Source organism: Helicoverpa armigera, chromosome 23 (assembly GCF_030705265.1).
Source record: "Helicoverpa armigera isolate CAAS_96S chromosome 23, ASM3070526v1, whole genome shotgun sequence".
Lineage (NCBI taxonomy): Eukaryota > Metazoa > Arthropoda > Insecta > Lepidoptera > Noctuidae > Helicoverpa > Helicoverpa armigera.
Genome location: NC_087142.1, coordinates 8,201,483 through 8,273,571, shown reverse-complemented (window position 1 = coordinate 8,273,571; position 72,089 = coordinate 8,201,483). Strand labels below are relative to the sequence as shown.

The 72,089-nt window shown below is 35.7% G+C and overlaps 5 protein-coding genes and 1 long non-coding RNA gene across 6 annotated transcripts; 4 read left to right on the top strand and 2 right to left on the bottom strand.

Annotated features, from left to right (window-relative positions):
* The first annotated feature begins 549 nt into the window (after positions 1-549).
* LOC135118506 (uncharacterized) lies at positions 550-1,105 on the top strand. The gene is made up of 2 exons (XM_064040780.1): positions 550-709; positions 921-1,105. The coding sequence occupies exons 1-2, from the start codon at positions 619-621 to the stop codon at positions 1,091-1,093; spliced, it is 264 nt and encodes an 87-aa protein (XP_063896850.1). The 5' UTR covers positions 550-618; the 3' UTR covers positions 1,094-1,105.
* A 6,624-nt stretch (positions 1,106-7,729) lies between these two features.
* Positions 7,730-10,235, bottom strand: LOC110374060 (uncharacterized). The gene is made up of 6 exons (XM_064040789.1): positions 10,162-10,235; positions 9,747-9,884; positions 9,215-9,349; positions 8,862-9,053; positions 8,484-8,552; positions 7,730-8,084 (listed from the first exon to the last, which is right to left on the bottom strand). The coding sequence occupies exons 2-6, from the start codon at positions 9,811-9,813 to the stop codon at positions 7,987-7,989; spliced, it is 561 nt and encodes a 186-aa protein (XP_063896859.1). The 5' UTR covers positions 9,814-9,884; positions 10,162-10,235; the 3' UTR covers positions 7,730-7,986.
* A 5,597-nt stretch (positions 10,236-15,832) lies between these two features.
* On the bottom strand, positions 15,833-18,060 carry LOC126054215 (uncharacterized). Its single transcript, XM_064040788.1, has one exon. The coding sequence runs from the start codon at positions 17,137-17,139 to the stop codon at positions 15,889-15,891; it is 1,251 nt and encodes a 416-aa protein (XP_063896858.1). The 5' UTR covers positions 17,140-18,060; the 3' UTR covers positions 15,833-15,888.
* Positions 18,061-32,310: 14,250 nt separating this feature from the next.
* On the top strand, positions 32,311-33,502 carry LOC135118573 (uncharacterized). Its single transcript, XM_064040952.1, has 3 exons — positions 32,311-32,563; positions 32,665-32,683; positions 33,227-33,502. The coding sequence occupies exons 1-3, from the start codon at positions 32,315-32,317 to the stop codon at positions 33,400-33,402; spliced, it is 444 nt and encodes a 147-aa protein (XP_063897022.1). The 5' UTR covers positions 32,311-32,314; the 3' UTR covers positions 33,403-33,502.
* Positions 33,503-36,568: 3,066 nt separating this feature from the next.
* On the top strand, positions 36,569-38,012 carry LOC135118495 (uncharacterized). The gene is made up of 3 exons (XR_010277612.1): positions 36,569-37,353; positions 37,512-37,659; positions 37,755-38,012. It is a non-coding gene; the product is annotated as an uncharacterized LOC135118495 (long non-coding RNA).
* A 2,803-nt stretch (positions 38,013-40,815) lies between these two features.
* On the top strand, positions 40,816-42,153 carry LOC110374059 (uncharacterized). The gene is made up of 4 exons (XM_064040951.1): positions 40,816-41,169; positions 41,368-41,448; positions 41,608-41,755; positions 41,851-42,153. The coding sequence occupies exons 1-4, from the start codon at positions 40,816-40,818 to the stop codon at positions 42,024-42,026; spliced, it is 759 nt and encodes a 252-aa protein (XP_063897021.1). The 3' UTR covers positions 42,027-42,153.
* The last annotated feature ends 29,936 nt before the right edge of the window (positions 42,154-72,089 follow it).

The window sequence follows — 72,089 nt, the reverse complement described above, 5'->3', positions numbered from 1 at the left end:
TTAAAACTGTCAGTACATTTATTGCGTCCAATTCAGTGCCCGTAAATATCACTGGTAGAGATGAAGTCGCCATCAGCATGAGAAATGTGAAGAAAAGTATGCTTTATTACAATAACTTGTTGGACAGTTTGCAACATATTAATAAGCAGTTGCAGTTTTTGGTAACTATGTTTTTAACAATCTTGAAAATATTTGGAAACCTTGTTGGATTTATACCATGCAACTAATGTCTTTTTTGCTTGTTATTCGTTCGTCTTACCATTAAACATGAGCATCTTCCAATGTAATGCCTACTTTGACTTTCAGGTAGTCTCTCATTTGCTATGCAATACTGCCAAGATAATTGTTTCCTGCTATTTCATGCTTACATCATTATTTCACGGAGTGAGTACTGATGCTTCTTTTCTGTATTAACTTATGGATCCATTCCCATTCAACACTAATTTTAAATTAACTTAAACCTCAGATGAAACATTAATTTTAACAATGATCAATAGCATATCAATTGAACTGATCAAATTGAAGAGAGAACTGTGTAGTATTATAATTATATGTTTACAGTCGGACCTTCTTCTCATAATAGCAGTTCTACTTGAAATCAAACAAACATTAACGTTGATGAGTGCACCAGCCATCATCGCTGAAGCAACTAATTTCCAAGTGGATCGAATTAAGGAGACACTTACTACTCAGATACTTAGGAGCTCAGGTAAGTTTGACGAATCCCATAGGTATCTCACAGCTCCAAATTATCCACTTTTCTTCCTGTCCCGTTGCTAAGTCATTTAGGGTCGGCGCAATATGTTTTCTTCGTCAGCCATCGTACTAACATCCACTTTTTTTGTCTCGACGACATCCCTAAGATGGTAGGTCAGCATTTTTTTTGGATCGACATATTTTTGAGTACCTACTCTTTTCAGACGAGTGTCTTCGGTTCGAGCTGCAGACGGCGCTGCAGTACGTGCGCCTGCGTCCGTTCCGATACACGCTCTGCCGCGCGGTGCCGCTCGACATCAACCTGCCATTTACTATAATCAGCATCTGCATCACTTATGTTATATTTCTGATGCAGATCACACATTTTTCGGAGTAATTTTTCTGAAGTACATACAATGATATCACTTATTTGTTTCACGTCGTCACTATTGGTTTGAGGTCTCAATAAAAGCACTTGTTTGAATATTGTTGATTCATTTTATGTAGGTATGTCACTGACATTACATGACATTGACATAAATATGTGATTCACATGACTTGTTTTTCAAATATCATATATTTTTTTATTAAACTGGATACTGAGATATATAAAAGTGTATTATCGTAATTTGGACCTGTGTTTAAATGCAACACTGATTTGACCCAAATAATGATTTGATTGAAAATTTATTGAATTTTAACGTTCAGCAACTTATGGTTCAGAATTTAATAAGCTAATCAAATTCATGTCAATTACCATTTTGTATGCAATTTTTGTATCTACGTATTTAAGACCCTCGTTCATACCCTTTACTTATATCTGCAACTGTCCTAATTCTTTCATATGATTCAAAAAATTCTTTGTAATACGTTAAATGGCATCATTTTCTTATATACAGTGTCAGTGATTTTTTATCAGTTTGCGATGATTTTCTACCGCTTAGGATTGCAAAAGTAAGTACATTTACGTTACTATAAACATTAAAATCTGTAAAAGGATGATGGGCAATTTTGTATGAACCCTGGCCTGATAACCAATAAAATTCTAATGTATACTAGATTATTGCTTATAGCCTACAGTTACTGAAATAAAACAGTTCATGTCAAAAATCGACCGGAAATAAGTACAGTCGGGCACAAAAGAGTTATACTTTATGCACCCATTTTTTTTGTAAAAATAAAATCTGTAATAGAAAAAATCATTGTATGATGTATTTTAGTCAACTTATCACTTATTTAAATTAGCCTAGGGTACACTATCAATAAAAATCGGTCTTAACTAGGCATAATTGTTTTAATAGCAAAACAAAACTTAAAAACTTTTACTTCTACTACCGTATACTATTTCCATTATTGGAGATAGCATTTCCTCGTTCTGCGGCATCAGGATAGTTGGCCCTGGGTTGTCGAATTATTTGAAAAAAAAGCGACCCACCCCAGCTTCGCACGGGAAAACAGTATTTCCTCACTATTTAACGGTTGTTACTACACATACAAACCTTCCTCTTCAATCACTCAATCAATCTTTGAATCTATACTAATATTATAAAGCTGAAGAGTTTGTTTGTTTGTTTGAACGCGCTAATCTCAAGAACTAGTGGACCGATTTGAAAAATTCTTTCAGTGTAGATAGCCCATTTTTATCCGGGTTCGTGCCCTGGTTCCTCCGGGATGTGGGTGAAACCGCTGACAGAAGCTAGTATAATAATATGTTAAAAAACCGCATCAAAATCCTTGCGTAGTTTGGAAGAATTAAGCTTGCAAATTGAAATAGGGATATAAGGACTGAAAAAGCGACTTTGTTTTATGCTATGTGGTAATACACAAATAGTAACCAACCGGGTGGTCAGGTCCACAAGGATACATGAGGGGTTTTATCAGTAGAACAAAGTTATTTAAGTTGTTTGTCAGCTTTCACAGAGTTCTCATCATATGGCACATCAGGCTTGTTAGCCAGAACAGTCGACAGTCATTGGTGATGATAGATTGATGCCAGCACACCTCCAATTCCACAGGATTATATTTCAAAGCAAGGTGTATTATCCTGGCCATTAGATAATGTGTGTGCAAGTACTCACGATAAGTATTTGCATTAAATAGGCTACGAACTTGACTGAGCTGATTTGAGAATCTTTCAGTGGTGGAAAAGCTGCGTTATTTATAATAAGAAGATTCTTTATATACCATACGTGCCAAAGTGGTTTAATTCCATAGGCAGTCGTAGGCTTACAGGATTGATATCTTTTTTCCCCAGTGGTTAACAATGTTCCACCCATAACAAAAATTGAAGTTTAGGGTATAAGCTATCATTTGATATGCAAATGGTTTTCATTGGTTATGCCGGTTAGACTCACCAGAACGGCGGAATACGTACACCATACTTTGTAAATACTACCTGCTAAATAATCTTTTTTTTTCAATAAACTTGGAAAATATGGGCAAAGACACCTTCTGTGACTCTTCCTGACTAATATGGACAATAATATAATGCACATAAACATCTCTCCCATACAAAATGAATTGGTTCAAGTCCATAGGCTGTCCTATGCTATCAAGTGTCATATCTTCGTTATCCGGTGGTTTACAATGTTTTGCCCATAATAAAAAATGAAGCTTAGGGTATAAGCTATCAGTTGATATGCGAATGGTTTTCATTGGTTATGCCGGGTTAGACTCACCAGAACGGCGGAATACGTACACCATACGTTGTAAATACTACCTGCTAAATAATCCTTTTTTTTTTCAATAAACTTGGAAAATATGGGCACAGACACCTTCTGTGACTCGTTCTGACAATTATTGACAGTAATAATGCACTTAAACATCCGTCTCATACGCAATGAAGTGGTTCAAGTCCATGGGCTGCCCTATGCTATCAGGTGTCATATCTTCGTTCTCCGGTGGTTTACAATGTTTTGCCCATTACAAAAAATGAAGCTTAGGGTATAAGCTATCATTTGATATGCGAATGGTTTCTATTGGATATACCGGCCAATTTTACCCATCATCCTTTAGCATGAAACGGTTTGCAATAGCTGCTTTATCTTTTAATTTAACCGTCTCTTTTACATGTAGTGTTGCCCAAAGATTATTTGAAAACTTTGATATGACACTTCTATTATGTAACTATTTGTTATTTTTGGAGTATAACACAATCACATCATAAAAAAAATCATCATAAAAAGTCGTGGTGGCCTAGTGGGCAAAGAACCAACCTCTCGAGTATGAGGGCGCGGGTTCGATTCTAGGTCAGGCAAGTACCAATGCAACTTTTCTAAGTTTGTATGTACTTTCTAAGTACATCTTAGACACCAATGACTGTGTTTCGGATGGCATGTTAAACTGTAGGTCCCGGCTGTCATTGAACATCCTTAGCAGTCGTTACGGGTAGTCAGAAGCCAGTAAGTCTGACACCAGTCTAACCGAGGGGTATCGGGTTGCCCGGGTAACTGGGTTGAGGAGGTCAGATAGGCAGTCGCTTCTTGTAAAGCACTGGTACTCAGCTGAATCCGGTTAGACTGGAAGCCGACCCCAACATAGTTGGGAAAAAGGCTCGGAGGATGATGAACACAGTCACATCACAGTTATTAACGAGAAAATTGTATGCCTCTTTCGGATTTTACAAAACTTATTATTTTATCTAAGTGCAAGCACGTTAAATAAATCTTATCTCCACAGATTAATCGAATACTTCAAGCTCGATCAACTCTTCAAAGATGACGAGAAACGCCTCATTCTTCTTCATAAGCAACCCAAAAAAGTTTACAGGACCAAGCTACGTGCCAACAGGACCATGGATCTCTGTGTATCTACATTACTATCTATTATAAGTGCTTTAGTATGTATATCTATACCTTTTGCAGCTCTAGAGAAACCCTGCGAAGTATTAAAGAAAAATAATCTAACAAGTTTCTATGGTATAGCTTTGTACATTGAAAAGTATATGAAAATGATTGATAGGTTAATAATAGCGCTGTTTATTATATTAATTTATATCTCTGTGAATACTGTTTTGGATGCTATCAATAATACTAATATTAGTATGAGCCCGTGGTTGGAGAGAGGAAAGTATGTGCTGCCTGTGAGACAAAAGAAGAAAAAGAGTGTATTGTAATTGAAATGAAACGACAAATATAATTTAAATTCTATTGACAAAACAGCACAGTTTTTGAGACCTCACAGATTATGTAGCTACTTAACTAAGTAAGAAAATGTGGAAGTGTATAATAAATATATTGTCAACCTTTTAAAACTTTGCTAAATCTATTATCATTTCATTTATTAATTCCCAGTTTCAGCTTTTTAGCTAAAAGGCTGAGTCACCTGTTTAAAACCACTAGACTCGACTGAATTACAAAACTACATAAAATAACAATGTCTACCAAACCCTACATTTTGTTGAATACAAAAGCTATACAAAAAATATCCCAGCACACTGCAGACTAAATGTCGGCCGATAGTTGACTGACAGTTTATTTTGAAGGTAATTGTGAACCTGACCAAACTTTTTAGTCGGTCTGATACTGACCGGATAAATTATTGTTTAATCTGTTAGTGATATTTAAGATATCGAACCTTTTTTGAGCACGAAACAAAAAGAACTGTATAGAATAAAACCTGTTTGTATTAGTGTTTTGTTTTTTTCTTTACTGTAAAATTTAGCAGGGACTACATTTATAATTTTCACAAGCACTTTTATTAAATAATTCAGTATCATTTCTCTTCATCATCATCAGCCTTATTTACTGGGAACAGGCCTCCTCTCACACAAAGAAGGATTGAGACACGCTTATCATTCATATTCATACTCATTTATGAGCCGGCTCAAACTATCGGCCGACTAAAAGTTAACAGTTTGCCAGATATGCTTAGCATAAATACCCAAAGATTATATTATCGTCTGGGTAAACGAAAGATGGAAGTATACATCCAATTGGAATAAGAGCAACAAACTATTGTATGTTACACACACATGCAAACATTGTATTGTACACAATACGCACATGCAAAGATACACTTTCTATTCAAACATCACAATATTTAGATAAGGTACACTCGTTTGCTTTCTATAGCATGCGATATTTTGTTAGGAAATTGAATAGAGACGGAGTTCGCGTAAGTAAATATAAATTGGGCATTTCGTTAGAGTATCTTTGCCCTCACAAAGTAGTAGTAGAAGAAATATTCTGGGTTTTAAGTTGATGTATAAGAACAAATTATTATTTCCTAACAGTCAACTAACTCCTAGCTGAAGCATTAATTTCAATGTTATTAATGGTATTGTCATCAGAACTGTGCTCTAGCACAATTTCAACTTCGTAAGTCTAAGGGAAGTGAATCAAATAAAGGATTACAGAATTTGTCCCCCATTAGGTAACTAGCTAACAAGGCAAGTTGAAAAAATAAAAGCTTGTGAAAAAGCCGCTTCTCCATTCATTTCAGTTTTTCACATTTTTTCTGCCAATTAGATTAACCTGCAAGCTTTTAATCAGCCGATAGTGGGTTTGGGCTTAAAAATAAGTACGAAAATGAATGGTAGTACGCACAGTACTAAGATGCATGAAGCTATGTTTGGAATCAAGATTTTCTTTAAAAAAAATTGCCAACCGTCGTTTGTTTAGTCTGCAATGTATACAGTTTTCACGGTTCTATTTTCAAACTGTAAAATACCCACATAGGCCCACTTTTAAACCTGCCACGGAGAAAATATTTGAAGATGAATATTTATTCTAGGTTTCCAATAACCCTCGTCTGCCGTGCTCTGTACAATTGACCATTGGGCTTCAGCACTTTTGTGTGGTACAAGTTATAAATGATAAATAAAAATGATCAGATAAATGTACAATTTACTGAACTTAAACTTCACAGATTGTATATTTTGGTCACAGTAGGAAACAAAGCAATAAAATGCTGTATATTACAAAGTAACGGTTACGTATAAAATCCTTATTTAGAAAAAAGACATAAATAAAAAAATAAAAATAAAATAAGATACTCTCTTAAAATACGAATACATATTAACTCTACTTGTAATTGATATGGTTAGTGTACAATCTTCAAAATATGTATTTTATTGTGATAAACAACATATGTACTTCTACATCTATATATATGTAATTTAGATTATTTATAGTAATAAGTCCCGATTGTATATAAAAATACGCGTACAAAACGCGAAACTTTAAAAACCTTTACATCTTTTAACTTAGCACACGCTAAACCATCATAACTTAAACCACGGTCCAACCGGTCCACATTTCGCCACTGTACGCACTAACAGTAGCTCACTTCGGACCAGCCACCGAGCCAGTTGTTAATTTTGCAGAAACGCCTCTACTCTTGTGGTTTATTCCTACGACTATGGCTCTAGGGGTTATTTAAGAGTAGCTCCGTGACTGTTAGCAGTACACTGTCTGGCAAATTTAACTGGCACGCGCTGTGACTGTTAATTGTGTTTAAGTGGGCTGTGGACGCAATTGCTTGGGTGCTTTTGTTACCTTTTTTTTGGGAATGTAGTGTAATTATTTGAGGGTTGTTTTTGTGGGTTTGTTAGCAAGTAAATCTATGTTTTCGTTTTAAAATAAAAACGTGAATCTCTCAATTTTATACCAAGTAAGTAGATATAAACATATGATATGGTAGACATGTCAAAATTAATGGTACAATACAGTCAACCCTGTCACGTACATACACGTACAGTTTCAATCAACAGAGTGGTCATATGGACCGCGCGACAGCTGCGCTCACTGACGGGTTAATTTCGAATGCTAATGTACAGACTGACTTGTATTAAAATATTAATGTAAGCCCGAAAATATATGTCGCAATATGGTAAAACACTTTTAATATTGGAACATTTTAATTTCGATAAATAAATAAAAGTTTCATTTTTGAAGCTGAAATTGAAAAGTTATTTGTCATCGGTCCTAGACACAATACTAATTGTTTTTTGGATCCAGACTTTTATTATCTCCCTTAACTATGTTGTCTTATTCACACGTACGTACTTCAAATACAAATCAGACACAGGAGGTGGTATTCTATTAAACTATTTATTTTTATTATGTACAAAAGTTCACAATAGCTAGTTTTGTAAGTACCTACCTACATATAATGTCTATACATTACATTACTTTGTTAGCCTAAGCTGTACAGTCCTGCTACTAGACAAAAGCCTACCCATACTTTTTACAATCAGCTAGGAAGGTATCTAAATACATCTTCTCACCAGCATTTCTTGTACCTCTATATAATTATTCTATGCTGTTTCTTCTGCATTCCCTATTTGCGTTATGTTACTATTGACTTAGTAAGAAGAGTTATTAAAACACCAACTAATGCTGTTGAAAACAACCCAATTATCACCACTTTCTGTGTATCGACATCACCTGAAATATAAACATTTGAATATTAGTATAATTACATAAATATGTAAAATTTATTATGACTGTGTTTCGGATGGCACGTTAAACTGTGGGTCCCGGCTGTCATTGAACATCCTTGACAGTCATTACGGGTAGTCAGAAGCCAGTAAGTCTGACACCACTCAACAAAAGGATATTAGGTTCCCCGGGTAACTGGGTTGAGGAGGTCAGATAGGCACTCGCTCCATTCATCTTCATACTGATTAATGAGCCCAAATCAACTATCGGCCGACTAAAAGTTTGTAGTATGCGCGCGCTCATAAGAAAAAGGTCCCTTGGAAGTAGGTTGGTGGATCAGTAAATCGAGTTGTATGCTTGTTTATGTACCTACTAGTCTTATGTAAATGGAAAAAAAGAACTTACCAGTACACTCGTTTTTCATATTCACAACAACAGTACAAGAATTTGGTTCTAAACAAATATCGTTATGGCCTGAAAAAAAAACTTGTGTTAATTTTTGATTTCCGGTCTACATTGTGTATAGCGAAAACAGGAGATTGTTACAACGTTTTAATGGGTTTTTTTTTTATGTTGCACCTGCTTTGATTTTTTGGAAACACAGAGGCGTTCCAATTGCCACCAGGGCAGAATGTGATTTTAGGAAACCAGCCCCATATACTTTTTTTTTCAATTGCATGCAAAAAAAAATAACTTTTTGTCATCAAGCTCTCCAAAAATAGTGGTCAAATATGGATCGTCCTAAATTAAAATTTAACAAAAAAGTTTAAAGTTATTGCTTACGGTTTACTCCATATTCGTTCGCGGAGAGAAAACCAGAAACAATAGTTTTTTTCTCACACGTGAAACTGTTTTGTTTCTCTTGTATGACAACATCGAATCCAGTAAAGTTTGTTTTAGTAGATATCACGTAATGTTTCTGCATTACGAAGTTTTTGTTCGAAAAGGTAGTTTTCTTTTCGTCAGTCATTTTACCTGAAAAATACATATTATATTTGATGTAATTTTTACAAAAATAGATCTCAATAATAAGCTGAACGCGCTTGTCGCAGGAATTTGAAAAAATCTTCAAATATATACGGTTACTCCATATTCGTTCGCGGAGAGAAAACCAGAAACAATAGTTTTTTTCTCACACGTGAAACTGTTTTGTTTCTCTTGTATGACAACATCGAATCCAGTAAAGTTTGTTTTAGTAGATATCACGTAATGTTTCTGCATTACGAAGTTTTTGTTCGAAAAGGTAGTTTTCTTTTCGTCAGTCATTTTACCTGAAAAATACATATTATATTTGATGTAATTTTTACAAAAATATATTTCAATAATAAGCTGAACGCGCTTGTCTCAGGAATTTGAAAAAATCTTCAAATATGTAGGTAGTATTGAAAAAGCTATTGTGGGAAATGAGACTTTTTCTTCGGTTCTAGGAACAGGATTCCTAGATAATTTATTAGGTATATTAGAACAAGACAAAAACATCTTTATTTTTTCTAAGAAAGCATCATATAGATGGCACTGAACCCCACACTAGGATAGCCTGTGTCGTAGGGCCCAGTCTCTTTCGTCTGTGCAATATACAATAATTTCTCTTATAAGCTAGAACAGTTTATTAGTACTTAAACACTAGTACTTATATAGAAAGATGACTAATTAAAAAAAAGTCACTACCTCTATAATATGTTTCGATGACTTCAAACGTCGATCCCGGGGATATATTGACAAAATAAATAATCATATCTAGCTTATCATTGGATTGATATGAAACTTGATGATCTTCAACTTCTGCCGGTTCTATTCCTTCTGAAACTATAGAAAAAAGAAAAAATAAATTTCAATTTTAATTGGTTAATACTACATATTTATAGTACTTAATATAATAAAGGAAATAGTTTTTTTATTTGTAACTACTGAACTGATTTGAAAAATTCTTTCACTGTGGTGGAGATATACTATCTCTAAGTAACAAAGGCATAATGACTTAGTATTTTACGGGAAGAAGTTCTCACTAGTTTATTGATAAGATACTTAAATATTGTTTCGAAATCAGTTTGATACACAGATGTGGACTATCATACCTACTTACCGAAGAAATAATCGTCATCTTTATAAAAAGACACGTCAATTGACAAACAGAGCGAAAATAAAAAACAAATGAACACTACATACTCTTGTTTCCGGAGCGGGGAAACTATTGAAATTACTAAGTATTACTACTAAGGAATTTCGGGAGACAAATTAAAAGCGTGTTACCGATTCTGAGGTACTTTTAATTGTCAAAAAAACTAATCTACTGTCTGACCCATCTCGGCGCGACATCTCCGGTGGGGCGACTTATCTACCTAAGTTCTTAAAATTATAGTCAGCACATTATACATGTGTGCGTACAGACTTAATCTAGGGCCGAAGGCTGGGTGGTCACCATAGCTCCTCCGACCTTAAGAGGAAAATTATCGGGAGAATCGATTTTAGATTGGTTCCGATAATTTTTCTTGAAACACGTGTATTTCAGCAATTTGAGCCGAACAACATAAACGGAAAATACAAAAATACTTAAAATAACTAAACCTAAGGTCACGTACACCAAGGACGCACTGAAGCTACTGTCCCTTTTATCAAAAACACTTTCGATCACTTCACTATGTTTTAACGAATACGCCATATATTTCACTTCGTCTAGATTTATGCCCTTCATATCAAGTGCACGTGTACTGGATAGCTGTGCGTTAGTGCGTAACTGAGGTAAGGCGATGATTGGTACTCTTTTCACCACATCGGACTCTATGAAGATACGATGATTAATGTGTATGCCATGAATCTCCACCTCACAGGGTTCTTCGATGGTCATCAGGTAAGTACCAAATACCAATTGTCTACTGGTCTCATCCTTGCATCGTTCTGTTAGTGTGGTCTTCTCTTCACTATACAGGATCCAGTTGTTGTTAGCGACTTGTTGGACTCTGACCTGTTCGATTTCTATTGGATGTTGTTTGCAAAGGGTAAGGTCGTTTTCGAAATTCATAAGCTGTTCGACACAGGTAAGTTCATAGAAGGGGATCCTGTTGTCTGCAGTGCAGAGGAAGCGAGCACCGGCAGAGAATGGTCTACACGGTATTGCGATTGGTGAGTATCTATTTTCTTTCGCCAATAGGTAAGGGTATTTGGGGAAAATAGCTAGGGTCTTATTTTCGGTGTCATGGAAAATTGGTAGGGAGTAAATCTTATAATAGTTATAAGTAACATTATCGGTAAGTGGTATCTCCATTATAAACGTTATTTGATTACTTTTAATAAATGATTTAACACATATAATCTCTTCTATTTTTAACAAGTTCGCTTCGGCGGGAGGATATATTAAGCTTTCATATTCGGATATTAATTTAAGATGATATAAAAGTTCTGAAGAATTAACAATTGATTGATGTAAAATAGAGACTCTGCTTAATGCAAGTGCAGTTTCGATTTCACTTAATCTAATAAATATAGTACGAAAGTTACTCATGAAAACATTGAACAACCCAGTTAAGTACGTCAGAAAAATCCAACTATTTTGCTGAGCAGTTAAATCTTTAATTAATGTTTCAATTTTAGTTAACCTGTTATGGAAGTTAATTGTATTCTGTTCAATAGTTTCAGTGGCATTAATAAAACTGTCAAACATTTTAGAGACCAATGTTAACCTTTTAGATATAGTGATTTGACCTTGATTCAATTTAGAAATGAGATTATCATACTTCAACGCATCATCATGATCCAAATTACCGGTAACAATTTTTATAATAGAGCCCAGTGGATTAATGAGTCCTCGTTTAGATCGTTTGGATGGTATAAGCTGTTGGTATTTTTCTACAGTTAAATCACGTATGGAATCTGTATGCATTTTAATAGTCATAATTTCTTGTGAGTATGATGCATTCCAATCAATTAAATTACAAAGCGCTTGATAGTTGGTAGAGATGTAGTTAAGGTCAGTATAAATTTGATCTAGGCTGATGATCTTTACAATAGTCCACTGATCAGTTTGGAAATATGCATGACCTTGTTTCACCGGTAAAACTCCTGGATTACCTTCAAGATTTTGCAGATGAAGGGCCAGCGACAGCATCGTGACTGTCATCAATAATATGCCGCACCTGTGGAGGACGTTTTATATTTTTAATAGGAATTTTGGTATCCCTTTCTCCTATTTTTATAGGTAAAATATTTTTATCTGCTTTGCCTGTTACTACAGCTTTTATATATCGGGGCTTATCCTTACTTTTACGCTTATTTATGTCTTTACCGAAAACAATTTCTCCTTTTTTAAACTTTATTTCACCTTCACCACCCTTACTCTCTATTCTTTTCTTTAATATTAACCATTTTGTCTGCTAAGTGTTCGTATAATGTTTTATTCTTTTTGCATGATCTTTTACTAATTTTTGGAAATAACGTTTTTCTAATTCTATGCTAAACGGACTGCTTGAGTCGGTATGTCCGAAGACAACTTCAAATGGTGCAAGTTCAGTGACTGAGTGGATAGTGTGATTGTATGCCAGAACAGAATAAGTCATAACCGAAGCCGCATCAGTACATTGTTTTTCGTATTTGGCCAGTCTGTAAATTTCTATTATAGTGGAGTGGAACCTCTCAATAAGACCCATTGAATTGGGGTTATTAGGGGTTCCAATGTGGAAATCAATTTTATGTAAATTCAAAATTCCTTAATTAGTTCATTATTAAATTCGGTTCCGGGGTCTGAGCTTATTCTTCTGGGTGTACCGTAATACGAAAAATATTTCATCAGTGCTCTAGTTACTTCGGGAGTTGATTTTCCTGAGTTTCGATTGCCTGACCTAATTTGCTAAATGCGTCAATTATAGTTAAATAAGTTTTACCTTCTATACTAAAAAGATCTATAAATAGCTCTTGAAAAGGCGCGTCTTGGGTTTGTGTTAGTTGTAATATAGGTTTGATGGGTTTCCTATCATATTTCATTCTACGGCACCCATCGCAACTGTTTATGACGGCTGTTACAGTTTCCTGCATTCTATTCCAATAATAATTTCTACGGAGCCTAACTAGCGTTTCTTTTATGCCTCTATGACAGGTCTTTCCTTCATGGTGTTTAAGTATAAGTGCCTTTTGCTCTCCTTCATCTTCTACAAAATAACTCTTTCTGTACATTCAAATAGGTTAATAGTTCCCTTTCTGAATAGTTCAATTATTATATTGCTAAATAGTTTCCGATGTTCATTCTCCTCAAAATAAATGAAATATTTTAATTTTGGCTGTATGTATTCCTTTAAAAAGTCCTTTACTAATTGCGGATTATCTTTTGGCAGGAAAACTTCTAATATCTTTTGTTTGTCACGTGACAGGTTCTTAACATGCATTTGATTTTTAAACCATGAAAATATTAAGATTTGATTCGGCTTGGTGTCGATCGCCTCATGTAAAATAGGTATACCGGTTGATTCTAATTCTACAGCGGAATGAACGGTTTCGTTCGACTTACTGGACACTGATCGTATTGGATACTCATTTGTATCGTAGTGAACTTCTCTAATATTGTCGGAAAAATCTATAGGACTACAGGTCATAGTTCGACTAGAATCAGATATCGTTACTGTTGATGAACCTTTACTATCTGCACATTCATTTAGATTTTTATCTTCCTTCTCATCAATATTAACTGCTAGAGACTGATTTTCGTCGTCTGTGAGTAAGGCATTGATTTTTATTCTGGACAGAGCGTCTGCATTTGTATTTTGTTTGCCGTTTTTGTGAATTAAATCAAAGTCGTAATCTTGCAAACGTAACCGCCAACGTGTGAGTTTGCTACTAGGGTCTTTAAGAGATTGGAGCCAAGTTAAGGGACGGTGGTCAGTATATATATAGAATTTTCTACCGTACAGATAGGGCCTAAAATGCTTTACTGCCCACACTATAGCGAGCAGTTCACGTTCGATGGTACTATAACGTGATTCTGTATCACTGAGGGTACGACTAGCATACGCAATGGGCTTGTCACTGCCAATCTGTCCTTGTGACAGCACAGCGCCTAGAGCGACATTGGATGCGTCGGTCGTCAGTATAAATGTTTTGTCATAGTCAGGGTATTGTAACAGTGGGGCATGTGTCAGGAGTTCCTTGCATTTGTTAAATGCGTCTATGTATTTCTGGTCAATAACAATTTTGTTGCGCTTTTTTAAGCAGGCTGTCAATGGTTGAGTAATTTTTGCAAAATCTTTTATAAAACGTCTGTAGTAACCTACAAGTCCAAGAAAGCTCTTAATCTCTGTCGTTGTCTTTGGTAACGGGTAATTCAATACAGCGTTTATTTTGTCGTCATTAGGCTTTAGCCCGTCTTTAGTTATAGTGTGTCCAAGGTAGAGCACTTCTTTGCGTAAAATTCAGATTTGTCTAATTGAATTTTCATGTTAGTTGTTCTAAGTCGGTCAAATACAATTCTTAATTTATTTATCATTTCGTCAAGGCTATTTCCGTAAATTATTATGTCATCCAAGTATACCATGCAGTGGAGTCCTTGCAGACCACGCAAAATATTATCCATGGTCCGTTGGAAGGTAGCAGGAGCGGTTTTAAGTCCAAACGGCATTCTGAGAAACTCAAAATGGCCATTTTGCGTCGAAAAAGCTGTCTTCTGTCTATCCTTCTCTTCTACTTCTATTTGGTGGTAGCCGCTTGCTAGATCCAATGTGGTGAAGTACACACTCTTTCCTAGTTTGTCGAAAAGGTCATTAATATTAGGTAGGGGGTATTTGTCGTCTATGGTTATGTCATTCAGTCGTCTGTAGTCTATTACCATCCTGTATTTAATTTCACCAGACGCATCCTTCTTTTTAGGGACAAGGTGAACTGGAGCACTCCAAGGGGAATGAGATTCTTGTATAACATTTTCATGAAGTAATTTTTCTACCTGATTATTTATTTCGTTTTGGATGAAAGGTGCCTGTCTATAGGGTTTAATGTATATAGGATCTTCATTTTGGTACGTATGTGATGTTTAACCTGATTAGTAAACGTAAGGGGGATTTGGTCACAGTAGAATATGTCCTTATATTCCCTACAAAGTGCATAAATTTTCTCACGTTCTTCGCCATTGGTATGATCGAGTCTTAATTTATCTAAATTTTCTTCAAGTAATTTGTCAATTTCTAGAGGAGTATTGGTCGTAGTAAAATTAATGTTGTATTCTGTATTTTCATATGGCGTTACTGTGAAAGGTTGGCAAATAGTCAGTTGTTTTGGGCAATCTGAAGTGTTTTGAATTACTGTAAATGCGTATCCACTATCACAGTTTACTAAAGCACTAGGCATTCGTAGTCCATTTCGAAATTCTTGGTAGTCAAGAATAGCGTCACCTGAATATTGATCTACTGGCAATTTAAATCGTTGTTCTGAACGTGGCTGTACAGTAATTTTATAATTTAAATTATTATTGATTATTGGAATACAAGTGGAATTCGTTTTAAGATTCGTTCTTTTAGATCAATAATTGCACCTAATTGCTGTAAAGGTCGTTACCTATAAGCCCGTCATACCGTGGATCTACTTCGTATACATAGAACTTATGCCAATCGTCACTAACAAAGGTAGGTAGAAGAGGAATTTCTATTACTTCATTATGTCTACTAGTAGCATGAGTACTAACCACCTGAAAATTTTCATTACGTATATAGTCGTAAAATACTCATATGCTTTTGTAGGACCAATGAACGATCTCATACTACCAGTATCTATCATCATTTTGCGTCTATCTCTTCTACATAAATATACGGTAGCTCTAAATTAGAGTCAAAATTTAATTCTAAGATTTCTTGTCCGTCGAGGCACTCTCCTGAAAATCCAGTGCCTGAATTTCATTTTCTGATTGTAATTCATAGTCAACATGAGTCTCGTCATGATAATTAATTTCATTTGAGTCACCATAATAGTCATCGTCATAGTTAGAGTAATAGTTATTGTAATAAGGCTCATAGTCGTCAGCAGACAATTCATTTAAATTGAAACCTTGTGGTACATTCGATTTAGGTTGGGCTGTTCGCATAGACACATCAGTAGTTTGCGTTTGAGGTTTTAGTATTTGTGGGGTATTAGAATTATTGGGGGATTTGTAACCAAACTGCTGAGGTTGCAACGGTTTATAGCCAAACTGTGGCGGTGGCCTGTATCCTAATTGTTGGGGTGGCCTGTACCCAAATGGTTGAGGTGGCCTATACCCGAATTGTTGAGGTGGCCTGTACCCGAATTGTTGGGGTGGCCTGTACCCAAATTGTTGAGATTGGGGTAAGTACCCAGGCTTGGGGCGTGATGTTAATGCATTTGGTAATTGACCTTGGGGCTGATTGAATTTATTCTGTGGAATACCGAAATTAAATTTAGGTGTGGTAATATTATTTGGCAATAAAGGTTTGTATCCCGCTGGCGTCATTACCAATTTTGATCCGAAACTGCTAGATTGACCGTAAATGCGATTCCTAGTATTATACTGCTCTAAGAAATTAACTTCCTCAAGTACTATACTCAAGGCCGCTTCTAAACTAGAGGGTGCCTTAAGCCTTACAATACGAACCATATTCTCTGGGAGATTGTATAAGAACACATTCAAGGCCGTATTGTTATAAATAATTGTCTTTGCACTCTTCAAATCAGTATCCTCAATCATGTTGACCTTGGACATCAATAATGATCGAACACTTTGGATTCTATTACAAAATTCTAAATAACTTTCACCGGATTTAATTTTTAAGGATTCTAATTCGATATTAATGCACGCTTCGCTACGCGGGTCTCCAAAATGTTGAATAAGTAGATCTTTAAAAGCAGACCATGTCACAATATCTTCACGTTCTGATAAGAGCGCTGCGGCGTCATCTCTCAATCGACTAGTTAAAACATTATAAACGTAAAGATTTTGTTCGTGGCTACCCTTATATCGGTCAAGGACATACTGACACTTTCGCAAATAAAGATTTAACTGTCTTTTATCACCATTATACAAAGGTATTAATTGAATAATTTCTTTGGGTATTTGTTCAATAGTCACTGAAGTCATCATGTTCACAGAGTAGAGAACGGAACAGATAAAACAATTCGTGAGAGTACAATTGACTATGCTATGAAACACACAAGATAACACAATTCAAACATAACACACGTAAATCAGAAAATAATTAGACGCAAAATGTATGTAATAGTTTAGGTAATAAAATTAAAAATATTAATGTATAAAATATATATTTTTTTATATTAGGTGTAGAATTACATACACTTTACTTATTACTTTTAATAAAACACATTTATAAAAATATCAATGCAAAGAATACACTTGAGATAACAATTAATTGGCGTCTCTGAAAGTTTAACTACTCTATGTCGGTTCTATTTATAGAACACAATGAGATAAGCCAATAATCTAAATGAACACGTTATAATGAGAGAGGTTTAATCTCAAAATAATGTAGGTATTAAGTATTGGGGGATAGAGGAACATGGATTGGCGAAAAAATCACTCACCAGCCAGCTGCTACTCTCATCCTTGGTATTCCTTTGTTTGCCCACACGCACCAAGAGTAATTTATTTGGTTCGTCGGATTTCACTCGTCCTTAAATTCCCACAGCTATCGTGCAGCTCGTCCTCGAGACACGCGACGAATTTAAAACCGCGAAGAATTTAGGAATATAACAGCGAAATCCTACCGGCTGCGCCACTCTTGTTTCCGGAGCGGGGAAACTATTGAAATTACTAAGTATTACTACTAAGGAATTTCGGGAGACAAATTAAAAGCGTGTTACCGATTCTGAGGTACTTTTAATTGTCAAAAAAACTAATCTACTGTCTGACCCATCTCGGCGCGACATCTCCGGTGGGGCGACTTATCTACCTAAGTTCTTAAAATTATAGTCAGCACATTATACATGTGTGCGTACAGACTTAATCTAGGGCCGAAGGCTGGGTGGTCACCATAGCTACATTTATAATCATGATTGCAACCAAAATGACACACACATAAAATAATATTTTTTGTAAGACACAAATTCTTGTTTTTTGTAATTTTATAGACTTAAAACGCCTGACAAGCAATGCATTACTTAATTAATAATAAATACGTCCGTTTCAGGATGCCTACAGTTTATTAATTTGTTTTCGTTCAGTTTATTTTTCAATCGAATTTCCTGGTAATAAAGATGACAGCACAGTACCAAGGTACCAAGCGATAAATTATATGCACTACTAGCTTCTGCCAGCGGTTTCACCCGCATCCTGTGGGTACTATTTCCCGTACCGGGATTTAAAGTAGCCTATAGCCTTCCTCGATAAATGGGCTATCTAACACTGAAAGAAATTTTCAAATCGGACCAGTAGTTCCTGAGATTAGCGCGTTCAAACAAACATACTCTTCAGCTTTATAATATTAGTATAGATGACACTAGCTTCTACTAGGAGATTCACCCGTGTTTCGGGGACGACGACAAAAAGTAGACTTTTGTGGGTCTTACTCGATATGATTTTTGGTCACATCACCATATGTGAACGTGGTACGCCACAAAAAACATCAGATTTGTGGATGCACTCATATATAATTTGCAGAGTAATAAGGATTAATTTAAAGACAGTTGAGCAATGTCTTATATGGCAACACCAAATCAAAACTGTCACGCGTTGCCTTTAGTTAATCAGTGGCTCAATAGATCTTAATGATATTTTCTTAAGGAATAATATAATTTTAACATTATTATAGTTAATATATCGGGTGTGTTGTTCATAATCACATTAAATGAAATGCGTTTATATACTGGTTAATATATGTCGATTAAGAGAATTAAAAAAGAAATATACGTAAAAATAAAAATAAAATGAATTTTTCAAAGTTAATAGAATAAAAACAAAAATTAGAACACCATATAAAACTCAGTCATTACAAACAACTGAAATTCTCCCTTGAAAACTGACATCTGTCAAGTGAGCAAAACATTCGATACTCCTAACTTTATCTCTGCTTTACACATGATGTTGTAAATTATAAAAACGAAAAATGGCTCCTGTGTTTAAACCACTGAATGGATTAGGTTATTTTTTTTACAATTCGCCATAGAATATCATAAAGTATATGTGATAGGATTTAATGTGATTATGAACGACACACTCTGTATACAAACTTACTACTAATGAATAAATTGAATAATAATAACCGAGGCATCAAAAAACTTCATCGCTGCTCGCCGGTAGCGTATCCAAGAGGTTAACAGCAGGCTTAAGGATAAATTCGTTATTACTTTTTGACCTGAAAAATATCTTGCAATGGTTTCATACCTTAACTATCCTGAATATACACGAGGTACGTCAGATAATAACAGGTAATCTAAAGTATTTGCTACGTACGTTATTCAGTTAATTAAATACGTTTTTCCGTGTTTATATATATTATATTAAACAATCATTGTTATTTAAAAAGAATTTACACACCACACAAAAAAACTATTTCTTATTCAGTAAGGATAGTTTTAATATTGAAAAACAAATCACATTTATGACTGAAAAGACCATTCTAGTATACTATACTATGTATCTAATGTTTTTGTACTAAAGATATTAATAGTACATTATTTGTATAGGGTTCATATGATAATTTTATCCAAGTTTGTTATTGTGGGGGGCTATCCTGTGAATATCCAGTGAGCTACCTTCAATCCGAATGCGTGAAACAGCTCTCAAAAATATACATGTATATACAAAATTGACGTAAATAAGGCTAATTGAGAATTTGTGACTAATAAGGAAAAAATGGGTTTAGTGTTTATTAGTAGGTTCTAAGTATAAGTGGAATATAAGTAGGTCTCTCTATAGAGAGGTTTTTATAAACCAAAGCAAAATAATTTCCTTATTACTCACAAATCCGCAATTAGCCGCATTAAAATAAATCTTCATTACACACATCGAACTAGTGTGACCAGTAAATTGAACGTCATTTTCGGGGTTGCCATAAATCAAGTGTTTAACGAATTAATCAGATGAATATTAACCGCATTTTGGTTGGTTGGTTGCGCGGACGTGTCACCACTGGCCGATGGTTAAGTATGATAAATGTATGTTCGTAGATTAATTATATTTTGATACTGATGGTGGTGATACGGGTTTTTTGTGTGATAGTGTAGTTGATTTGTTCACATGTTTAAGTAATTTAAGGCCAGCCTTATTACTTACGACAAATAGCTTATTGTTATTTTTTTTTACTCTTTACAACTTGGAACGACAATTTCAGTTACTTAAGAAACTTACAAGTCAGGAGTAATGTTAAAAAAATTTCGACATCCTGCAATTACATCTAAACTTCTGTATGCTATGTAGAGAATTAATTTTCTATTGATTTTGTACGATAAAATTTTTCAACTGCGCTTTTGTATTATCAAATGTTGATTTCAATCATATGGCATCATGAACAATTAATTATTATAAAACTTTCTTAAGTCATTGCTTTTATTTTAGTTAAGAAAACAAACTCAAATAAAAACTCATCTTACTCATTAATTAATCTCCAGTATTTCTCAAAGTCTCATATTTTTGCTATTTATACTGAAACTGAAGGCATTAGCACAAAACAGCGGCTTCGGGGTATAAATCATGTGTTCTGACGGGTACCACGCCTCTGCATTACTGTTGCTCTGATACTGCACGAAGTGTACGGTTAAGAGAGAGTACACTTGCGTGCAAGTATTTTGGGTCAGTTTCAGATATTTTTAATACATATCTTCAATCCGACTTTTTTTTTATAAAAAATATAGAATTTTATGTTTTTTTTTTGTGAATTGGCTACAAAATTAGTAGATGGCTATATTATTTTTGACATATTGCTGTATTGCTGCGTAAATGCTTATTTATACATTTGTTCATTACTACCTTTCCCAATATGTTTTAAAGATATTTTTATTTAAAAACAAAAATAGAAAAAGGCGTATTAACTTTGCAAAAAAAGAAGACTAAAAAAATTAATTAACTCAGCATTGTTTCGCAAACAAAAGCTATACGGTACAGTTCATTAATTTAAAATCTTAGCAACAATACAGGCATTAAATGAAAGGGTTCCGTAGCTAAGATTCTTAGTTCCGATAGTGAGGTCACATTAATCATTCAGTTTTCGTCGCTTTTAAGAGATAAAACGATATATTTTACAAAGTTTTCTCTCTAAATAAATAATGATTGATGCTCGACGGTATTGTTTCAAGTTAATGATTCGTATTAAATACTTGAGAAGCTTTCTTTTCGTTTTAGCTTTGAGTATTTAATATTTTGACGACAAGGGGACGTGATGCAAAAACTATAATTTAGTTTGCCGGTGTTCAGTCGCGGAACTTTGTAAATAAATATTTTTTCTTTATCATATGAAGCGGCTGAAATAATGAAGATGGAGTTTTGTGTAAAATAATACTTTTACTGGTTTTTGAAACCAATAACTTGTTTCTAAGAAGATATTAATTTATTCTTGAAATCTGGCTCATCATATCATCCTCCGAGCCTTTTCCCAATCATGTTGGGGTCGGCTTCCAGTCTAACCGGATTCAGCTGAGTACCATTGCTTTACAAGAAGCGACTGCCTATCTGACCTCCTCAACCCAGTCGCCCGGGCAACCCGATACCCCTTGGTTAGACTGGTGTCAGACTTACTGGCTTCTGACTACCCGTAACGACTGCCAAGGATGTTCAATGACAGCCGGGACCTACAGTTTAACGTGCCATCCGAAACACAGCCGATAGTGTCTAAGATATACTTAGAAAGTACATACAAACTTAGAAAAGTTGCATTGGTACTTGCCTGACCTGGGATCGAACCCGCGCCCTCATACTTGAGAGGTTGGTCCTTTACCCACTAGGCCACCACGACTTGAAATCTGGCTAATGGTCTTTTATCTTATGAAAAAGTCAAACTTATCAATGGACATTTTCACACTTTTTTCAATGAAAAAATTGAAGAAAAAGCCTCTTATAGAATAATAACGAAAAATATCTATTACATTGTACTAACACAAAACAAGCCGTAGGCAATATATGACAATTTTCCAGTGAATGATTTTATTCAAAGGGCAGCAAAGGTTTTTTCATTACCCACTGGCCACGGGCAATTAGTGGTAAGGACAAGTCAATCATGCGGATAATTAGACATGTATGTTTGTGTGTGTGTGTCTGCGTGTGTGTGTGTGTGTGTGTGTCACCCTCTTTAGATAATTGGTAGACGCGATCGGATTGTTGGAGTATTGATTATTTGTATAAATATAATTAATCCATAATTACAGACTAATAAATTGTACCAATTTAAAAAATCGAGTGAAGGATTATTAGTTACGTTTTGACGGTTACAACGATAAGTCAACGTTTAATTACGACAACTCTAAGATAGCACTGAGTTGGCATATCTCCTTTGAATACCACAGCCGTGGCTATGGCAAATAGATCTCAAGTTTTATTTTAGCAAAAACACGAAATATGTCGTTACCGCTTAAAGTGAGTCAAGAATATCTAATAAAAAAATATATAAATGACTAGACTTTCGTTGGCCACCTGAAATTCAAGCGGAAGTTTGCAGTGGTATTCGTGGGCATTTACCTTGCTCGAGAAAAAAGGTTTCACTGACAAATCCAGATCGAAATCACGAGAACTTAACAACAAAGCTCTCTAACACTAAATCGCCATCGTTAGCTTAACTATCAGTTCTATAGGCCTAACAGTGTTGTAATCACGGTAATTTACCCGGTAATACCGGGTAAAGTAACCGATACTGTTGACAGTCCCGGATACATCAGGCGGGGCTCAGTAATTACGCGTCAAACAAAGGGACTATGTAAATATAGTGATATTGTGTGGACAGACAGACGTATGTGAAAATTATACGGACGGCGTATTAGGGTGCTCGCGTTAAGGTGACTGGATTAGATGCGAGTAGTATTGTTTTAAAGTTCGTTCGAGAAAGTTATAAATGACTTTCTACTAACAATTGTTTTTTTTATATTTCTCTGTAAAATAGGCTCTCAGATGAATGTGCAATAATTGCGTGTTGAAAATAATGTGATTAATGATTAGTAGCTTTTATTCTCGGTTAGTATTTTATAATTATATTTACATTTACATATTTACAAAAATAAAAAGGGGGGGATTTATTGATTTATTTCAATTATTAATTAAATCATAAAAATATACCACTTAAACTTAAGGTATATTTAGAAGCATAGCTTATAACATCAACTAAAGCGTTTGTAAATTAGAATGAAACATTTTGTTTTTGCAATAACCAAAAATATGATTTTATTATTTTTCAGGTTTTTCCGTTATTCAATAACTGTTTTTCAATTCAGTAACTGAAAAATACGGTCAAATACAATATCATCAACGCGAATACACCCCCAAAGGCTGGTCATTAAATAGGGATTTGAAGGGTCGAATGGACCGAAATAAAGTTAGTCTCGGCAGGGTTAGCCATTGAGGACTGCACAGGTAATAAAGTGTAAGGGTTAAATCTTTAGTAATGACGCCGGATTAACTGTCTCAGTTAACTTAATAGTTAATTACTTATGTGTAAGGAGTAAGTGTGTGTCTAATAAAGCAGCTGTTTGGGTCGTGAATTGTAAAATAGTTATTTCTGTGAAAGACTCTTATTGCACCCGTCTGACTTACTTCACCATGTACATGAGTAGATCAACAATGCAACAAATAATAAAGTTTAATTTACAATTTTACTTTACTTGTAAAAAGTTATACCTAACTTTTACCTCAGAAACAAATGGGAACAAATATAATGACCACCATAAAATGCTTTGATACCCTTAGTTTTGTAACCAGAAATCTACTGAACACCAGAAAAATAAAGTCTAAAAATGTAATAGTACCAGCTATTTTAGTCACGACTTCACTTTAAATTTTATTCGACCACCAAATTTAGTAAATGATCACCAACTCTTGACGACCAAATTAATGTATTATTTTTGCCTAAATAAGTCACTGTGATTGCCATAAAATGTAGGCTTATTACCAAATAAAGTATTATGATGCCATATTAAGTTATGTGTCCGGCTTGCAATGCATGCGTGAGTGTCAGTATGACGAGTGACAGGGGAAAATGGAAGAAAATTACATATTGCGCCGACCCCAAGTAAAATTGGGAACAGGGCAGGAGAAAGAAGAAGAAGAATGTGTTTCTCAATACACTCCCTCGAAAACACACTCTTATCGTACTGTTTAGAGGCATGCAATAGACAATTTTCCACCCAATAATATTATTACATTTATTGTATCAGGCCGAACTGATTTTTTGGAGTCAGTTTACTTAAACAGGATAGCAAGATGTAAAAACTTTGATTATCATTTTATATTAAAACGCTGGTATAATATTGATGATCATTTACTACTTTTGGGATAACAATGATTTATTTGGACTCATTTTGCTTAAGTAGGATAGCAGAATTTAAAAACTTTGGTTGTAATCTTACTTTAAAATGGTGGTTTAATTTTGGTGATCATTTACTATTTTTGGCTTACGCATGACTTATTTTGGAGTAATTTCACTTAAATAGGATAGCAAAGTGTTAAAACGTTGGTTGTAGTTTTACATTAAAATGCGAGTTTCATTTTGGTGATCATTTACTATTTTTGTCTGCTATTTGTTACTATTCTGGTGATCAGTTAAACATAAGCCGAAATAAATATGGTGGTTTGACATATTTTGTATATAAAAGCTGTCAAATGTCAACCATGTTCTTCAGATAAAATCGTGGCGATTGAAAAATCAGCCCTCACGACCCAGAAGAAAAAATATTTGAACCCAACAAATCTTTTTACGCAAATAAATATCTCGTAACCATAAAAATATGGCGTACTTAAAATGCGGTTCGTAAATAAAAATATTTACTGCCAACACAGCAAAACCAACCCTAAGATACCTTTATGACGTCATAGATCACTAAACTAACCCTTCACTGCACAATACAACTACCTGCTAGGTTAAAAACCCATAAAACATGATATATTCATGATTTTTATGATACAGATAATTTTATTATATTTTTTTTGGGTGTAAGCAGAAAAAATGACGAATTGTAGTATGTTTTTCGTGTGTGTATTTTTTTTTCTGCGGATTTGTGTTTTAGGAGTTATTAATAAAAAAAAATATTTTACTGTAATCAGATCCCACCTCCGTAATTTTTCACTTTTTTTAATTAACTCATTGTGATCTTAAAAATCATGTTCAACCCAGAATCGAAATAAGACTGCAGCCCTTCAATAATATTCAATGTGACTTTTATGATGTTGGAAAAGTGAGTACGTACTACCCATAGCTTAGTTATGGGAAAAGTTGTATCTACTCGAGACGGAGAAACTTTTTTTCAGTGTGCGACACAAAGTGGCCTTGAGACGCAGGTGAAACCGGGAGAAACACCTATTATTGTTTAACTTACACAATTATCGAATCCTAACAATGTAGATACTGTTTAACAAGGTAATACTAAGTACGTATTAATTACAATACCGCAAACTATGTAATGGGATCGTTTGTAGACCCGCAGGACATCATTATAGTAATATTGTGTAACTGACCGCTTTGTCTTTAGATTACATCAACTGTAACTTCGCTAATGTAATGATTGGTTGTGTGATGGAGAATTAGTCTAAACTTGGTTTAGTTGTATGTTAAACAATGATAAATATAACGATATAACATACCTACTTTACTAGCAGTTTCACCCACGTCCAGTGAGAGCATACGCTACGCGCGAAGACAGTAGCTTTCCAATAGGGTTTTTTTTAAACTATTCAAGAGTTTCGATGTACTTAACAAACAAATAATTGTTTCCTCTTCAAATATACAAAGAAACATTTTTATTTGTAAGGTCTGAAATCTTGTCTAAATCCTACACCACTACGTCACGTATTACAGAATAAAGTCTTATCTTAAATGTAAACGCAAAGCAGGGAACAAAGCTCATTATAATGAATACCGCATCAGCTAATTAACAAAACTTTTTTGCACAAAAGCCCACACATTATCCTAAATAAATAATTAACTCGAAACGCAAATGTGGATTTAAATTATTCATTTCTCAAATATTAGACTGGACAATGCATTCAGAAATGTACTTAGGTTCCTCAAATAAATATTTGATAATTAATTAATTATGATGTTAAGTAATGTTAATTTTAATACACTTTTCAGAATTTCGGCTACTCATAACGACTACCAGAAATATGCAATCACAAAGTCAAAGTCAAAACATTTATTTTATTTAGGCCTTAACAAGCACTTATAAACGTCAAAAAATATAAATAGGTTTGATTCTAGTAGCTCATTCCAAAAGTAGCTTCATATAGAGAAGAACGGGCAAGAATGGTCATCCATCGGTAAGTAGACCGACACCACCAAGCGTTGCTTAACCTTATGATATATTCTGACTGAAACTTAGCCACGAGTTCCACATAACATACTTAAGTACTAAACTCTAATATAAACGTCAGTTAGATAATAAGAAACGATTCGAGTTACGAGCAAAGCTCGGGGCGTTGTGAAATCGAGAACGTTGCAGTCCGATAAGCCGACTGCATTTCAGCTGCACCGGTGCTATCTTTGTTTTATACACCACCTTGGTTCCTACTAATGGACGAAAGCACTTGAATCACGAAAACTCTCTTTTGTAACATTATATAAATAGACTGTATAAAATTCCCCGCGTTTTTTTTTCGTAACTGGAAAAATAGCCTATAAGTATGTAAGCATGCATGAATAGCCTCGACTACCACCTTTCTGATGAAAAAAACACATCTCAATCGGGACAGACTTCAGCCGTTTTACTGAAATATATCCTTTTGAAACACACTTTCTTACCTGTTTGGTTTTTCTTACTCGTTATTTTATTACTTACCTAGACAATATTTCATGTTGTGTGGTCTTGTATCAATAAATATATTTTTGGTTTTTCTTTCTTCTTTTACATTAATGTACATATGTAGGTACCTTATTGGCCGATTTCATTTCATTCAAGAAGTTTATTTCAGTACTCCAAGACTCATAGTAGCAGATTTATCCAGCTGCAGGCAAAACATGCATTATGTATAAGTTTTTACAAGAGCCGTCAGAAAATGCAATTTGAAACAAAGCATCAAGTTTAATGCGATCCTCAGATTAAAAATGGCGAGAAAACACTGAGAAGAGAGTGTATAAAATAGTTTTGATGAATTGTTCGCCAAGGAAGTTATTTGAAATTTTTATTTTAACTTGAAAATTCTGTTTCAAAAGTTTTGCCTTATTTTCTGTATGTGTGTAAAGGTAAATAGACGATATATATTTAGACGATATAGATACTTACCAGTTTGAATCCCCTAATGTACCAAGTAGGTACTGTACATTTTACCATTATAAAATACTTTTTAACATAACTGAAAAATTCATTTAAACCTAAAAAAAGGAATAACATTCATATTTTAAATCCGCATTTCAAAAAAAGAACACCAAAACAAAGAAATACAAAACGCCACTAATTAGAACTTAATCCATCCCATTCTTTCTAATTGCCCCCATCAGCTAATAACACTAATAAAATAATTACAAACATCAGAGGAAAAGAATGCTTTATTATTTCAAATTAAAATCTGCAGAGTAATCCGTCAGGCGGCGGCGAAACAAGATGGCGGATAAATTCAAAATGGCCGACGCAGGTGCGGCGGTTTAGGCGGGATTTTATATTTCGCTTCGTTATTGTGAAGTACTTAGCTAGAACTATGAATAACAATGTTATATGTATGTATGTTTGAGTGTAAACATGGTACTGGTAGGGTTATCCGACGCCCGTTGCAATTCACGAACTTAAGAAAACTAATAAATAAAGTTTTAACAGTTTATTTCATCATGATCCTTTCGTTTCATTCAAAACAATAAAGAAAAATATAATAAGCAACTAAAAATTTGGTTGAAAAGCTAATTTTGGGAAGTCGGTAAAATAGCTTTAAGGCGAGGAATTGGTCAACAATAATTCCATAACCGGCACGCGCATCTAAGGCGCCAAAAGAGGTCGGAGCGTCTGAGCGGGGCGAGGATAACAATACGCGTGCTAGCTTATAACTAAAAGTCGTAAGCGACAAAATGGTTTTGTAATTTATAAATGATAAATGATAATTTGATAAAAATTCCTTCTACAATTTTAAAGAGTATGTATATACCCAACTACTAAAAAAGTTAAGAGGCTTAAATCGGTCCCGTTTGCACATAATATGTGAATCTCTTTTTAAAAAGAGGTATGTTTGATATATTTTTCTCTGTTATAAAAGTTACCTAATCATGTTTTCACGTCTAACAAAATAAGGTTTATATCATGAACTTTAAGGTAACCAAATTGTATTTTGATCCGTTTTGTATTTACCTACTGAGAAAAATTGAGATCCTTGGCGCCAAAAATTCCAATTCGTCCTCTGTGGATATCCTATCCATATCGAGCTCAACTAATCCATATTTTACGTACATGTAAACTAGGTAATAACTGTATAAGCGAATATCATAAAATCCATTGAGCGAATCGTAAAGCTCGTCACCGTCTCAAATTCGATGTATTCATAGCATTTTATGGGATTCCATTCATCCGTGAAACTGTCTATTGCCTTCGATCGTATATTTGAGCACATACGGAAACATGAAATTATAGCATTTTATATAATAGTATAGTAAATTAAATAAAGTAATAATAATTATAAAGCTAAAAAGTTTGTTTGCTAGAACGTGCCAATATCAAAAACGACTGGTTCGGTTTGAAAAATGCTTTCAGTGTTATGCCAATTTATTGAGGGTGTCTAAAAGCTCCATACACGTCACGAGAGAACTACATACTTCCCGCCCGAGACAAAAAGTAGACCCAACCGTTTTTCAGACCCAGCCTTCTGTGTCCCTATAAATCTGTTCAAATATTTTGGCGTGAAGTTACTTTCACATTTATATAATAATTAGTATTACCAACCGTAATCATGAGCCCGATCACATCAAGTAACACAATATCACTTATGTATTAGCACACACACCACAACCCTTTTCGGTGTGGTTCGAATTACAAAACATCTTTACCCACTGAACGAATGCCCGCGGCGAAGCACATCACATTACCTAATAGGAAACCGCTATTAATTATTTAAAGGTTAATTTACATAGCTTTTGGTTTGTTGATTTGCTAGAATAATATTATATCATGTGGGTAAGGTTAAAATCAACGTTTGGCGAGGTCATTCCGTGGATGGGGTTATTATCTTGTTATTGGAACGACTTTTTCCGGTCGTTACGAAATAGTCTGTTAACCAATCCTACACCCTGGTATCGGGTTATCCCAGTAACACTAGGTTTTCAGTAAGTAAATACACACAGTCTCTTTATGTAAAACATTTTATGTAAAGCTTTCGACAAACTTCAAAACCATATCAAAAAGTATTATTTCTCAAACAAGCATGGATATAATGCGAAATATGTAATTTAACGGACAATTAATATCAAATCCATCAAATAGCAGCAGTGCAATGTTCATTGAACATTGCACTGCTCTGGCAATGTGAAAAAATCCTATTATCTACTATCTATTTTCCGGCCTTTGCAATTATGTTACGTTCATATCTATATACTGTAAGCAACTTTGTCCAGTTTTTAAGGTAACTTTGTGAAAAAAAATGAACGAAAAAAAGTTTATTATTATCTACTATTACATTTTATTTACTTTGGTAACTGCATGAAACAATCTTTTGAACAGATTACCTTATAGTCTTCCATAAAGTACGTTTTAAACAGAACCTTTAGATCTCTATACTACCCCCATCTTCAAAGTATGTAGCGAAATGGAGATGCAAATCGCCCGCGGCCACAATTTGTCTAATGCGATGCGAAACTATACTGAATACTGTTTGCTTAGCAACCTGGTATACAGTACGTTTATCATTAATCTGTGTTACTAGTGTGTGGTTTGTGTGTAACAACGGAGGTAGGTAATACTGCGAAATGGTAAATTATATCGTGCATTGTAAGTAACAATAAATACTTAAAGAAATGAACATCACGGACCTGATTTTTCTAACGGCTCAAACAAAACAAATATTTATTTATCCCCGGTATTTGTGAGCGTTTATCCATATTTCATAGACATTTGGTATTAATAATGTGTGATGAAAAGATCTTCGGATTGGCACTCATAAAATAGTCGGCTTCACATTAACAAATACTTCCAAAAGGAAATAGCTACAAACAAAGCTAACAGTTCCAAAACAAACTAATACATTTAATCCAACACACAAATAACTCAACTTCAATGAAAATACGTAAGTGAATATGAAAAGAGATGATGTGCCAATTCTCCATGACGACTATTTGCGAGACAAAGCGCTGAAACAAATGACGGCTATCAATCCCCTTCAAGAGTAATAAAAGATGAGCGGAGATGCCATAATGCAGGTAGGTCAGGCGCTTTCGTCTAGGTCATATAGGTACGGTGGGTAAGACCTAGATGATCAGTTACGATTGAACTAACGAGGCGTTTTGGTTCTTTGGGATATCTGTCAACGATTTTTTGGTACAACAAAAAATGGTCGGGTCCAAAGAAGGCGTATTAAGGCGAAGAAGTAACGTTCCTTGTCCCTCCGCACATCCGCATTTTGGCGAGGTAATATCTTAGGAGATATTCCGTCATGGCACCTCCACTAGTCATTTTGTTCTCCATGCTCCCCTTCCACATCGGTGGGAAATGAAAGCCTAATGTGAGCCATCACATTTGCACACACCCGTTCAATTCTATTTATACGTGAATATAAGAAGGATATTGGATATTCTTGAACTTTTATTCATATTTTGAACTTGCATGGTTAGAAACCTAATGGGTGGCAATGCAACGATTGATAGACAGGCTTATGACATGTCGCGTCGTTAGGTAGAAAATATGATTAGAAGAGTAGACACAAAAAAGATTCGGAAAAGGTATTGAGTTCTTGAAAAATATTCACTAGGACTATTAAATTATAAGGTTGCAAAACAAATAAATCTAGAAGAAAAGGGTATATCAAACGGTTGTAATTTTCTCTCTGCGTGTATATCTGAGCAGAGATTTATGCCACATCCATCAATCACGACTGTAATGCTCGTTGTATATTTATTTCAAACAAATATCATCCATTTCTCATACATGTGTGTATATCATAGTTCTTATTTGTCTCTTTTTATCAAATTTTGTATCATTGCCATACATTATCATAGTCAGTGAGAATGAATTTATTCAAACGTGTAATATATTACTGATGTATATTTTCTTTCGGTAATCTTTTCGTATTTACATAGCTGATGCTTTAAAAGCTAAAAGAGATCTGTTCTTTGCAAGAATGGTGGTTCAAGAGTATTTCGACCTATAAGCAGTATCTTTTATTAACACAAGTTTCTTGCTGATATCAATTAGCATAAAACCAGTGCACTTTACACATAATTACAAATATAAAGAATGGCTGGTCTTTTTATTTGCTAAATATTGACCTGAATTTAATAATTCTTACAGTCAGTGATTACAATGGATATTTAGCCATGCTTTCAACTGATCAGATTAGAACTATGTATGTATGTTGATACAGCATTTCAAGGATCATGGACTTAATACGTACATATTGATTAGTTTCTAAATCCGAAACAGTAATAACATTACATATTTTAGACCACATTAAATATGTCTTCCATGACATTGTGTTCTAAAATGGAATACAAGGGTGTATTTAGTTTATATGTTACAATCATTCCATGGTCTGAACCATTCCATCAGTCTAGTTCTGTACCTAAACAAACAACATGGATGCATCGAAAAAACTCAAATTTATTCTGGAAGTTTCCATAGACATCTTTCTCCCACTTACAAGAAACTTACTTGGATATTACACAAAACTTGTTGATTCCAAATACGTTTGTTATTTCTGTAAATTTTATTGTGTTTTTGTCAACTTTTATTTGGTAACTCAAACTTATTATTTGCATGGATTTTTTTCTGTGAGAGACCTTATTGTTTTCCAATATAGTGTAGGTGCCATCATTAGTTTTTTGAAGGCTGACGTATGTGGCGTCGTATTCTTCAAGCATTTGAAGACAAGCGATGCTATCATGGGCTTTGAAAACGTATCGTTTGGCAAGAGATCAGTGATAGCACCTCTTTATTTTCTTTACATTGCTAGGCAGATAATGGTTTACATTATTTGGTTTGATGCAATGAGTTTCCCCGTATATTTTATGTGTGCGGCTTCAGACTTAAATTCTTTGCTTATAAGCATATACCTAATTAGTATTTTTGGGCGTATGAAGCTATTGAAGAAAACGTTGGAGAACAATCTCGTCCCTGTCAATATTGTTGGCAAAGAGCAGCTCGACAAAAATGTGAATATTGTTAGAAAATGCGTCGGTTACTATACTAATATGATAGACGCTTGGAACATTATTGATAACGACATGCAGATTATGGTAAGTAGTTTGGCGAAATTTCTAAGAAAAAGGGATTGTTTAACTAAGACTACATTTCATTACAAATACGGTTTTAAATTATTTTTAAACCTTATTTTCAGAAGCTAAAATCTCAATTAGGCAATCCACTGACCATTTACTTTCGGATCTTATTTGGCCTCAGTTTCAATGTTGGAAATGAAAGCTTATTAATGGTCATCTAAAGTAGATGATCAACATAGTCTAAACAAATCCAAATTCATGATTGTCATTTACAGCTTGCAGTAGCTCTACTAACTAATACGCCGATTTGGATAATGAATTTCTACGCCGTTGTAATGCTATTTCTACAACCAACGGTTAGTAAGTAATCAGCATTAAGTCACACAATGGACAACTCTTTGACATACAATGATCACCACTGAAGCTTGAAACATTTTTACAGGGCCAACAAGAAGCAGTAAAATTAGTACAAGGCAATATCCTTTCACTACTTATGGCAACATCACCAACTATTGTCTCAGAATTGATCAGTAACGAAATAGACGCAATCAAGGCGACGCTTGTTACTCAGTTGGTTCGCTGCTCAGGTAACACAATTATAACTACTAGTAACATGTTCTAAGGTAGGGTGCACAATTGGTCACAAGGGCTAAATAACAACACAGTTGAAATGACTTTCAGATCCGTCTCTCTCGTCTGAGCTGGAGGTTGTTCTGCATTGCATCCACATTCGGCCGTTCAAGTTCCTGATCTGCAGAGCCGTGCCCGTCGATATCAACATGCCAATTACTATAATCAGTTTCTGCATCACCTACGTCATTGTTATCATGCAGTTTATTCACTTTAGCAACTTGTAAACGGATATTAACTCTTTTATTGTCATAATCTGCATTTCAGTCTTTTTCTACTAAGCACGTTACTTCATGTAGTCAGTCATTCAGTCTTTGTTCACGAAGCGCGCCAACAGTAATCTAATTAAAGTCTACAACTGCCAATATTGTATCATCTACAATAGTAATATTCTTTAAAACTCATGTGTCTTTGTCGGTTATCTGCGGTTTAGTGTTTGCATTAAGTTAGCATTAAGATTCCACCGTATTTCGTGAATTGATATGTGCTGTAATAAATATTGCACCACTATTATCTGTTTTTAAAGATTTCTCCAATGCGATTGGGATACGACTCCTGCTGACATAGGTGACAGACACTCGAAAATTGCAGGTCTCACCAGGGTACAATTAATAGTATAAATATTTAGAAATAATTTATGATTCTAGAACATTCTCAAGGACTTCTCTAGAACATCACGTAATTGGAAACAGGCTAAAATACACCTACTGCTATATGAAATTGAATATATTGAATGTGTATCTAAATTTGAATACTCAGCAGTCTGAATTGGTATCATACGAAGTGCGGTTCTTCCTCATATCGAACGAAATGGATATATTGTCGAAACTCAAATTATTTCTCTCAACATGTGTAGAATATTTTCTACCATTTTTAAGACTTGGTTTCGGATGCTACTCCAGAATTAGTGATTCTAAATACGTTTGCTACTTTGCTAAGCTGTACTGTATCATTATTTTCATAATCTCGTCTACTGGCTTTTTTTATTGGGGCCCCGGATATAGCGGCGTACCTGTACTCGTAACTATACAATACTGTACAAATACTATCCACAGCTTTGTAACATCCGAAAAGCACGCTTTACAGTTTTACACTGGCGTTAAAACAAGCGATGCTATCATGGGCTTTAAGAATTTGCCATACATTAGTAAAGCTGTGTTAATACCCGTTTGTATTACTTTCCTACTACGGATTATCTTCGCATACTATTTTTGGATTGAAATTCTGCACCCAACAACGATATTTATGGCCATGTCATTAGATTTAAATTTAGTTTTTGTGAGCATCATTCTGTTTGGATTTTATTCGCGAATACAGCTAATACAAAAATCTTTTGACAACAATTTTGTCCCTGTCAATATTGTCGGCAAAGAGCAGCTGCAAAGAAACTTGAAGATTGTCAGAAAATGTGTCGGTTATTACAGTAACTTGTTGGATAATTTCGATGTCATTGACTCGCACCTCCAGATTACGGTGAGTTATTGAAAACCCATTTAATTTCATATTAGGGGTTTGTGCATTCGAAGAACTATTTTTTTCAACTAAATTCAGTTTTGGTACCTGAAAGTATAAATAGCCAGTGGGTTTGAAGGTCAACAAGAGTGTACGTGGGTGTTATATTTTGTAGATGGCAGCATCGTTGCTTTGCCGCGTGCCGTGCTGGTTGATACAATATTATTTCGCTGTACACTTCTCTCTGCAAGCACAAGTGAGTTATCTTTATTATATCTGTGTTCTCTCATCACATTTATGTTACAAAATATGAAATTGGAAAAGATCAAAATGAGTTTGTCACGACTTTCTCAACTTACTGTCAAGCGATCCGGCTACTCGTTTGCCCATATCATACAAAAGGATAAATAAATGTTAGCAGCTCACTCGCTAAATCTAATAATTTTCGGGGCTTATTTAATGATAAATATAATTATTGGTATACATTACAGAGCATCCCATTTAACGCCATCACCTTGGTAACAGAAAACGTCTGGTTATTCATCTTAACGACAACACCGGCTTTCATCTCAGAGTTAATCAGGAACGAAATAGATGCAATAAAGGCGACGCTTGTTACTCAGTTGATTCGCTGCTCAGGTAACACAATTACAACTACAAGTAACATTTGTGTATAAGGTGGGCTGCACAAATGGACACAAGGGAGACACGCTAAATAATTGCACAATTGAAATGGCTTTCAGATCCGTCTCTCTCGTCTGAGCTGGAGGTTGCTCTGCATTACATCCACATTCGGCCGTTCAAGTTCGTGATCTGCAGAGCCGTGCCCGTCGATATCAACATGCCGATTACTATAATCGGTTTCTGCGTCACCTACGTCATTGTTATCATGCAGTTGATTCACTTCAGCAGCTTCTTCTGAATATTTTATTGGTTCATTATCTCAATCTTTCTGTATACACATGACTGTGTGGCTAGTATACTGCTTTGTTGTAGTCACATAGCGCGACTGCTGTAAGCAAGGGTGGGTTGGCTTCCTGGCTCCGACGGGCCAAAATCACATAGTGTGTAAAGAAACCTGGAATTTATTTACCCTACATACACAGGAGAGAGTCGTGGTGGCCTAATGGGTAAAGGACCAACCTCTCAAGTATGAGGGCGCGGGTTCGATCCCAGGTCAGGCAAGTACCAATGCAACTTTTCTAAGTTTGTATGTACTTTCTAAGTTTATCTTAGACACCATTGGCTGTGTTTCGGATGGCACGTTAAACTGTAGGTCCCGGCTGTCATTGAACATCCTTGGCAGTCGTTACGGGTAGTCAGAAGCCAGTAAGTCTGACACCAGTCTAACCAAGGGGTATCGGGTTGCCCGGGTTACTGGGTTGAATAGGTCAGATAGGCAGTCGCTTCTTGTAAAGCACTGGTACTCAGCTGAATCCGGTTAGACTGGAAGCCGACCCCAACATGATTGGGAAAAGGCTCGGAGGATGACATACACAGGAGACAGACACTCGAAACTATATATCTCAATATATAATATAATATCTCAATTACCAGATTAGTTTTCTTTTATACTGTTGATGTTAAAGATAATGTACGGTTCTAGAACATTCTGCAGCTAAAATTATTTTTGATGTTCACATCACATCATTGTTCATGGACTGAATACAATACTAATCCATGATATTTAATGAGCATCTATATTTGAATACACAGCAGTCTGTCTTGGTCCCATACGAAGCGCGGTTCTACCGTTTGAATATCAGTCTATTTTCAAATCGATCGAAATGGAGATATTTCTGAAACTCAAATTATTTCTCTCAACATGTGTATAATACTTTCTACCCACTTTAAGACTTGGTTTGGGATGTTACTCTAGAATTAGTGATTCTAAATACGTTTGCTTCTTCGCTAAGCTTTACTCTGTCATTATTTTCACATATTCAGTAACTGGATCTTTTTATTGGCACAGATTCAATGTCATAGTTGTACTTCTTGCTACACAATATAGTGTGGTCGCTATCTTCAGTTTTTTAACATCTGATAAACATCTAATAAAGTTTTATACAAGCATTAAAACAAGCGATGCTATCATGGGCTTTAAGAATTTGCCGTACGTTAGTAAAGCTGTGTTGGTACCCATTTACATTACAGTCCTTCTATGGATGTTCACAGTTTATTACTGCTTTATAGGCCCTATATATCTTCCAACATATATTATGGCCATGTGCTCAGATTTAAATTCTTTAACAGTTAGCTTGCTTCTATGTGGATTTTTTTCTCGAATGCGTGTCATTCAAAACACCTTAGAAAACAATTTCGTTCCTGTCAATATTGTTGGCAAAGATCAGCTTCAGAAAAACGTAAAGATTGTCAGAAAATGCGTCGGTTACTATAGCAATCTGTTAGATAGCTTCGACGCTATTCATACACAGTTCCAATTTACGGTGAGTGTTTTTATCAGTTATGCTAGTTGTAACTTATTTCAACTTTATCTTGACCCGAAATTTCTTCCGACCGTAATAACGGTTGGAGGTTTATCATTGTACCTATGTGACGGGTTTGATTTAAAAATAATAAGCCGCGATTTAAGTATTGGCACTTGTGTAAATCAGCCAGATATTTAGTAAGAATTATGTTTTCAGTTAGCAGTATCGCTGGTCTGCCGCTTCCCGTCCTGGGTGATTCGATTTTATGATTCAGTTCAGCAGTATTTGCAAACTCAGGTGAGAAAACGATTCCATCGTTTTTCTTTCATAAAATATCTTGGTTGAGTTTATTACTACCAAGCGGGCAATGTCATATTAACGATCAATCGGAGCCCACTAATAACTAATAACCATCAGAAATTTCTGCGCATTAAAATATTGAAATAATATTACAGAGTGTCCCAATTGATATCGTAACGGTGGCACTAGTTACGATGATGTCTTTATTTGTGACAACTTCACCAGCTTTCGTCTCAGAATTGATCAGTAACGAAATAGACGCAATCAAGGCGACGCTTGTTACTCAGTTGGTTCGCTGCTCAGGTAACACAATTATAACTACTAGTAACATGTTTGTAAGATGGGATGCACAAATGGACTCTAGAGCCAAATAATAAATCAGTTGAAATGGCTTTCAGATCCGTCTCTCTCGTCTGAGCTGGAGGTTGCTCTGCATTACATCCACATTCGGCCGTTCAAGTTCGTGATCTGCAGAGCCGTGCCCGTCGATATCAACATGCCGATTACTATAATCAGCTTCAGCGTCACCTACGTCATTGTCATCATGCAGTTTATTCACTTCAGCGACTTGTAAACGGATATTTACTCTTTTATTGTCATAATCTGCATTTCAGTCTTTTTCTGCTAAGCACGTTAATTCATGTAGTCAGTCATTGAGCAACAACACGACGAACGACAACTGCCAACATTGTATCATCTACAATAGTGGTATTCTTTAAAACTCATGTGTCTTTGTCTGTTATCTGCGGTTTAGTGTTTGCATTAAGTTAGCATTAAGATTCCACCGTGTTTCGTGAATTGATATATACTGTAATAAATATTAGCACCACTATTATCTGTTTTTAAAGATTTCTTCGATGTGATTGGTTTAGGACTCCTGCTGACATAGGTGACAGACACTCGAAAATTGAAGGCCTCACCAAGGTACAATTTATAGTTACAAATATTTAGAAATATTTTATGATTCTCGAACATTCTCAAGGACTTCTCTAGAACATCACGTAATTGGAAACAGGCTAAAATACACCTACTGCTATATGACATTGAATATATTGAATGTGTATTTAAATTTGAATACTCAGCAGTCTGAATTGGTATCATACGAAGTGCGGTTCTTCCTCATATCGAACGAAATGGATATATTGTCGAAACTCAAATTATTTCTCTCAACATGTGTAGAATATTTTCTACCAATTTTAAGACTTGGTTTTGGATGCTACTCCAGAATTACTGATTCTAAATACGTTTGCTACTTTGCTAAGCTGTATTGTATCATTATTTTCATAATCTCGTCTACTGATTTTTTTTATTGGGGCCCCGGATTTAGCGACGTACTTGTACTCGTAACTATACAGTACTGTACAAATGCTATCCACAGCTTTGTAACATCCGAAAAACACGCTTTACAGTTTTACACTGGCGTTAAAACAAGCGATGCTATCATGGGCTTTAAGAATTTGCCATACATTAGTAAAGCTGTGTTAATACCCGTTCATATTACTCTCCTGCTGCGGATAATTTTCGCATACTATTTTTTTATTGAAGGTCTGCATCCAACAACGATATTTATGGCCATGTCATTAGATTTAAATTTAGTTTTTGTAAGCATCATTCTGTTTGGACTTTATTCGCGAATACAGCTAATAAAAAAATCTTTTGACAACAATTTTGTCCCTGTCAATATTGTCGGCAAAGAGCAGCTGCAAAGAAACTTGAAGATTGTCAGAAAATGTGTCGGTTATTACAGTAACTTGTTGGATAATTTCGATGTCATTGACTCGCACCTCCAGATTACGGTGAGTTATTGAAAACCCATTTAATTTCATATTAGGGGTTTGTGCATTCGAAGAACTATTTTTTTTCAACTAAATTCAGTTTTGGTACCTGAAAGTATAAATAGCCAGTGGGTTTGAAGGTCAACAAGAGTGTACGTGGGTGTTATATTTTGTAGATGGCAGCACCGTTGCTGGTTGATACAATATTATTTCGCTGTACACTTCTGTCTGCAAGCACAAGTGAGTTATCTTTATTATATCTGTGTTTCTCATCACATTTATGTTACAAAATATGAAATTGGAAAAGATCAAAATGAGTTTGTCACGACTTTCTCAACTTACTGTCAAGCGATCCGGCTACTCGTTTGCCCATATCATACAAAAGGATAAATAATTGTAGCAGCTCACTCGCTAAATCTAATAATTTTCGGGGCTTATTTAATGATTATATTTATTGATATACATTACAGAGCATCCCATTTAACGCCAAGGTGATGACCTTGGTAACAGAAAACGTCTGGTTATTCATCTTAACGACAACACCGGCTTTCATCTCAGAGTTAATCAGGAACGAAATAGACGCAATCAAGGCGACGCTTATTACTCAGTTGATTCGCTGCTCAGGTAACACAATTACAACTACAAGTAACATGAGTATAAGATAGGCTACACAAATGGACACAAGAGAGACACACTAAATAATAGCACAGCTGAAATAAATTTCAGATCCGTCTCTCTCGTCTGAGCTGGAGGTTGCTCTGCACTACATCCAGATTCGGCCGTTCAAGTTCGTGATCTGCAGAGCCGTGCCCGTCGATATCAACATGCCGATTACTATAATCAGTTTCTGCGTCACCTACGTCATTGTCATCATGCAGTTGATTCACTTCAGCAGCTTCTTCTGAAATTTTTTGTTTCATTGTCTCAATCTTTCTGTATACACATGTCTGTGTGGCTAGTATACTGCTTTGTTGTAGTCACATACCGCGACTGCTGTAAGCAAGGGTGGGCTCGCTTCCTGGCTCCGACGGGCCAAAATCACACAGTGTGTGAAGCAACCAATTTGGAATTTACTCTACATACACAGGAGACAGACACTCGAAACTAATTCCTCGATCCATCAGGATATCTCAATTACCAGATTAGTTCTCTTTTTTAACTACTGATGGTAAAAATAATGTATGGTTCTAGAACATTCTGGAGGCTAAAATTATTGTTGATGTTCACATCACATAGGTAATTGTTCATGGACTGAATACCATTACTAATCCATAATATTTAATGAGCATCTATATTTGAATACACAGCAGTCTGTGTTGGTACCATACGAAGCGCGGTTCTTCCGTTTGAATATCAGTCTATTTTCAATTCGATCCAAATGGAGATATTTCTGAAACTCAAATTATTACTCTCAACATGTGTAGAATACTTTCTACCCACTTTAAGACTTGGTTTGGGATGTTACTCTAGAATTAGTGATTCTAAATACGTTTGCTTCTTCGCTAAGCTTTACTCTGCCATTGTTTTCACATATTCAGTAACTGGCTCTTTTTATTGGCACAAATTCAATGTCATAGTTGTACTTCTTGCTGCACAATATAGTGTGGTCGCTATCTTCAGTTTTTTTACATCTGATAAACATCTAATAAAGTTTTATACAAGCATTAAAACAAGCGATGCTATCATGGGCTTTAAGAATTTGCCGTACGTTAGTAAAGCTGTGTTAGTACCCATTTATATTACTGTCCTTCTATGGATGTTCACAGTTTATCACTGCTGTATAGGTCCTACATATCTTCCAACATATATTATGGCCATGTGCTCAGATTTAAATTCATTGACAGTTAGCTTGCTTCTATTTGGATTTTTTTCTCGAATGCGTATCATTCAAAACGTCTTAGAAAACAATTTCGTTCCTGTCAATATTGTTGGCAAAGATCAGCTTCAGAAAAACGTAAAGATTGTCAGAAAATGCGTTGGTTACTACAGCAACCTGCTAGATAGCTTCGACGCTATTCATACACAGTTCCAAATTACGGTGAGTGTTTTTATCAGTTATGCTAGTTGTAACTAATTTCAACTTTATCTTGACCCGAAATTTCTTCCGACCGTAATCACGGTTGGAGGTTTAACATTGTACCTATATGACGGGTCCGATTTAAAAATAATAAGCCGCGATTTAAGTATTGGCACTTGTGTAAATCAGCCAGATATTAAGTAAGAATTATGTTTTCAGTTAGCAGTATCGCTGATCTGCCGCTTGCCGTCCTGGGTGGTTCGATTTTATGATTCTGTTCAGCAGTACTTGCAAACTCAGGTGAGACAACTATTCTATCGTTTTTCTTTCATAAAATATCTTAGTTGAGTTTATTTCTACCAAGCGGGCAAATGTCATATTTACGATCAATCGGAGACCAATAATAACTCATAGTCATCAGCAAATTCTGCGCATCAAAATATTGAAATTATATTACAGAGTGTCCCAGTTGATATCGTATCGGTGGTACTAGTTACGATGATGTCTTTATTTGTGACAACTTCACCAGCTTTCGTCTCAGAATTGATCAGTAATGAAATAGACGCAATCAAGGCGACGCTTGTTACTCAGTTGGTTCGCTGCTCAGGTAACACAATTATAACTACTAGTAACATGTTTATTAGGTATTGTGCACAATTGGACACAAGAGCTAAATAACAACACAGTTGAAATGGCTTTCAGATCCGTCTCTCTCGTCTGAGCTGGAGGTTGCTCTGCATTACATCCACATTCGGCCGTTCAAGTTCGTGATCTGCAGAGCCGTGCCCGTCGATATCAACATGCCGATTACTATAGTCGGTTTCTGCATCACCTACGTCATTGTCATCATGCAGTTTATTCACTTTAGCAACTTGTAACTCAATATGTTACTCTTTTACAGTCTCAATTCTTATTCACACACGTGATTATTTTAGCTTCTAGCACTTGTGTAATTCTGATCTATTTTTATCTTGCAATTGTACTATGTCGATTGACATTTCTGTCTGCGGTTTAGTATCAACATCAAAATAGCACGAGTATGTGTTATGTACTCATGTGTAGTGTGTATTTTAATAAAACATTGCTCTAATATTATCTGCTTGTTTTTACTTTCTACGGTTTTGTCTGAGGTCATAAGTAAAGCTCTGCCGACACAGGCATCTGACGTGAGCTATATTCATCGTCGGTCACACGCAACAATTGCCTCCTTCAAAATGGATGTCTTTTTGGATGTGATTTGATTACTTTTTTCATCGCGTAAATACGCTGTTAAAAATAATATTTGGCTCTAGAACATTCTGGAGTCTTTTTAATTAATGTAGGTATTTTCATTACATTATTGGAAAGGACCGAAATACACGCACAATGCCATATTTAATGTGCATCTAAATTTGAATACACAGCAGTCTGTGTTGGTATCATACGAAATGGAGACATTTTCGAAACTCAAATTATTTCTCTCAACATGTGTAGAATATTTTCTACCAACTTTAAGACTTGGTTTGGGATGTTACTCTAGAATAAGTGATTCTAAATACGTTTGCTTCTTCGCTAAGCTTTACTCTGCCATTGTTTTTATATATTCTACTACTGGATCTTTATTTTGGCACAAATTTAATGTCGTACTTGTACTCATGGCTATACAATATAGTGTGCATGCTATTTACAGTTTTGTAACATCCGAAAAACAAGTTATAAGATTATATACTAGCGTTAAAACAAGCGATGCTATCATGGGCTGTAAGGATTTGCCATACGTTAGTAAAGCTGTGTTAGTGCCCATTCATATTACTCTTGTTCTATGGATGTTGTTTATTTACCTTTTTTGGATTGATTCCTTATATCTCCCAAGATATATTATAGCCATAGCCTCAGGTGTAAATTTATTGACAGTAAGCTTACTTCTGTTTGGATTATATTCTCGAATGCGTGTCATACAAAACGCCTTGGAGAACAATTTCGTTCCTGTCAACATTGTTGGCAAAGATCAGCTGCAGAAAAATGTGAAGATACCTCCTAGATAGCTTCGACGCTATTCTTGCACAGTTTCAATTTGCGGTGAGTATAATAAGCCTAAGTTTCAGGATTGGAAGTTGTTATGCAGTTCAGCCGGATATTCAATAGTAGTTGTCTTTTGTAGGTAGCAGTATTTTTGCTCTGCCGCGTGCCATGTTATTTAATTGGATATTATTATTCCGTACAGTATTGGCTGCAAACTCAAGTAAGACAACTATTCTATATTTTCTCTTTCTGAGTACACGTTAACTTACTTAATACTAATGGCGTCCACGGCCGATTTCGGCCACGGCGGCTGTTCTCATATCAGGAGATCAGCCATCTGCGCAGGACATATCAATTGCAAAAGCATTTGCGCAGACACAGGTGCAGTCACTATTCCTTCACTCTCATAGCCCGATGGGACAGCAATCCGACACGACCGGAAAGAGATCAGGCGCAGACATTTACGTGCTCTCCGATGCACGGGTGAATCAAGCACCAACTTCCAGACTACGGGCTGCTTTCTGAAAGTTTAAGAAAACCCACAAAGCGATTTCGGCCCGACCCGGGAATCGAACCCGAGACGAAGAGTGCAGAGGTCATATTATATTTACCACAGCAACATTCAGCAAATCCAGCAAATATTAAAAAAATCTAATTCAATTACAGAGTAACCCAATGCATGGCTTAACTTTGACAATTATCAACATGGCGTCTATCAGTGGCGAGGCGTCCTTATAAGCCGATTCCTATCGGCTTCCCTTTCGAATTTCAAGAAAGAAGCATAGGTATAAGTTATAATATAGGTATAGGTATAATTAATATAATCATTTAAACCACACAATTTAAATATGTAGGTATAACAAAACGCCTACCACCCTAAAAAAAATTGTCTATAAATTACTTGAAACATTTTGCTCCTACTAAACAAGCCGCGGCTTCCTCCTCCATACAAAACTACGCTTGCGTGACGTCATCCACGCCACGCCGCGCGATGTTCGCGGCATATGGGCGAGCGGTAAGCCGGCTCACGGAGCGGCTTCCAGCCAATCAAAACTCGCGAGTGAACGAGAAAGAACGCGTCAAGAGTAGAGTAGCTGAATAAGAATATCTGTCTACGCGCGAGTGACAGCGCTTAGAGCTCTCAAATATGTAAACAAACAAATCAGACAAATTCACTCTCATTGTTCTTTTTTTTGTTTTAGATAATACCATTAACAATTTGTTCTTTGTATTACTTAATTGAATTTATTAGTGTGTGTATCATTTGGAAATAACATAGTCCGTGTGTGTACAATATTTTATGTTAGTTTAAGTGTTTTAGTTACATTATGTCAACATAGATGGCGTTGTGCATTTTTATGCAAATCCTGAATCGCGGTGTTAAGATTCTCCGCGATTTAATGACCCTAGTTGGGAATTTATAATTTTTTGAGTTCACCAAGTATATAATTTTATTTAAGTAGTTGGCAGTATCATTACTCTATACTTATCCCCGCGATCGCACTGTGTGACCTCAGGTCAGTCACTGACCTGGTACTCAGTACAAGTACAGTACTACAGTGTGTGTACCTAGTGAAAATAGAGATACCTACCTACGTTGAATTGAGTTATTTTGATACGTAGACAGTTGGCATCAGGTTTCTTTTTAGTGTACCTACTTTTAAAACTTAACTAGGATAGCATTTATCGCATCTAGACTGTTTTCCGACAGGTTATTTACTTGAAGGAACTTGTTTTTCAAGGTTAAGTTTTGAGAATAAAAACGTGTTATAAAACTCGGGCACGCCGCTCGGGTGAATTACCTACCAATATTACGTCTATATTAAAATTACTAACGTCCTGACGGATAAATATCAATGGCTAACAGGCCGTTGTAAATTAAATACTTAAAATGTATTGTTTCTAGTGCCAAGTTTTCTCAGATTCTAGTAGTTAATATACCTAACTAAAGATAATAAAGTTTTATAGATATTAATAATCTGCCGAATTCCTCGAGAAAACATGTTCAAACTATCAGTCTCTCAGTCAGTGCTAAAAGGTGGACTGAGAAATTACCTCCATTACCTCTCCCCCCCCATCCCTGAGTACTCCCCCCCCCCCAGTTTTTTGTTGCTGCGGCTTCCCTATTTCATTAAACCACCCTTCGCCACTGGCGTCTATAATTGTGTCGACGTCTCCAGCTATGGTCTCAGAATTGATCAGTAACGAAATAGACGCAATCAAGGCGACGCTTGTTACTCAGTTGGTTCGCTGCTCAGGTAACACAATTATAACTACTAGTAACATGTTCTAAGGTAGGGTGCACAATTGGTCACAAGGGCTAAATAACAACACAGTTGAAATGACTTTCAGATCCGTCTCTCTCGTCTGAGCTGGAGGTTGTTCTGCATTGCATCCACATTCGGCCGTTCAAGTTCCTGATCTGCAGAGCCGTGCCCGTCGATATCAACATGCCAATTACTATAATCAGTTTCTGCATCACCTACGTCATTGTTATCATGCAGTTTATTCACTTTAGCAACTTGTAAACGGATATTAACTCTTTTATTGTCATAATCTGCATTTCAGTCTTTTTCTACTAAGCACGTTACTTCATGTAGTCAGTCATTCAGTCTTTGTTCACGAAGAACGTGATGAGAGCGAGGAAGAAATACAAAACATAATTAATAAAAACTCAGGATTAAAGTCTCAACTTGCCGAGTTACACATTCAATATATGGATATTCTGGATCAGCGGGATAGGTTACAGGTTTTTGTAGGTTCTTTTAGTGAATGTAGTGATGCTCATGAGAGGGCTCTGAGTCGCATTACTGAATTAGAGACCAGCTTAAATGATGCTCACAAGTCGTTGACAAGCTTCAAGCAAATTCAAGAACAACAAGAAAGTGACGACACTCATCGCCTTTTTAATGAGCTTGTTGCATCAAATTCACTAAATATGAGTCACAAAAAAATTAAAAAATACATTAGAATAAACAAATTGATTCAAAAAATTAAGAGAGTGTGTCATAAACAAAAATCGACTTATAAATTGAATAATTTACTTAAAAGTAAGGTTAATTTAAAACAACAGTTAAATTTGTGCACTAATCAACTTTTACAAAGTAGGCTAATGTATGACCAAGATACACAGGTTCTGCAACAGGAGATGCTTGATCTGCAGCGTGAGTTAACAAAAATTACACACAATTATGAGGCAGCCAAATATCAAATTAAGGCACATATTCTGGCTACCGATGAGCTGCTCCAGTTAGGTAGTGAAAATATGGACCGTCTTGACTCTCTTAAAACAAATATAACAACTGTACTTGTTCTCAACCAACAGTACAAGCTGACCTTCAGTTAACAACGCCTAGGACTATGCAGTCAGCTGTGAACAGTGACACAATACCACCTCGTGTCGCTGTTCAGTGCAATATTCCACCATCAAGCACTTCACATAAACATACTTCAGGAAATCAAAACTCATCACAAATATTTTCTGATAGATTTGGTCTAGGTTTTGGTAAATTAGTCTCTCAATACTGTAAAAGTAATATAATAAACAATTGTTCACCCGGTGCCAGCTACAATGAGATTATAGAAAGAATTAAATTGACTAATCTTAATACCACTTCATCTGCCATTATGCTATTTGGAGATAGTCTAGCAGTCAATAAACAAAATATAATAGATTGCGTTGAATTAATGATAAAATTAAATAATGAAACAAATTGCAAGTTTATCATCTGTGCCTTACCATATTCTAAAAATTTTACTGAAGAACAAAATCAGTACATATTTAATTTAAATCTATTAATGTACAATACAACTAGGCATTACAATAATAGAATAATGTACTTTGATACAAATACATTTATAAATAATTTTGTAATGACAAATGATACAATGTATCTTAGTTTTTATTATAAAAGACAAATTGCTATATTGATAGCAAATAATATACAAATTGACCCGGGTTCTACTACGGTAACCTCTTCTTTTAGTAACATTAGTAGTTCTACTAATACAAGTATTGATACACCTAATAGTTTAAACTACATGGTGCGACAAAGGGTGGGCCACATCAACTGAATGTTGTACATCAAAACATTCAGGGCCTTTCCGGCAAGGATTTAGAATTAAGTTTATTCATTGAGCATTATATGGTACAAGTAATGTGCATAACTGAGCACTGGCACAGAAATTCTGAAATAATATTCCTTAATAATAGTAATTACACAGTACAAAGTGCGTTTGTTAGAAAGGAAGCCATCCATGGTGGCTCTCTTATAATTGTGTCTAATAATATAAAGTGTAAAGAACGTTTGGATATAGTTAAATTATCAGTGGAGCGCAACATAGAACTGTCATGTGTTGAACTGGAGCGGTTTGTTATAATTTGTGTGTACAGGCCTCCTTCAGGGGATTTTAACATCTTTGAATCGGTAATGGAAAATTCCCTTTCTAAACTAAATTCAAGTAGTAAAACACTTTTAGTTTGCGGTGATTTCAATGTTAATATTTTAGAATCATCTCCCTTAACTATAAGGTTGCTTAACTTATTTAAATCTTTCAACTTGTTTAATTTATTTCTAGAACCAACAAGAATTACGGCAACCTCGTCTACCTGTTTAGATAATATATTTAGTAATTGTACCGCCACGGAGACTCTGATTACCAATGGCCTTCCTTCCGATCACCGTGGTCAACTGGCACGGTTTCCTGATAGACAGCATAAAATCAAACGGGAAATAACATGTCGCCCCTTAACAACCAGTCGTTTTAATACTTTCAAAAATAATATAATTGCAAAACTGGGCTATGAGATATTAGATAATGACAATCCCAATTTAATGTACGGAGCTCTGTTCGATATCATTAAATATGAATTTAATTCTAGTTTTAAAACCAAAACTTTCGTAATAAAAGAAACGGCTAATTTCAATGAGTGGGCTACCCCCGGCATTTACAAGAGTAGAGCTAAGTTGTATGAGCTGTATGAAATGAAAAATTATAAATTTGATGAAAATTTTATTACATTTGTTAGAAATTATTCCAAATTGTTTAAGAAAGTCTGTCATGCGGCAAAATCAATGTATTTTAGTAATAAAATCAAGAACAGTAATAGTGTAATTAAAGCTACGTGGAATATTATTAATAGTGAGACTGGAAAAAATAAACAGCGTGATACTCGATACAAAATCGTTAATGAGAATCAAGTTTATGAGAAAGATTCGGATGTAGCTAGAGAATTTAATACCTTCTTTTCTAATATTGCAATAAAGACCACTAGCGACTTAGACTCCTCTACCACCAACGCCGAAAAACTTTTACGAAGTAGCGTTAGCCAATGTGAAGCCACATTTACTTTTAGTTATATTACACCTCATGATATAGTTAGAACCTTCAAGTCATTAAATTCAAAAAAGACAGGTGACTTGTGGGGTATCTCTGTAAAAGTTATAGACTGTATTATTGACGATATTGCACCCTATTTGGCTAGTATATTTAATGAGTGTATTGACTCAGGTACCTTTCCCGAACTTATGAAATACAGTAAGGTTATACCACTCTTTAAATCAGGGAGCAAGAATGACCTAGGCAACTTTAGGCCGATTTCAATTTTACCCGCGTTAAGCAAAATTTATGAAAAAATCATTTTAAATCAGCTACTGCGCCATTTCAATTTACATAATATTTTACATGCGGAACAATATGGTTTCACTAAGGGTCGCTCAACAACGGATGCCGGAGTTGCTCTACTGAAGCACATTTATGCCGCGTGGGAGAAGTCGCAGAATGCAATTGGGGTGTTTTGTGATCTTTCTAAGGCGTTTGACTGCGTCCAACATGAAACGCTTACCCAGAAGCTTAAGTACTATGGCATTAGAGATAGCGCACTTAGTGTTATTAGCTCATATTTAAGCGGCAGAATGCAATGTGTTGACGTTAATGGTGTCAAGTCTTCTAATCTACCCGTTTGTTTGGGCGTACCGCAAGGCTCGATTCTAGGGCCATTTTTATTTCTTGTGTACATTAATGACTTGCCATATTATTTAAAATCATTGTGTGATGTAGTATTGTTTGCTGATGACACGTCTCTAATTTTTAAAGTTGATAGGAATAGAGTAGATTTTGATGACGTGAATTCGTGTCTGTCGTTAGTAACGCACTGGTTCACAGCCAATAATTTGGTTTTGAATGCGAAGAAAACCAAATGTATAAAATTTGCTTTGCCAAACGTGAAAAATCTCGGCCCCAGTGTAGTTTTAAACAATGAGGAAATTGAAACGGTCCAAGCTACCACTTTTCTAGGAATAACTGTAGACTCCAAAATTCAATGGGGTGAGCATATAACTGGCCTCACGAATAGACTAAGCTCTGCTGCGTACGCTGTCAGAAAGGTAAGAGCTCTCACCGATGTAGCCACGGCGCGTTTAGTGTACTTCAGTTATTTCCACAGTGTTATGTCTTACGGAATTCTTATGTGGGGCAATGCTGCCTACATAGAAAATGTCTTCGTGTTACAGAAGCGTGCTATCCGTGCTATATACCGACTAGGTACTAGAGTCTCCCTAAGGGAAAGGTTTAAGGATATTGGTGTTCTGACTGTGGCGTCTCAATATATTTATGCCAATATAATATATGTAAGGCAAAACATAGAGTTATTTAGTAAAAATAGTGACGTGCACAATTTCAACACTAGAAATAAACACAAATTAACCGCATCCAACTATCGATTGCATAAAGTGCACGGTTCGTTTGTGGGCCTTTGTATACGCATTTATAATAGAATCCCAGTTCATTTGCTAGAACTAACGGACAGTTCTTTTAAAATCAAAATTAAGGATATTCTGATTAAGAAGGCTTATTATAACATTAATGATTATTTCACAGATACACGCAGATGGCAGCTCTGAAGTGGACAACAAGTGTTTTTTTTATATATATATATTTGTGACTAATATTGAATTGTATAATTGTAATTATAATTAAATTGTAATAGACAGCTGTGTTGCTGGGAAGTTTGTTCTTCACCACTTCTTCTTTCCAGCCATAACACTAGGAAGTGGTGAAAGGGGGGCGTTTTTGGGGGTGCTGTCATTTTGTATTTTTTGACGTGAAAAAGTGCTAGAATCTAGCCTATTTTCAATAAACGATTTTGACTTTGACTTTGACTTTGACTTTGAAGCGCGCCAACAGTAATCTAATTAAAGTCTACAACTGCCAATATTGTATCATCTACAATAGTAATATTCTTTAAAACTCATGTGTCTTTGTCGGTTATCTGCGGTTTAGTGTTTGCATTAAGTTAGCATTAAGATTCCACCGTATTTCGTGAATTGATATGTGCTGTAATAAATATTGCACCACTATTATCTGTTTTTAAAGATTTCTCCAATGCGATTGGGATACGACTCCTGCTGACATAGGTGACAGACACTCGAAAATTGCAGGTCTCACCAGGGTACAATTAATAGTATAAATATTTAGAAATAATTTATGATTCTAGAACATTCTCAAGGACTTCTCTAGAACATCACGTAATTGGAAACAGGCTAAAATACACCTACTGCTATATGAAATTGAATATATTGAATGTGTATCTAAATTTGAATACTCAGCAGTCTGAATTGGTATCATACGAAGTGCGGTTCTTCCTCATATCGAACGAAATGGATATATTGTCGAAACTCAAATTATTTCTCTCAACATGTGTAGAATATTTTCTACCATTTTTAAGACTTGGTTTCGGATGCTACTCCAGAATTAGTGATTCTAAATACGTTTGCTACTTTGCTAAGCTGTACTGTATCATTATTTTCATAATCTCGTCTACTGGCTTTTTTTATTGGGGCCCCGGATATAGCGGCGTACCTGTACTCGTAACTATACAATACTGTACAAATACTATCCACAGCTTTGTAACATCCGAAAAGCACGCTTTACAGTTTTACACTGGCGTTAAAACAAGCGATGCTATCATGGGCTTTAAGAATTTGCCATACATTAGTAAAGCTGTGTTAATACCCGTTTGTATTACTTTCCTACTACGGATTATCTTCGCATACTATTTTTGGATTGAAATTCTGCACCCAACAACGATATTTATGGCCATGTCATTAGATTTAAATTTAGTTTTTGTGAGCATCATTCTGTTTGGATTTTATTCGCGAATACAGCTAATACAAAAATCTTTTGACAACAATTTTGTCCCTGTCAATATTGTCGGCAAAGAGCAGCTGCAAAGAAACTTGAAGATTGTCAGAAAATGTGTCGGTTATTACAGTAACTTGTTGGATAATTTCGATGTCATTGACTCGCACCTCCAGATTACGGTGAGTTATTGAAAACCCATTTAATTTCATATTAGGGGTTTGTGCATTCGAAGAACTATTTTTTTCAACTAAATTCAGTTTTGGTACCTGAAAGTATAAATAGCCAGTGGGTTTGAAGGTCAACAAGAGTGTACGTGGGTGTTATATTTTGTAGATGGCAGCATCGTTGCTTTGCCGCGTGCCGTGCTGGTTGATACAATATTATTTCGCTGTACACTTCTCTCTGCAAGCACAAGTGAGTTATCTTTATTATATCTGTGTTCTCTCATCACATTTATGTTACAAAATATGAAATTGGAAAAGATCAAAATGAGTTTGTCACGACTTTCTCAACTTACTGTCAAGCGATCCGGCTACTCGTTTGCCCATATCATACAAAAGGATAAATAAATGTTAGCAGCTCACTCGCTAAATCTAATAATTTTCGGGGCTTATTTAATGATAAATATAATTATTGGTATACATTACAGAGCATCCCATTTAACGCCATCACCTTGGTAACAGAAAACGTCTGGTTATTCATCTTAACGACAACACCGGCTTTCATCTCAGAGTTAATCAGGAACGAAATAGATGCAATAAAGGCGACGCTTGTTACTCAGTTGGTTCGCTGCTCAGGTAACACAATTACAACTACAAGTAACATTTGTGTATAAGGTGGGCTGCACAAATGGACACAAGGGAGACACGCTAAATAATTGCACAATTGAAATGGCTTTCAGATCCGTCTCTCTCGTCTGAGCTGGAGGTTGCTATGCATTACATCCACATTCGGCCGTTCAAGTTCGTGATCTGCAGAGCCGTGCCCGTCGATATCAACATGCCGATTACTATAATCGGTTTCTGCGTCACCTACGTCATTGTTATCATGCAGTTGATTCACTTCAGCAGCTTCTTCTGAATATTTTATTGTTTCATTATTTTAATCTTTCTGTATACACATGACTGTGTGGGTAGTATACTGCTTCGTTGTTGTCACATAGCGCGACTGCTGTAAGCAACGGTGGGTTTGCTTCCTGGCTCCGACGGGCCAAAATCACACAATGTGTAAAGCCACCTGGAATTTGGAATGTACCCTACATACATAAGAGACAGACACTCGAAACTAGTTCCTCGATCCATCAGGACACATCAATTATCAGATTAGTTTTCTTTTTATACTGTTGATGTTAAAAATAATGTATGGTTCTAGAACATTCTGCAGGGTATAATTTTTGTTGATGTTCACATCACATAATTGTTCATGGACTGAATACATATACTTATCCATAATATTTAATGAGCACCTATATTTGAATACACAGCAGTCTGTGTTGGTACCATACGAAGCGCGGTGATACCGTTTGAATATCAGTCTATTTCAATTCGATCCAAATGGAGATATTTCTGAAACTCAAATTATTTTTCTCAACATGTGTAGAATACTTTCTACCTACTTTAAGACTTGGTTTGGGATGTTACTCTAGAATTAGTGATTCTAAATATGTTTGCTTCTTCGCTAAGCTTTACTCTGTCATTATTTTCACATATTCAGTAACTGGATCATTTTATTGGCACAGATTCAATGTCATAGTTGTACTTCTCGCTGCACAATATAGTGTGGTCGCTATCTTCAGTTTTTTAACATCTGATAAACATCTAATAAAGTTTTATACAAGCATTAAAACAAGCGATGCTATCATGGGCTTTAAGAATTTGCCGTACGTTAGTAAAGCTGTGTTAGTACCCATTTATATTACTGTCCTTCTATGGATGTTCACAGTTTATCACTGCTGTATAGGTCCTACATATCTTCCAACATATATTATGGCCATGTGCTCAGATTTAAATTCATTGACAGTTAGCTTGCTTCTATTTGGATTTTTATCTCGAATGCGTGTCATACAAAACGCCTTGGAAAACAATTTTGTCCCTGTCAATATTGTCGGCAAAGATCAGCTTAAGAAAAACGTGAAGATTGTCAGAAAATGCGTTGGTTACTATAGTAACCTGCTAGATAGTTTTGACGCTATTCATACCCAGTTCCAATTTACGGTGAGTGATTTTATGAGTTATGCAAATTATAACTTATTTCTTAATAACCGTCACTTAAACGCGATATATTACTCTTAAAAACCAGAAGCAGGTTTGTTTAACGTGGAAATAACAAGAAGTAGTTTTAACATGAAAATCAACTAAGATTAATCAGAAACGCGGCAAAATCTTATTCCGTCAAACTATAACATGTCTTGTCACAATGACGTTCGAAAAAAGAATCCTCCAAGCATAGATGCACGGTTGAATGGCGAGGTGTCTATGGTCACTCGTCTCTGCTGCCCTCTTTGTAACTACTGGCAGCTAACATTACTATGTATAGAGGTACAATACCTCTTTCTTGCCCCACGTTTCTGTTGGGTTGGATTTAAAAAGAATAAGTTTTAGTATTGACAGTTATGTAAATTATGTTTTTAGTTAGCAGTATCGCTGGTCTGCCGCGTGCCATCCTGGGTGTATCGATTTTATGATGCAGGTCAGCAGTACTGGCAAACTCAGGTGAGACAACTATTCTATTGTTTTTCTTTCTGAATACACGTTATATTATTTCATTAAAATAAGACGTCTTAGTTGAGTACTACCAAGCATATAAATGTCATATAAACGATCAATCGGAGCCCACTTACATCACATCATCAAATTCAGCGTATTCAAATATTAAAATTAAATTACAGAGTATCCCAAGCGATATCTTCACTGTGGCACTAATTAACATGGCGTCTTTATTTGTGACAACTTCACCAGCTTTCGTCTCAGAATTGATCAGTAACGAAATAGACGCAATCAAGGCGACGCTTGTTACTCAGTTGGTTCGCTGCTCAGGTAACACAATTATAACTACTAGTAACATGTTCATAAGGTAGGGTGCACAATTGGTCACAAGAGCTAAATAACAACACAGTTGAAATGACTTTCAGATCCGTCTCTCTCGTCTGAGCTGGAGGTTGCTCTGCATTACATCCACATTCGGCCGTTCAAGTTCGTGATCTGCAGAGCCGTGCCCGTAGATATCAACATGCCGATTACTATAATCAGTTTCTGCATCACCTACGTCATTGTCATCATGCAGTTTATTCACTTCAGCAACTTGTAAACGGATATTAACTCTTTTAATGTCATAATCTGCATTTCAGTCTTTTTCTACTAATCACGTTAGTAAGTCTTTGTTCACAAAGCGCGCCAACAGTAATCTCATTAAAGTCTACAACTGCCAATATTGTATCATCTACAATAGTAATATTCTTTAAAACTTATACGTCTCTGTCGGTTATCTGCGGTTAAGTGTTTGCATTAAGTTAGCATTAAGATTCCACCGTGTTTCGTGAATTGATATATACTGTAATAAATATTTGCACCACTATTATCTGTTTTTAAAGATTTCTCCGATGTGATTGGGATAGGACTCCTGCTGACATAGGTGACAGACAATCGAAAATTGCAGGCCTCACCAGGGTACAATTAATAGCATAAATATTTATAAATAATTTATGATTCTAGAACATTCTCAAGGACTTCTCTAGAACATCACGTAATTGGAAATAGGCTAAAATACACCTACTGCTATATGACATTGAATATATTGAATGTGTATCTAAATTTGAATACTCAGCAGTCTGTATTGGTATCATACGAAGTGCGGTTCGAACATAAGTCTGTTTTTATATCAAATGAAATGGAGATATTGTCGAAACTCAAGTTATTTCTCTCAACAAGTGTAGATCATTTTCTACCATTTTTAAGACTTGGTTTTGGATGCTACTCCAGAATTAGTGATTCTAAATACGTTTGCTACTTTGCTAAGCTGTATTGTATCATTATTTTCATAATCTCGTCTACTGGCTTTTTTTATTGGGGCCCCGGATATAGCGGCGTACCTGTACTCGTAACTATACAATACTGTACAAATACTATCCACAGTTTTGTAACATCCGAAAAACACGCTTTACAGTTTTGCACTGGCGTTAAAACAAGCGATGCTATCATGGGCTTTAAGAATTTGCCGTTCATTACTCAAGCTGTGTTAGTACCCATTTATATTACCTTCCTTTTATGGATGTCCATCGTATATCACTATTGGGTGGATGCAACATATCTTTCAACATATATTATGGTCATGTGCTCAGATTTAAACTTATTGACAGTTAGCTTATCCGTGTTTGGATTGTTTTCTCGAATGCGTGTCATTCAAAACGCCTTAGAAAACAATTTCGTTCCTGTCAATATTGTTGGCAAAGACCAGCTGCAGAAAAATGTGAAGATCGTCAGAAAATGCGTCGGTTACTATAGCAACCTGCTAGATAGTTTCGACGTTATTCATACACAGTTCCAATTTACGGTGAGTGATTTATGCAATTATGATAACTTTATCTTACTAACCATCAATAGAGGTACAGTACCTCTTTCTTGACTCGACGTTTCTTCCGAATCGCGCCGACCGTGGTCACGGGTTTAGTTTAAACATATGTATAACGGGTAGGATTTAAAATAATTAGCCTAGGTTACGTAAATTGTGTTTTTAGTTAGCAGTATCGCTGGTCTCCCGCGTGCCATCCTGGGTGTTTCGATTTTGTGATGCAGTACAGCAGTACTGGCAAACTCAGGTGAGACAACTATTCTATTGTTCTTTTTTTTTCTGAAAACACGTAATATTATTTCATTAAAATAAGTCGTCTTAGTTGAGTACTACCAAGCATATAAATGTCATATAAACGATCAATCGGAGCCCACTTACATCACATCATCAAATTCAGCGTATTCAAATATTAAAATTAAATTACAGAGTATCCCAAGCGATATCTTCACTGTGGCACTAATTAACATGGCGTCTTTATTTGTGACAACTTCACCAGCTTTCGTCTCAGAATTGATCAGTAACGAAATAGACGCAATCAAGGCGACGCTTGTTACTCAGTTGGTTCGCTGCTCAGGTAACACAATTATAACTACTAGTAACATGTTCATAAGGTAGGGTGCACAATTGGTCACAAGAGCTAAATAACAACACAGTTGAAATGACTTTCAGATCCGTCTCTCTCGTCTGAGCTGGAGGTTGCTCTGCATTACATCCACATTCGGCCGTTCAAGTTCGTGATCTGCAGAGCCGTGCCCGTCGATATCAACATGCCGATTACTATAATCGGTTTCTGCATCACCTACGTCATTGTCATCTTGCAGTTTATTCACTTCAGCAACTTGTAAAAGTATCATTAACTCTTTAATTATCATAATCTGCATTTCTACCTTTGTTTACTAAGCACGTGACTTCATGTGCTGAATTCTCGTTCGTGGTCGATACTCGCCAACAGTAATCTAATTAAAGACTACAACTGTCAATATTGTATCATCTACAATAGTAATATTCTTTGAAACTCATGTGTCTTTGTCGGTTATCTGCGGTTTAGTGTTTGCATTAAGTTAGCATTAAGAGGGCTATCACAAATTTTCGCGAATTTAAACGTTTTATACGAGTTTTGATGCTTTGGATATAGTCACAATAAAAAAACAAAAATAAGATTCAGAAAGTTTGATCATTTATCTTGAAAGTGTATTAAATAAATATTTTAATTTGTCCACGTACATCAGTAAAATCTTTGTCTCTGCAAAGGATGTTTCATAAAATGTTGCTTTTGGGTATCTTTTGATGCTTCGGTACTCCGAGGATATAGCAATTTAACCATTTATAAAAATGTTCAAGATACAACTATATCTTGTATTTGGAAGTGCTTAAATCAATTTATTACAATTCATACAGTATTACACCAAAAATAATTCTATAAAACTGAGAGTTACTGACAATTTTCCGTACGAAACTATATTTTTTATCTATGAAAGTATAATCCAAATTCAAATAAAAAACATTTAATAATTAAGGTGGTATTGTTATAAAGCTGGAAAAAAAAATTGGTCTATTTAAAAGTAAAACAATATTTTAAAATAATTTTTGTTTGCAATGCAAAAATCAATATAAATCTTGTGACGCGCGGTGTTCAACTTTAGTCAGCGCCAGGCGCTTACCGAGGAGGGACGTATCGCTCGCTGTTGCGCCGCGTAAACTCGCCGGAGTTCGAAAAATATAGCGCAACCTACGCATCTAACACGTTTTGATACTAGTGAGTTTTATTTTATTTATTAGTTATAATGATCTGATTGTAATGTAATATACATAAGTATTAGGCCATGATATTCTAATTCGAAAATGTTATAGATTGGGTTCTCTTTTTTTGATGTTGGTTATAAAGAAATATGTACGTAAATGTCATCGTCGTTAGTTTCGCTGTTGCATAATAATGTAATTGGACTTCTTTGATTCTTGCAGGATAATGAAAGCATATTTAATTCAGACTATCAGACTCAATTGAATACCAGTACAAATAATATGGTAAGTATTTTTGTCACCCGCAAAAGGTATACGTGACATATTTGTTTTAATAAACTATCTACATTCCTAGTTTTCATTGTTGCAGGAAAATGAAGATACAATACATGGAAGACGAATTATAGATTTTAGTTTTTTTATAAATCAATTACTTATAATTGATAAACATGGTGAAAAGTTTGGTTGTCGATTAAATAATTTAAAAATTGTAAACGATTACTTGTTTATGTAACTCAATCGAGCTATTCTAGGTGATAAAATTCATCGGTACAAATAATATTTCATAAACTATAAAAACAATAAATTATTTCGGAAAAAAGTGGCAAAGTCTCAAGTTTGTTTGTGCCGCGTGGCGGTCCGCAGGTGTGCGTTGCGTATTTCACTAGACGCACACATGCGCAAGTGCTGCCGGCTATCGTCTAATTTACCTACAACTGAGCAATTCGATTTTGTAATAGCGCTCTTAAGATGCCACCGTGTTTTGTGAATTGATATATTCTGTAATAAATATTTGCACAACTATTATCTGTTTTTAAAGATTTCTCCGACGTGATTGGTTTAGGACTCCTGCTGACATAGGTGACAGACACTCGAAAATTGCAGGCCTCACCAGAGCCTCACCAGGGTAAAATTTATAGTTTCAAATATTTAAAAATATTTTATGATTCTAGAACTTGCTCAAGGACATCTGTAGAACATCACATAATTGGAAATAGGCTAAAATACACCTACTGCTATATGACATTGAATATATTGAATGTGTATCTAAATTTGAATACTCAGCAGTCTGTATTGGTATCATACGAAGTGTGGTTCTTCCTTATATCGAAAGAAATGGAGATATTGTCGAAACTCAAGTTATTTCTCTCAACATGTGTAGAATATTTTCTACCAATTTTAAGACTTGGTTTTGGATGCTACTCCAGAATTAGTGATTCTAAATACGTTTGCTACTTTGCTAAGCTGTATTGTATCATTATTTTCATAATCTCGTCTACTGGCTTTTTTTATTGGGGCCCCGGATTTAGCGACGTCCTTGCACTCGTAACTATACAGTACTGTACAAATGCTATCCACAGTTTTGTAACATCCGAAGAACACGCTTTAGAGTTTTACACTGGCGTTAAAACAAGCGATGCTGTCATGGGCTTTAAGAACTTGCCATACATTAGTAAAGCTGTGTTAATACCCGTTCATGTTACTCTCCTGCTACGGATAATTTTCGCATACTATTTTTTTATTGAAGGTCTGCATCCAACAACGATATTTATGGCCATGTCATTAGATTTAAATTTAGTTTTTGTAAGCATCATTCTGTTTGGACTATATTCGAGAATGCAGCTAATACAAAAATCTTTTGAGAACAATTTTGTCCCTGTCAATATTGTCGGCAAAGAGCAGCTGCAAAGAAACTTGAAGATTGTCAGAAAATGTGTCGGTTATTACAGTAACTTGTTGGATAATTTCGATGTCATTGACTCGCACCTTCAGGTTAAGGTGAGTTGTGTAAGCATAATTTAATTTCATATGACGCCTTTGTCTCCACAAATGCGAATTGTACATTTAGACCACTATTTCTTTCAACAAGATACCTGTTATCTAAATTCAGTTTTAGAACTTTGAAAAAATAACTGTTTCAAGTATAAATTGCCGGTGGGTATTATGAAGGTCAACAAGAGTGTACGTGGGTGTTATATTTTGTAGATGGCAGCATCGTTGCTTTGCCGCGTGCCGTGCTGGTTGATACAATATTATTTCGCTGTACACTTCTGTCTGCAAGCGCAAGTGAGTTATCTATACTATACTCTGTGGGCTTTTCAAATGCTTTTTAAGGATAAATTGATAAACATTTCAGAGCATCCCATTTAACGCCATCACCTTGGTAACAGAAAACGTCTGGTTATTCATCTTAACGACAACACCGGCTTTCATCTCAGAGTTAATCAGGAACGAAATAGACGCAATCAAGGCGACGCTTATTACTCAGTTGATTCGCTGCTCAGGTAACACAATTACAACTACAAGTAACATTTGTGTATAAGGTGGGCTGCACAAATGGACACAAGGGAGACACGCTAAATAATTGCACAATTGAAATGGCTTTCAGATCCGTCTCTCTCGTCTGAGCTGGAGGTTGCTCTGCATTACATCCACATTCGGCCGTTCAAGTTCGTGATCTGCAGAGCCGTGCCCGTCGATATCAACATGCCGATTACTATAATCGGTTTCTGCGTCACCTACGTCATTGTTATCATGCAGTTGATTCACTTCAGCAGCTTCTTCTGAATATTTTATTGGTTCATTATCTCAATCTTTCTGTATACACATGACTGTGTGGCTAGTATACTGCTTTGTTGTAGTCACATAGCGCGACTGCTGTAAGCAAGGGTGGGTTGGCTTCCTGGCTCCGACGGGCCAAAATCACATAGTGTGTAAAGAAACCTGGAATTTATTTACCCTACATACACAGGAGAGAGTCGTGGTGGCCTAATGGGTAAAGGACCAACCTCTCAAGTATGAGGGCGCGGGTTCGATCCCAGGTCAGGCAAGTACCAATGCAACTTTTCTAAGTTTGTATGTACTTTCTAAGTATATCTTAGACACCATTGGCTGTGTTTCGGATGGCACGTTAAACTGTAGGTCCCGGCTGTCATTGAACATCCTTGGCAGTCGTTACGGGTAGTCAGAAGCCAGTAAGTCTGACACCAGTCTAACCAAGGGGTATCGGGTTGCCCGGGTTACTGGGTTGAATAGGTCAGATAGGCAGTCGCTTCTTGTAAAGCACTGGTACTCAGCTGAATCCGGTTAGACTGGAAGCCGACCCCAACATGATTGGGAAAAGGCTCGGAGGATGACATACACAGGAGACAGACACTCGAAACTATATATCTCAATATATAATATAATATCTCAATTACCAGATTAGTTTTCTTTTTATACTGTTGATGTTAAAGATAATGTACGGTTCTAGAACATTCTGCAGCTAAAATTATTTTTGATGTTCACATCACATCATTGTTCATGGACTGAATACAATACTAATCCATGATATTTAATGAGCATCTATATTTGAATACACAGCAGTCTGTCTTGGTCCCATACGAAGCGCGGTTCTACCGTTTGAATATCAGTCTATTTTCAAATCGATCGAAATGGAGATATTTCTGAAACTCAAATTATTTCTCTCAACATGTGTATAATACTTTCTACCAACTTTAAGACTTGGTTTGGGATGTTACTCTAGAATTAGTGATTCTAAATACGTTTGCTTCTTCGCTAAGCTTTACTCTGTCATTATTTTCACATATTCAGTAACTGGATCTTTTTATTGGCACAGATTCAATGTCATAGTTGTACTTCTTGCTACACAATATAGTGTGGTCGCTATCTTCAGTTTTTTAACATCTGATAAACATCTAATAAAGTTTTATACAAGCATTAAAACAAGCGATGCTATCATGGGCTTTAAGAATTTGCCGTACGTTAGTAAAGCTGTGTTGGTACCCACTTACATTACAGTCCTTCTATGGATGTTCACAGTTTATTACTGCTTTATAGGCGCTACATATCTTCCAACATATATTATGGCCATGTGCTCAGATTTAAATTCTTTAACAGTTAGCTTGCTTCTATTTGGATTTTTTTCTCGAATGCGTATCATTCAAAACGCCTTAGAAAACAATTTCGTTCCCGTCAATATTGTTGGCAAAGATCAGCTGCAGAAAAACGTAAAGATTGTCAGAAAATGCGTCGGTTACTACAGCAACCTGCTAGATAGCTTCGACGATATTCATACACAGTTCCAATTCACGGTGAGCGTTTTTATTATGAGTAATGCTAGTTGTTACTTAATAACCGTCACTTCAACGCGATATATTACTGCGTATAAAGGTACAATACCTACCTTTATCTTGACCCGAAATTTCTTCCAATTGTTATTACGGTTGGAGGTCTCTCTCGTCTGAGCTGGAGGTTGCTCTGCATTACATCCACATTCGGCCGTTCAAGTTCGTGATCTGCAGAGCCGTGCCCGTCGATATCAACATGCCGATTACTATAATCGGTTTCTGCGTCACCTACGTCATTGTTATCATGCAGTTGATTCACTTCAGCAGCTTCTTCTGAATATTTTATTGGTTCATTATCTCAATCTTTCTGTATACACATGACTGTGTGGCTAGTATACTGCTTTGTTGTAGTCACATAGCGCGACTGCTGTAAGCAAGGGTGGGTTGGCTTCCTGGCTCCGACGGGCCAAAATCACATAGTGTGTAAAGAAACCTGGAATTTATTTACCCTACATACACAGGAGAGAGTCGTGGTGGCCTAATGGGTAAAGGACCAACCTCTCAAGTATGAGGGCGCGGGTTCGATCCCAGGTCAGGCAAGTACCAATGCAACTTTTCTAAGTTTGTATGTACTTTCTAAGTTTATCTTAGACACCATTGGCTGTGTTTCGGATGGCACGTTAAACTGTAGGTCCCGGCTGTCATTGAACATCCTTGGCAGTCGTTACGGGTAGTCAGAAGCCAGTAAGTCTGACACCAGTCTAACCAAGGGGTATCGGGTTGCCCGGGTTACTGGGTTGAATAGGTCAGATAGGCAGTCGCTTCTTGTAAAGCACTGGTACTCAGCTGAATCCGGTTAGACTGGAAGCCGACCCCAACATGATTGGGAAAAGGCTCGGAGGATGACATACACAGGAGACAGACACTCGAAACTATATATCTCAATATATAATATAATATCTCAATTACCAGATTAGTTTTCTTTTTATACTGTTGATGTTAAAGATAATGTACGGTTCTAGAACATTCTGCAGCTAAAATTATTTTTGATGTTCACATCACATCATTGTTCATGGACTGAATACAATACTAATCCATGATATTTAATGAGCATCTATATTTGAATACACAGCAGTCTGTCTTGGTCCCATACGAAGCGCGGTTCTACCGTTTGAATATCAGTCTATTTTCAAATCGATCGAAATGGAGATATTTCTGAAACTCAAATTATTTCTCTCAACATGTGTATAATACTTTCTACCAACTTTAAGACTTGGTTTGGGATGTTACTCTAGAATTAGTGATTCTAAATACGTTTGCTTCTTCGCTAAGCTTTACTCTGTCATTATTTTCACATATTCAGTAACTGGATCTTTTTATTGGCACAGATTCAATGTCATAGTTGTACTTCTTGCTACACAATATAGTGTGGTCGCTATCTTCAGTTTTTTAACATCTGATAAACATCTAATAAAGTTTTATACAAGCATTAAAACAAGCGATGCTATCATGGGCTTTAAGAATTTGCCGTACGTTAGTAAAGCTGTGTTGGTACCCACTTACATTACAGTTCTTCTATGGATGTTCACAGTTTATTACTGCTTTATAGGCGCTACATATCTTCCAACATATATTATGGCCATGTGCTCAGATTTAAATTCTTTAACAGTTAGCTTGCTTCTATTTGGATTTTTTTCTCGAATGCGTATCATTCAAAACGCCTTAGAAAACAATTTCGTTCCCGTCAATATTGTTGGCAAAGATCAGCTGCAGAAAAACGTAAAGATTGTCAGAAAATGCGTCGGTTACTACAGCAACCTGCTAGATAGCTTCGACGATATTCATACACAGTTCCAATTCACGGTGAGCGTTTTTATTATGAGTAATGCTAGTTGTTACTTAATAACCGTCACTTCAACGCGATATATTACTGCGTATAAAGGTACAATACCTACCTTTATCTTGACCCGAAATTTCTTCCAATTGTTATTACGGTTGGAGGTTAAACATACCTATATGATGGGTTCGATTTAAAAATAATAAGCCGCGATTTAAGTATTGGCATTTATGTAAATCAGCCAGATATTTAGTAAGAATTATATTTTTAGTTAGCAGTATCGCTGGTCTGCCGCTCGCCGACCTGGGTGATTCGATTTTATGATTCAGTTCAGCAGTACTTTCAAACTCAGGTGAGACAACTATTCCATCGTTTTTCTTTCATAAAATATCTTAGTTGAGTTTATTTGTACCAAGCGGACAAATGTCATATTTACGATCAATCGGAGCCCAATAATAACTCATAGTCATCAGCAAATTCTGCGCATCAAAATATTGAAATTATATTACAGAGTGTCCCAATTGATATCGTAACGGTGGCACTAGCTACGATGATGTCTTTATTTGTGACAACTTCACCGGCTTTCGTCTCAGAATTGATCAGTAATGAAATAGATGCAATCAAGGCGACGCTTGTTACTCAGTTGGTTCGCTGCTCAGGTAACACAATTATAAGTACTAGTAACATGTTTATAAGATAGGGTGCACAATTGGTCAATAACAACACAGTTGAAATGGCTTTCAGATCCGTCTCTCTCGTCTGAGCTGGAGGTTGCTCTGCATTACATCCACATTCGGCCGTTCAAGTTCGTGATCTGCAGAGCCGTGCCCGTCGATATCAACATGCCGATTACTATAGTCGGTTTCTGCATCACCTACGTCATTGTCATCATGCAGTTTATTCACTTTAGCAACTTGTAACTCAATATGTTACTCTTTTACAGTCTCAATTCTTATTCACACACGTGATTATTTTAGCTTCTAGCACTTGTGTAATTCTGATCTATTTTTATCTTGCAATTGTACTATGTCGATTGACATTTCTGTCTGCGGTTTAGTATCAACATCAAAATAGGAGTGTCGTAGCGATATTCGTATCGAACGGACGCGTGCGGTAAATTAGTTGTGCATAACTCATTAGCTAATGAGCTTGTTGTTATCGAGTGTCAACTGACCTTGAGGCCTATAGACGGATTGTGAGGTTTGTGAGAATGTCGGACCATAGTGATGGGGGTAATGTAAGTGATATGGAGATAATAACAAGTGATCAGAATAATCACAAGGATTTGGAAGCGAATAGTTCACAGAACAAAGAAAGTGGGGAAACTACTAGAAGGTGTGCAGAAAAAAGGAAGATAATGGAAGATGGAAATAGTGATGAACGGAATGATGACGAATTTATAATGGTGAATCGAAGAAGAGCGAAACGTATGATCACAAATGAAGCAGTAGAACTAACAAAAAATATGTGGGTAGATGAAGAAAAAAATGTTTCTTCGCAAGTCTTGGCTGACAATGAAGTATGTATCACCTCCGTTAATGTTTTGCCTAAACAGATAGCTATGGCGAAATTACTCAGATCAGAAAACATCACGGGTATCATTAGAATAAAATATAAAAGCTCTTTTAAAGTTTTAATCCAATTTAGAGATAAGGAGTCAGCGGTTAAACTATTGGAGTGTCACACAATTAAAGAAAAAGGTTTGCGTTGTCAAATGACGCAAGATTTGACTATGACGTATGGTTTGGTGAGAGGGGTCGACTTAGACTTGGGGGAAGATGAGCTAACTGATATCTTTGAGTCATCTTCTGAAATCCTTTCGGTCAAAAGGCTTAAACGTTCGGATTTGAATGGAAAATGGGTGGAAAGTGAGTCGATAAGGGTCTGTTTCAAAGGCAATAGCTTACCTCCTTTTATTTATGCGTATGACTACCGCTTCAAAGTTGAGCCGTATGTGTTTCCAGTGACACAATGTAATGGTTGCTGGCAATTTGGCCACTTCTTAAAATACTGTCCTATGAAGAAAATGATATGTCCGAAATGTGGGGGAGGCCACGATAATTGCGATATTAAAAATTATAAGTGTCTGAATTGTAAGGGCGATCATTTTGTCTTGGATAAGAATTGTCCCTTTTTTGTGAAAGAAAAGACTATAAGAATCATTATGAGCAAACAACAAGTTACTTATCGGATATTATGAAATTAAAAAACAAAAAGAGAATGTCATGGTGGAACATTATAGTGAACACTCCATTTCCACTCAAAACCAATATAGTTGTCTACGGAATAATTACGTATCATACCGCGATAAGCTAGTAATGGGATTGCAGCGGCAAGAGGATGACGATGAGAACATAAAAGAAGATTCAGGAAAAGTTCGGATGAAATGTCAACTATTCTTCAAGCATCAAAACCGAAACGCAAGAATAGTAAGAAAAAGAGGGAGTTGGATGATTTCAGCAAAACCAATAAGCGAGCAATGGAATCCGTAATAGAGAAGGCGAGGAATGAAGGAGAAGGAAGTGGCGAAAAGGATAATGAGTTGACCTACAAATTTGAGTTTAAGAAGCTTTGGTTTCAAATTAAAAATATTGTACTGTCAGAGGGTACTTTTGAAGAAAAGATAAATTCAGTTTTGAAGACGATTTCTGGAGAACTTTATAAGTTTTTGACCAACATGTTATTAAATGGGAGATTAATTGAGCGTTTAATTGGATTTGTAAATGGATAATGTACCACAACATATAAAACTTAATATATTCCAATGGAATGCTCAAAGTTTTTGCCCCAAATTGATTAGTTTTAGAGATCTGTTAATGCGTGAATGTATTCATATTGCCATTATTAGTGAAACATGGTTTGACGTTGATTCTACGATAAATATAAGTGGGTACAATGTATATAGAAAGGATAGATACGATTCATACGGAGGAGTGGCAATAATAGTGCACAAATCTATTCATTCTTATTTATATTCGTTTAGTATTAGCAATCCGGGCATTGAAATTTTATGCGTTAAACTTCTTAATTGTAAAGATTTAGAATATGTTTTGTCCATCTATTGTCCATCTTCCGTGCATACGCAATTGAATGACTGGGATACACTTTTCTCAAGTTTCTCCGCGAAAACAATAATTGCTGGTGACTTCAACGGTCACCACACTAACTGGTCGGTCAAAAATGATACCAGAGGTATGCAGATTATGAACTCGGCACTTGACAATGATTTTATTTCTCTTAATAGTGGTGCGGCGACGAGAGTAAGGTTGGTTAACGGTATTTTACAACAGACTTCGCCTGACATTTCATTTGCTTCCTCAGATATGGCTATCAAGTTTATGTGGCAGGTCTATAATGAGAACTTAGGAAGTGACCACCTGATAATTAAAATGTCGATTAATATTATTAATGACTTTAGATTTATTAAAAAACGAAACCTAAAAAAAGCGGATTGGATTGGGTACTCAAAAACTATCGCCGATACTCTTATGGAGTATGATGACGGGGCGGACAGGCAGGATTCAAGATATGTATGATAATTTGATCAATGCAATCAATAACGCGGCAGATAAGCATATTCCATTTATAAAATATTGTAATAAACCGGCCGAAAACTTTTCTCCGAAGCAGTATTGGAACCCTCAATTGTCTAAAATAGTGGCACAGCGTAGACTAGCCTTGACTGCCTTTCGTCGTAATCCCACCCCAGAAAATTTAACAATCTTAGAAAAACTAACCCGTGATTCGCAAGACTTAATACGTAAGGAAAGATATTTAGGTTGGCAGAATTTCTGCAACTCTATTGATGAAACAACTTCAGCCTCTGATCTTTGGCGTCGCATGAGATGGATGAAGGGTTATAGTCAAAATAAAATGCATTGTCCTCTTGAAAAGCAAGGTGAGTTGTTACGTTCACTGACTCCGGATTACGTCACAAATGTTATGCCTACATTTGAATCTAGAAATTCAACTTTAGAAGCTGACTTCACTTTTCAAGAACTTAAAGGTTGTCTTAAAAAAAAAGACAGTGCACCAGGTCAAGACGGCATAACTTATTCAATGATTTATCACTTGCCTGTCATAGCTAAACATTTTATCCTTAGATTATATAATAATATTTTTAAATTTGGCATAATTCCTAGAAACTGGCGAAACATACAGGTAATCCCCATCCCTAAAGTTAATTCCGCTTCTAATGGTGAACTGAAATTAAGACCTATATCTTTACTTTCTTGTCTGTCAAAAATTTTCATTTATTAATATTTAAACAGTTAGAGTGGTATATTGAAAAAACAAAAGTACTCTCACCGCATACAGTTGGTTTTAGAAAATCACAGTCCTGTTTAGATTCATTAACTCGTTTAGTTTCATACATTCAAATAGGTTTTTCTAAGAATATGCCAACGTTAGCATGTTTTCTAGACATTGAGAGCGCCTACAATAACGTATCGATTGATGTAGCGATGAAAATATTGGACAACTTGCAAATAGGAAGTAGAATATGTACATATCTTTGGACCTTTTTAAGTGAAAGATACCTCAATATTGGATCAGATACTGGCGAAAATATAATCTCCAGATGGACCAATAAAGGTCTGGCACAAGGGATCCTTTATCCCCGTTACTTTTCAACTTAATAACACACAAAATATGTAGCCAAACACAAAACGTATTACTGTCGCAGTATGCCGACGATTTTGTTCTGTTTGCTAGTGATAAAGATATTCAAAACTGTGAAATACGTATTCAACAAGCACTTGACTCTGTGATCATTTTGATGGATGAATTAGGTTTGGCTCTGTCTGCAAGTAAATCTTACTTTTGTGTCTTTAGTAAGGGCCAAAGGAGAACTTTTCCCACCCTAAAGGTGAATGGGCAACTGTTGGCAAGATCGGATTGTGTTAAATATTTGGGGGTTTGGTTGGATAGGAATCTGCGATGGGGGAAACACGTAAACGAAACTGCTGATAAGTGTTCGAAATTTTAAACATTTTGAAAGTTTTGGCTGGTAGTACTTGGGGTGTACACACTACGCATTTACGAAGGTTGTATATCTCGTTAATAAGAAGTAGACTTGACTACGGTAGTTTCATTTATGATTGTGGCGCCAAGATGCATACTAACAAATTAGATAAAATTCAGAATCAAGCTTTGCGAATCACGGGAGGGTTTATTAAAAGTACTCCGATCCATGTAATGGAGTCCGAGTTAAATATAATGCCCTATTTTTAAGAAGACAATACTTGGCCTATAAATTTATGTTGAAAAGTATGTCCTGGTCTAATAATGCAACTGTCAAACATATTAAAAGTGATCTTGTATGCGTAGCCGGTAATAAAACTTCTTTTGAACCTAATAGTCTAGTAAATAACGTTATAGAAGAACTAAATTCAAAATATAATGGTTGGCATAAATTCTATACGGATGGGTCAAAAAGTGGGGATGGACAGGGGGTTGGGTTTTTCTATCAAAATTCTAAAACTAAAACTGGCTTCAAGATAAATGCTTATGTATCAATTATGACGCTGGAACTGATTGCAATCTATCAAGCCATGTTATATGCAAAAGAAAGAAGACTAAATAAAATTGTTATTTTTTCTGACAGCAAAAGCGCTTTGCAACACGTGGCTCGATGTGCCTCCGGTTTCAGAGGTGCATCGATAGCTTACGATATTATTAGTACCATTCATAAATTCAATAAAAATGGCATTGAATTTAGGTTGCAATGGGTTCCAGCTCATATAGGTGTGAAAGGTAACGAGGAGGCCGATAGAATAGCTAAATTGGCAGCAATAGAAGGAAATGTGATTAGTTTTTTGCCAGACTACACAGATTTGGTCCCTAAATTTAAATTGAAATGTCACGAGTTTTGGAAAAATCATTTTAATAAAAAATCGGAAGTAAAAGGAATTTGGTATAAGACCATTCAGCATGAGCCCCCTCGTTATCCGTGGTTTGATGATGGCAGACTGGGTAGATATTATGTAAAAACAGCTATGAGACTCAGATCGGGACACTACCCAATAGCAAAGTTTGCGTATCTGATGAAAAAAGTTGAATCACCAAATTGTATTACATGTAATAAACTTGAGGATGTTCAACATTTGTTAATGGAATGTTTTAAAAATAAGATTGAGAGAGAGAAACTGGAAAGAGATTACGGCATAAATAGGTTAGACATTGGCATAATTCAGACGATATTGGCATACCCTAAATCTGATCTAGCAAAACAGCTGTGTAGGCTGGCAATAATCTCAGATCTGTAATGGTATTTTTTTTGTTTTGTATTAGTTAAGTATTTTTAAGTGCATTTATATTGTTTAAGGTACAATGGGGTTGGCGTATCCTTGTGGATAAAACCCCAATTAAAAATAAAGATTAAAAAAAAAAAAAAAACATCAAAATAGCACGAGTATGTGTTATGTACTCATGTGTAGTGTGTATTTTAATAAAACATTGCTCTAATATTATCTGCTTGTTTTTACTTTCTACGGTTTTGTCTGAGGTCATAAATAAAGCTCTGCCTACACAGGCATCTGACGTGAGCTATATTCATCGTCGGTCACACGCAACAATTGCCTCCTTCAAAATGGATGTCGCGTATTTTTAGATTTGATAACTTTTTCATCGCGTAAATACGCTGTTAAAAATAATATTTGGCTCTAGAACATTCTGGAGTCTTTTTAATTAATGTAGGTATTTTCATTACATTATTGGAAAGGACCGAAATACACGCACAATGCCATATTTAATGTGCATCTAAATTTGAATACACAGCAGTCTGTGTTGGTATCATACGAAATGGAGACATTTTCGAAACTCAAATTATTTCTCTCAACATGTGTAGAATATTTTCTACCAACTTTAAGACTTGGTTTGGGATGTTACTCTAGAATAAGTGATTCTAAATACGTTTGCTTCTTCGCTAAGCTTTACTCTGCCATTGTTTTTATATATTCTACTACTGGATCTTTATTTTGGCACAAATTTAATGTCGTACTTGTACTCATGGCTATACAATATAGTGTGCATGCTATTTACAGTTTTGTAACATCCGAAAAACAAGTTATAAGATTATATACTAGCGTTAAAACAAGCGATGCTATCATGGGCTTTAAGAATTTGCCGTACGTTAGTAAAGCTGTGTTAGTGCCCATTCATATTACTCTTGTTCTATGGATGTTGTTTATTTATCTTTTTTGGATTGATTTCTTATATGTCCCAGGATATATTATAGCCATAGCCTCAGATGTAAATTTATTGACAGTAAGCTTACTTCTGTTTGGATTATATTCTCGAATGCGTGTCATACAAAACGCCTTGGAGAACAATTTCGTTCCTGTCAACATTGTTGGCAAAGATCAGCTTCAGAAAAATGTGAAGATGGTCAGAAAATGCGTCGGTTACTATAGTAACCTCCTAGATAGCTTCGACGCTATTTTTGCACAGTTTCAATTTGCGGTGAGTATAATAAGCCTAAGTTTCAGGATTGGAAGTTGTTATGCAGTTCAGCCGGATATTCAATAGTAGTTGTCTTTTGTAGGTAGCAGTATTTTTGCTCTGCCGCGTGCCATGTTATTTAATTGGATATTATTATTCCGTACAGTATTGGCTGCAAACTCAAGTAAGACAACTATTCTATCTTTTCTCTTTCTGAGTACATGTTACTGCATTTATTGAATTTAAAAATCTATTTTAGTTTACTTAGTACTACCAAGAGTGCAGAGGTCATATTATATTTACCACAGTAGCATTCAGCAAATCCGGCACATTAAAAAAAATCTAATTCAATTGCAGAGTAACCCAATGCATGGCTTCACTTTGGCAATCATCAACATGGCGTCTATAATTGTGTCGACGTCACCAGCTATTATCTCAGAATTGATCAGTAACGAAATAGAAACAATCAAGGCGACGCTTGTTACTCAGTTGGTTCGCTGCTCAGGTAACACAATTTTAAGTACTAGTAACATGCTTATAAGGTAGGGTGCACAATTGGACACAAGAGCTAAATAACAACACAGTTGAAATGACTTTCAGATCCGTCTCTCTCGTCTGAGCTGGAGGTTGCTCTGCATTACATCCACATTCGGCCGTTCAAGTTCGTGATCTGCAGAGCCGTGCCCGTCGATATCAACATGCCGAATACTATAATCAGTTTCTGTGTCACCTACGTCATTGTCATCATGCAGTTCATTCACTTCAGCAGCGTCTACTAAATATTTTATTGTTTTAAAAACAAAATCAAAAGCCTAATTAATGAAATAATTCTATATATGTGTGGGGTTTAACGTTATCAAAAACATTTAATTGCACCGTGTTATGTTATCCGTTTATTGTAATAAATATTAAAATTTTACCACTACCTATCACTTTTTGTCGACTTACTGATTTGTTTTATATCATTCGTTAAGGCATCCTGCCATGAGTCATGGTGGAAACCTTGTTGTTGATTTTACTTCCATGCTTACTTTATTTTGACCCTAAAACATAACGATGACATTATCAGATGGCTCCTAACCGAGCTCCTAACCAACCAATATTTTTTACTCCAAATACAAAAGTCAACAGTAAGAAAATTTTCA

What these genes read in the sequence shown, in the direction of transcription:
- LOC110374060 (XM_064040789.1), bottom strand. Translation starts at nt 9,813, where the DNA reads ATGATTATTTATTTTGTCAATATATCCCCGGGATCGACGTTTGAAGTC. An exon ending in GAAACAAAACAGTTTCACGT is followed by an intron (nt 9,054 to 9,214) that starts GTGAGAAAAAAA and finishes TGTATTTTTCAG; the next exon opens with GTAAAATGACTGACGAAAAG. An exon ending in GAACGAATATGGAGTAAACC is followed by an intron (nt 8,553 to 8,861) that starts GTAAGCAATAAC and finishes TTTTTTTTTCAG; the next exon opens with GCCATAACGATATTTGTTTA.
- LOC135118506 (XM_064040780.1), top strand. Translation starts at nt 619, where the DNA reads ATGAGTGCACCAGCCATCATCGCTGAAGCAACTAATTTCCAAGTGGAT. An exon ending in TCAGATACTTAGGAGCTCAG is followed by an intron (nt 710 to 920) that starts GTAAGTTTGACG and finishes TACTCTTTTCAG; the next exon opens with ACGAGTGTCTTCGGTTCGAG.
- LOC110374059 (XM_064040951.1), top strand. Translation starts at nt 40,816, where the DNA reads ATGGGCTTTAAGAATTTGCCGTACGTTAGTAAAGCTGTGTTAGTACCC. An exon ending in ATACACAGTTCCAAATTACG is followed by an intron (nt 41,170 to 41,367) that starts GTGAGTGTTTTT and finishes TTATGTTTTCAG; the next exon opens with TTAGCAGTATCGCTGATCTG. An exon ending in AGCAGTACTTGCAAACTCAG is followed by an intron (nt 41,449 to 41,607) that starts GTGAGACAACTA and finishes ATTATATTACAG; the next exon opens with AGTGTCCCAGTTGATATCGT.
- LOC135118573 (XM_064040952.1), top strand. Translation starts at nt 32,315, where the DNA reads ATGAGTTTCCCCGTATATTTTATGTGTGCGGCTTCAGACTTAAATTCT.
- LOC126054215 (XM_064040788.1), bottom strand. Translation starts at nt 17,139, where the DNA reads ATGATGACTTCAGTGACTATTGAACAAATACCCAAAGAAATTATTCAA.